The 72,089-nt window shown below is 43.6% G+C and overlaps 1 long non-coding RNA gene across 1 annotated transcript; it reads left to right on the plus strand.

The window, feature by feature from the left end:
* The first annotated feature begins 28,670 nt into the window (after window positions 1-28,670).
* Window positions 28,671-32,232, plus strand: LOC142652809 (uncharacterized). Its single transcript, XR_012847935.1, has 3 exons — window positions 28,671-28,852; window positions 31,312-31,381; window positions 32,145-32,232. It is a non-coding gene; the product is annotated as an uncharacterized LOC142652809 (long non-coding RNA).
* Window positions 32,233-72,089: the final 39,857 nt, after the last annotated feature.

Consider the following 72,089-nt stretch of genomic DNA (forward strand, 5'->3'; position numbering starts at 1 on the left):
TAGAATATATAATCAACAAAAGGAATGCCTGCAGGCAAACAAAAAACCTTATTTCCTGACTACCCACAATGGAATAGGAAAATAAACTAACAAATTTTTATTAGGCTACTTGTAGCAAAAGACAGACCACATAAACGTCAGTTTAAAATTATCACTGTCAAAGTGCCGAAGTGAAAGTGAAAACAGCCAGCTAGAGAGCTCGGCAGATCATTCAAACGGCCAGGGTGAATACTGACTGATTTAGAGTCAGTTACGAGGTGGGAGCCACACTTAGTGAATCGGCATTAAATTCGGCTAGGACAGGAGTTAAAAACACACTTTAAAGCCCCCCCGACATGTTTCGCTAGCTAGTAGCGTCCTCAGGGGTACATGGGGCTAATGGCGACGCGGCGAGAAAACAGACACTCTTATGGCAATGTGGAGTGACGTAGATGGAGGGCGGGTATGCGAACGGGCCGCCAATCAGACACTTCAGGAGAACGCAGACACCAAATGGAGCAGCCCAGCCAATAAAGATCACTATAGTAAAGGACCAATAGGAGGCAACGAGCGACACAGGTATACTGCCGATAAGACTGGATTAGTTCGTGAGAACGCGCATGAGCAGTAAGCCATAACAGGGACTTAGAAAAATACTGAGAGACGAAACTACCTCAGAGATCGGCGCAAGCGCCGTAGCTAACAATAAGGACATAGAAAAGACGCCCCGTAATATATTCCTTCAAAATAGACGCGCATGCGCTATGGCATATAATAGGCACTTATAGAAATGATAGGCACTAAAGGCAACAGCAGAAAGTATTGTAAGTCGGAGCAAGCGCCGTAGCTGTCAGTCCGGACTTAGAAAAAGCACATAACGGTATTATCATATTAGCTGCACGCGTGCGCAGTGATGCTTATACCGGACTTAGAAAAATAGTGGCAGAAACAGAATTGTAAACAATCGGCACAAGCGCCATAGCTGTAATTAGAAACTTAGTGCCGATGTATAGTCGACATTGCCAGATTGGTGTAGGAAAGGTGCGCTAGCGCAATATAACATAATAGGGACTTAGAAGAGTATAGATAGCTACAGTAACTTAACAAACCGGCGTGTGCGCCGTAACTGTCAGCTGGCCCTTGACACAGAGAGTAGTGATGTCCCCCGTTTAGGAATGGTAAAGGGCGCCCGATCGGGGCTGCAGGGGCAGTCCACGTCATACACAACTGCACAGCACAATCGGAGGGGAACAAAACAATACGCAATCAGACAGAATATTCAGAATAAACATAAACATAGATGTCAAGAATGTCCCTCCCATTCTCAGTCACAGACCCTAGTGACATCGGCCCTCCCGCTAGGGCATCCAAGGGTATGCCCACAATGGTGCACCCATCCGTGATCGGCACAGCCAATATCCCAGTGGGGATAATACGTACTCCATATGTAGATGAATTCTTTAATGTATATAATAAATATAATAGAACAAAAATAATACTCGCGGCCGCACAATAAGAGACATATATGGTCATAAATGGTGATTCCATAGTAAAATACACGATAGTATATAAAGAGATAGAGCCGCCCTATTAAGAGGGGGCAAAATTTACATAATAGAGGCGATTAATCTAAACCAAAAGCACCAACTGATCGTATATGAGTATAAACGATACAGAGATTATAAGGAATAACAATAGACAATGGAGACATCCATACAGTACATGAAGGGAATTGCGAAACGAATCAAAGAAAGGCACTATAGGTGAAACCCTCATTTAAACCCTCAGGGGTCATGGTACCAAGGCGGTGGATCCAACGTGCTTCCTCCTGTAGGAGTTTTCGATCTAGGTTGCCAGCCCTGGGTCCCAATTTTAGTTGTTCAATGCCCCAAAATTGGAGTAGCTTGGGGTTATCCGAATGGAACCTATGCATATGTCTAGAGAGAGTGGTATCCTCTTTAAGGTTGATGGTACTAAGATGTCTCGATACTCTCCTCCTCAATTCCTGCAGGGTCTTACCGACATATAATTTCGGGCAGGGACATTTAGCCAGGTAGATAATCCCGCTACTCTGGCAATTAAGAAATTGCTTAATGTGATATAGTCTATTATCTGAGGGGTTAGTGAAACTTCTAACTCTAGGCATCAGAGGACAGAAGGAACACCTACCGCAGGGGTGGAAACCAGTTACAGGTGATTTTAGCCAAGTAGATGGTGTGTTGCGGGAGATGGGGGAATAATGGCTATGTACCAAAAAATCACGAAGATTTTTACCCCTACGATAGGTAATAGCAGGGTTGGCCGGGAGTACTTCCACTAGATCTGGGTCAGCGGTAAGGATAGACCAATGTCTCCTTAAAACGCCAACCACCTGGGAGGAGCATACGTCAAAAGTGGCAATGCACCGAATGGCATTGGACGATGGTGGCAATACGGATACAGCACCTCTCTCGGAGAGTAGTTCAGATCTTTGAGATGCCCTGGCCCTAGCATAAGCCCTATGAAGCCACTTTTTAGGATAACCCCGTGCCAAAAATGTATGGTAAAGACCATCGCATTCTTTCTGAAAAGATGACTCATCAGAACAGTTGCGTTTGGCTCGTAGGTATTGACCAATAGGTATCCCTCTCTTCAGGGCAGGTGGGTGATGGCTGTTCCAGTGCAGGAAACTGTTGGTCGCTGTAGCTTTACGGAATATATCAGTTTGGACACCGCCAACAGGGTCCAAAGAGATCTTAAGGTCAAGAAAATCAATTACCCGATCGTTTATATCAAAGGTGAATTTCATACCAATAGAATTGGTGTTGAGCATAGACATGAAGTCGGTGAAGATGTTGACATCCCCATCCCAAAGGATGAGAATGTCATCGATATATCTGCCCCAGAAGGAGATATGTGACGTAAAGAAAAGTAGATCGTCGGAAAAAACAATCGTGTCTTCCCACCAACCCAAGAAAAGGTTGGCATAGGAAGGTGCACAGACAGTGCCCATGGCCGTGCCTTTTATCTGATGATAATATTTGGCATCAAAAGTGAAAAAATTATGAGTGAGCAAAAAACGTAATAGTGATAGAACGAAATTATTATGACGATGAAATTGGGTGCCTTTGGTGCTCAAAAAATATTTAACTGCAGTGAGACCTAGGTCGTGCTGAATGTTAGTGTACAATGACTCCACGTCTATGCTCGCCAAAAGAGTGGTGGGGGTGACATTGATCTCTTGAATCCTGGTGACGGTGTCCTTAGTATCCTTAAGGTAAGATGACAGAGCAGAGACAAAAGGGGACAGAATCTTGTCCACATAAAGACTTATGCCCTGTGTAAGGTTGTCGTTTCCCGACACTATAGGTCTGCCAGGGATAGGGTTCTTGTTTTTATGAACCTTTGGTAAGGCGTAAAAAGTTGCAAGGGTGGGAGTAGGATTGTACAGACGTTTAAATTCATCCAAAGTGATAAGATTATTACTCTTAGCGTCGGTAAGAAGGTCAAAAAGTTCTGATAAGTAGCTAGTGGTAGGGTTGCTTTTTAGGGTGGTGTAAGTTGTATGGTCACCTAGTAATCTATGGACCATATCTACATAGTCCACATGATCCATCACTACAATATTGCCTCCTTTATCCGAGGGCTTAAACACCAAATCCGCAGGCTTTTAAGGTCTTTACAGACCATTTTAACAAAAACATCAATATGTCCATACTGAGAGAAAGGGGGAGTAAGCTTGGATTTGGGGCGCAGCGACGAAAAGGGACCAACTGCCTCAGAGACTCCAAATTGGTTCTCATGAAGGAGAAATCCAAGCTTACTCCCCCTTTCTCTCAGTATGGACATATTGATGTTTTTGTTAAAATGGTCTGTAAAGACCTTAAAAGCCTGAGAGGTGACAGGTCTATGGCCTTTGGTAATCTTAGTAGTGATGAGAGGGTGGCGTTGGACGATTTATGTGGTAATGCGGATTTGGTGTTTAAGCCCTCGGATAAAGGAGGCAATATTGTAGTGATGGATCGTGTGGACTATGTAGATATGGTCCATAGATTACTAGGTGACCATACAACTTACACCACCCTAAAAAGCAACCCTACCACTAGCTACTTATCAGAACTTTTTGACCTTCTTACCGACGCTAAGAGTAATAATCTTATCACTTTGGATGAATGTAAACGTCTGTACAATCCTACTCCCACCCTTGCAACTTTTTACGCCTTACCAAAGGTTCATAAAAACAAGAACCCTATCCCTGGCAGACCTATAGTGTCGGGAAACGACAACCTTACACAGGGCATAAGTCTTTATGTGGACGAGATTCTGTCCCCTTTTGTCTCTGCTCTGTCATCTTACCTTAAGGATACTAAGGACACCGTCACCAGGATTCAAGAGATCAATGTCACCCCCACCACTCTTTTGGCGAGCATAGACGTGGAGTCATTGTACACTAACATTCAGCACGACCTAGGTCTCACTGCAGTTAAATATTTTTTGAGCACCAAAGGCACCCAATTTCATCGTCATAATAATTTCGTTCTATCACTATTACGTTTTTTGCTCACTCATAATTTTTTCACTTTTGATGCCAAATATTATCATCAGATAAAAGGCACGGCCATGGGCACTGTCTGTGCACCTTCCTATGCCAACCTTTTCTTGGGTTGGTGGGAAGACACCATTGTTTTTTCCGACGATCTACTTTTCTTTACGTCACATATCTCCTTCTGGGGCAGATATATCGATGACATTCTCATCCTTTGGGATGGGGATGTCAACATCTTCACCGACTTCATGTCTATGCTCAACACCAATTCTATTGGTATGAAATTCACCTTTGATATAAACGATCGGGTAATTGATTTTCTTGACCTTAAGATCTCTTTGGACCCTGTTGGCGGTGTCCAAACTGATATATTCCGTAAAGCTACAGCGACCAACAGTTTCCTGCACTGGAACAGCCATCACCCACCTGCCCTGAAGAGAGGGATACCTATTGGTCAATACCTACGAGCCAAACGCAACTGTTCTGATGAGTCATCTTTTCAGAAAGAATGCGATGGTCTTTACCATAAATTTTTGGCACGGGGTTATCCTAAAAAGTGGCTTCATAGGGCTTATGCTAGGGCCAGGGCATCTCAAAGATCTGAACTACTCTCCGAGAGAGGTGCTGTATCCGTATTGCCACCATCGTCCAATGCCATTCGGTGCATTGCCACTTTTGACGTATGCTCCTCCCAGGTGGTTGGCGTTTTAAGGAGACATTGGTCTATCCTTACCGCTGACCCAGATCTAGTGGAAGTACTCCCGGCCAACCCTGCTATTACCTATCGTAGGGGTAAAAATCTTCGTGATTTTTTGGTACATAGCCATTATTCCCCCATCTCCCGCAACACACCATCTACTTGGCTAAAATCACCTGTAACTGGTTTCCACCCCTGCGGTAGGTGTTCCTTCTGTCCTCTGATGCCTAGAGTTAGAAGTTTCACTAACCCCTCAGATAATAGACTATATCACATTAAGCAATTTCTTAATTGCCAGAGTAGCGGGATTATCTACTTGGCTAAATGTCCCTGCCCGAAATTATATGTCGGTAAGACCCTGCAGGAATTGAGGAGGAGAGTATCGAGACATCTTAGTACCATCAACCTTAAAGAGGATACCACTCTCTCTAGACATATGCATAGGTTCCATTCGGATAACCCCAAGCTACTCCAATTTTGGGGCATTGAACAACTAAAATTGGGACCCAGGGCTGGCAACCTAGATCGAAAACTCCTACAGGAGGAAGCACGTTGGATCCACCGCCTTGGTACCATGACCCCTCAGGGTTTAAATGAGGGTTTCACCTATAGTGCCTTTCTTTGATTCGTTTCGCAATTCCCTTCATGTACTGTATGGATGTCTCCATTGTCTATTGTTATTCCTTATAATCTCTGTATCGTTTATACTCATATACGATCAGTTGGTGCTTTTGGTTTAGATTAATCGCCTCTATTATGTAAATTTTGCCCCCTCTTAATAGGGCGGCTCTATCTCTTTATATACTATCGTGTATTTTACTATGGAATCACCATTTATGACCATATATGTCTCTTATTGTGCGGCCGCGAGTATTATTTTTGTTCTATTATATTTATTATATACATTAAAGAATTCATCTACATATGGAGTACGTATTATCCCCACTGGGATATTGGCTGTGCCGATCACGGATGGGTGCACCATTGTGGGCATACCCTTGGATGCCCTAGCGGGAGGGCCGATGTCACTAGGGTCTGTGACTGAGAATGGGAGGGACATTCTTGACATCTATGTTTATGTTTATTCTGAATATTCTGTCTGATTGCGTATTGTTTTGTTCCCCTCCGATTGTGCTGTGCAGTTGTGTATGACGTGGACTGCCCCTGCAGCCCCGATCGGGCGCCCTTTACCATTCCTAAACGGGGGACATCACTACTCTCTGTGTCAAGGGCCAGCTGACAGTTACGGCGCACACGCCGGTTTGTTAAGTTACTGTAGCTATCTATACTCTTCTAAGTCCCTATTATGTTATATTGCGCTAGCGCACCTTTCCTACACCAATCTGGCAATGTCGACTATACATCGGCACTAAGTTTCTAATTACAGCTATGGCGCTTGCGCCGATTGTTTACAATTCTGTTTCTGCCACTATTTTTCTAAGTCCGGTATAAGCATCACTGCGCACGCGTGCAGCTAATATGATAATACCGTTATGTGCTTTTTCTAAGTCCGGACTGACAGCTACGGCGCTTGCTCCGACTTACAATACTTTCTGCTGTTGCCTTTAGTGCCTATCATTTCTATAAGTGCCTATTATATGCCATAGCGCATGCGCGTCTATTTTGAAGGAATATATTATGGGGCGTCTTTTCTATGTCCTTATTGTTAGCTACGGCGCTTGCGCCGATCTCTGAGGTAGTTTCGTCTCTCAGTATTTTTCTAAGTCCCTGTTATGGCTTACTGCTCATGCGCGTTCTCACGAACTAATCCAGTCTTATCGGCAGTATACCTGTGTCGCTCGTTGCCTCCTATTGGTCCTTTACTATAGTGATCTTTATTGGCTGGGCTGCTCCATTTGGTGTCTGCGTTCTCCTGAAGTGTCTGATTGGCGGCCCGTTCGCATACCCGCCCTCCATCTACGTCACTCCACATTGCCATAAGAGTGTCTGTTTTCTCGCCGCGTCGCCATTAGCCCCATGTACCCCTGAGGACGCTACTAGCTAGCGAAACATGTCGGGGGGGCTTTAAAGTGTGTTTTTAACTCCTGTCCTAGCCGAATTTAATGCCGATTCACTAAGTGTGGCTCCCACCTCGTAACTGACTCTAAATCAGTCAGTATTCACCCTGGCCGTTTGAATGATCTGCCGAGCTCTCTAGCTGGCTGTTTTCACTTTCACTTCGGCACTTTGACAGTGATAATTTTAAACTGACGTTTATGTGGTCTGTCTTTTGCTACAAGTAGCCTAATAAAAATGTTTTAGTTTATTTTCCTATTCCATTGTGGGTAGTCAGGAAATAAGGTTTTTTGTTTGCCTGCAGGCATTCCTTTTGCAGCTTGTGACACCGGAGACAAACACCCCATAAATTGTTAAGCCAATTCTCCAAAATACAGTAATACTGCATATGTGGTCATAAACTGCTATATGGGCACACTGTCAGGCATTTGGAGCGCAGATATGGCTTGGTAGTAGTAGTATTGTTCGGGTTTTACTGGTATTTCAGTTTATAATGTGGGGGCATATGTAATCTGTGCAGAGTACATCAGGGTATATGTAAGATGTGTGGAATACATCAGGGTATATGTAAACTGGGCGGAGTACATCAGGTTATATGTAAGCTGTGCGGAGTACATCAGGGTATATGTAAGCTGGGCGGAGTACATCAGGGTATATGTAAGCTAGGCGGAGTACATCAGGTTATATGTAAGCTGTGCGGAGTACATCAGGGTATATGTAAGCTGGGCGTAGTACAACAGGGCATAATAAAAAGATGTAATAATGGGGTGAATTAATAATAAAATTAATAATCCATGGATTGGTGTGGCACACTTTGAACCAATCCTTTATGCACAGGCTGGGTTTTTTGGGTATTGTACAAAATATCTGTGCTTCAGTATTGCCTAATCTTTGACTTCTTCACTAGCCTTGTAAGCAGCACAAGGCCCTAAAGTTTCCTCATCTCCGCTGCATCTACGGTGTCCACCTGTGGGGTCCAGCAAATGATGATGTGGGGTTTTTAGTGAATAAATACTCTAAATAAAAAATGTGTCTGGGCCGTCATTTAGCATCATTGCGTTTTGGGAGTCATAACGTGTTATTTTGCCGTTGACAGAGCTGTGTGAGGGCTTGGCTTTTGTGTAACGAGCCGTCATTTTTATTGGTTCCATTTTGGGGTACATGCAATTTTTTTTTATCGACAATTATTAAATTTTTGGGGAGAGGAGGAAACCAAAAAACAGCAATTCTAGCACTGTTTTGTTTTTTTTATTTTTTACACCATTCACCGTGCAGTATAAACAACATGTTAACTTCATTCTGTGAGTCGGTACGATTACAGCGATACCAAGTTTATATAGTTTTATACGTTTTACTACTTTCCCACAATAAAAATACTGTTTTCTAAAAAAAAAACATTCTTTAGTGTCGCCATTTTCTGACAGCCATAACTTTTTTTTTTTCTGTTGATATCGCTGTGGGAGGGCTTGCTTTTTTTTGTGACGAACTGCAGTTTTTGTGAGAATAATTTTGGGGTACTTGCAACTTTTTGATCACTTTTTATTTTATATTTTTCTGAGACAAGATGACCAAAAAAATAATTCTGTCATTGTTTTTTTTTTTCTTTTTTACGGTGTTCACCATGCGGTAAAAATAGCATGATATTTCTATAGCTCAAGCCGTCTTGAATGTGGCGGTACCTATTATGTATCGTTTTTTTAATTTTTTTTTCTAATTATAAGGGACTTGATCAGGGAAACAGGGCGATTATTGTTTTATTTTTTTAAAACTTTTATTTATTTCTATTTCTTAAACATTATTTTTAACTCTTACATTTTTTTTTTACGCTTACTTATGGACTTGAAGATCTGATCTTCTGATCCCTTGTATAATAAACTGCACAACTTATGTAGTGAAGTGTATTGTAACTGTCATTTTTCATCTGACAGTTGAGCATATTAGGTACTGCCTTGGGCAGGACCTAATAGGCTTCCGTACCCGGCTGACAGGAAGCAGTTGCTAGGCTTCCTAGTTGCTGTAGCAACCATCGGCACCCAGGATCTCTCACGGGGGTAGTGGGGTACAGAGGGAGTCCCCTCCCTCTGTCAACCACTTTAATGTGGCGGACGCCATTGACCGCCGCATTGAAGGGGTTAAAATACGGAGATCAGCGGTAACTGCGATCGCCGCCATTGCAGCGGGATGTCAGCTGTTTATTAGAGGTGACACCCACTAAAGATGAAGCGAGCACAGCTCCGGTGCCTGCTTCATCCACATTATGTGTCTGGTATGTCGGATTGCGGTAAGTTGCTTGCAATACCAACGTACCAGACCCGTCATTTTGCGGGAAGTTGTTAAGTGAAGAAGAATTATTTGATTTCAACACATTATGCCATTTAACATCCGGACTTATTAATAAGTACATATAGTACCCCAGTACCTCCTTTCCATGTTTTGGAAGAGATGATATAATCTTTAACCCGTTAGTGACGCCAATACGCCTTTTAACGGCGGCCACTAACGGGCTTTATTCTGATGCATAAGCCTTTTTACGGCACTGCATCAGGATAAAGTAAACAGAGCAGGGAGTGTCAAATCTCCCTGCTCTCGGCTGCTAGAGGCAGCTGAGGGCTGGGAGCGTCCCTGCTCTGCCGGGTGAGATCGATATTAGTATCGATCTCACCCGTTTAACCCTTCAGATGCGGTGCGCAATAGCTCCCTCTCTCCCCAACCGACACCCGGCGATACAATCGCCGAGTGTCTGTGTCTCTAATGGCAGCCGGGGGTCTAATAAAGGCCCCCAGGCTGCCTGGAGTGAATGCCTGCTAGATCATGCCGGAGGCATGACCTAGCAGATGCCTGGCCGTTTAAAACGGACAGGCAGTAATACACTGCAATACAAAAGTATTGCAGTGTATTACAATAGCGATCGGAGAATCGCATATTATAGTCCCCTAATGGGACTAGTAAAAAAGTAAAAAAAAAGTTTAATAAAGTTAATGAAAAAAAAAATGTGAAAAAAAAAATGTGAAAAAAAAAATGTGAAAAAAAATGAAAAACCCAGCTTTTCCCCTTACAAAATGCTTTACTATTAAAAAACCAAAATAAAGTAAAAAAGTTACACGTATTTGGTATCGCCGCGTCCGTAACGACCCCGACTATAAATATATAACATTATTTAACCTGCACGGTGAACGCCGTAAAAAATGTTATAAAAAACTATGGAAAAATTGCTGTTTTCTGTGAATCCTGACTTTAAATATTTTTTATAAAAAGGGATCAAAAAGTCGCATCTACTCAAAAATGATACCAATAAAAACTACAAGTCTTCCCGCAAAAAAAAAGCCCTCAGACAACCGCATCGGCGAAAAAATGAAAACGTTACGGCTCTTCAAATATGGAGACACAAAAACAAATAATTTTGAAAGAAAAGCGTTTTTACTGTGTAAAAGTAGTAAAACATACAAAAACTATACAAATTTGGTATCGTTGCAATCGTAACAACCCGCTGAATAAAGTTATGGTGTTATTTATATCACACGGTAAACGCCGTTGATTTAAGACGCGAAAAAGAGTGGCGAAATTTCAGGCTTTTTTCTATTCCCCCCCAAACAAAAGTGAATAAAAGTTAATCAATAAATAATATGTCCCCCAAAATGGTGCTATTAAAAAGTACAACTTGTCCCGCAAAAAACAAGACCTTATACAGCTATGTCGACGCAAAAATAAAAGAGTTATAGCTCTTGAAATGCAACGATGGAAAAACGTAAAAAATGGCTTGGTCATTAAGGTCTAAAATAGGCTGGTCATTAAGGGGTTAATGGCTGAATACTCACTAATAATTCAATTTTTAGTTTAAAACATAATGCAAAATAAAGCTGTAAATATCCCAAAAAGTATTTTTCTGTCAAAGAGAACTAAGTTCTTAATACAGATGTGCTCTGCCTTACCATTCCTCTTATCTCAACATATCCTGCGATCTGTAATGCAAGATGACCGGCTTTTAAAGAGATGAAAAAAAATAAATGCCGTAGTGGAAAGGTAGCTTGCCAAGTCACAGTTTATGCAAGAGTCTATACAAGTTCGTAGCACAAGAGTACCTGAAATAGTCCAGATGGTGACAGGGACTCTGGCATGGATGGTAGTAGGTGCAGCAGGTTGCGCCAGACATGGTGGTAGACACCCGTGCAGTAGGTTGCGCCAGACGGGGCGGATGACAACAGGTGCAGTAGTTTGCGCCAGACGTGGCGGATGACAACGGCTGTAGCCGGACCTGACTCCAATCACTAAACAGGCTCAGGAACTATAATACAGCACGGGATACAGGATACAGGTAGCAGGGCACGGGAAACAACGGGAACAGGATAACACTAAGGAACCATTTGCAAAAACTAACGTGGGATTAACTAACAATGGTCAGGCAAGGATCGGAAGGGCAGGGCCCTCTTTATAGCTCAGGGTGATCAGGGAATAATTAATTAATTATTTACATATGTGCGCGCTGGCCCTTTAAGGCCAGGAACCAGCTTGCGCGCACCCTCTAGTGATCACTATGGGACAGAGCGGGCACATGTGCCGACGTCTCTGGGGAGGAAGATGCCGGCAGGAAGAGGAAGATCTGTGGGAGGCAGGTAAGTGAAGTTTGCGGTCAGTGACCGCGGCCGTAACAAGTGCTTAACCAAATTCAAGCAAAGGTAAGGGTGGACACATCTGTACGTCATCTGACACATCTAATTGTACCACTAGGAAAGAGTCGAGAGACATACAGTATGAAAGAACTCTTCTTTCTACAAAAGACAGAACAGTCTTTTTGTCCTAATTATGGGATACTACAGTATAAATGATTAACAAACTGTATTTCAACGTTCCCCAAACCTTACAAATAAAGTGAACAGTGGAAATGTATCATATTCCTTCCAACTTAGTTGTCCTGATTACAATGCATGAAAATTATTTTCCATATTGAAATATTTAGAAATATTCCAAAATAATCGATGGTAGTTGAATCCATGAGATGCTGAAGCTGGGAGGCAACAAAGTATAATTTAAGATTAGGAATTGAGAACCCACCCTGATTCCCAGGGACAATAAAACAAAATTATTTCATACAGTAAGTCCACCCTTAACTTTTCCTGAATTCTGTTAAGTTATACAATTTGTCATCATACCAATTCATTACAATCTCACGATATAAAGTAAAACAAATTGCCAACAGATAGTATCCATCAGAGGCATCCGCCACAGCAATCCAGTAAAAAACTTATTTTTATATATATACATATACATATAGCTTAATATTACCATAACTAGAATACAAGACTGGCACATTTTTGACTATCTGTGTGACAGAAATGCAAATGCTCTGAGCAGGCGTAGATTTGTGCCATATATTACGTCAGTTTCTTGCGTAAATTATGGTAAGTCTCTTGTATCGTAAAGGCCCTGTGTTGAGGAAGGTCATATATTCATTACTTGCCCCACACTAATATTTAGCATGTGATTATAATGTTACTTTGTTTCAGCATGTATTTACCTGCAAAATAATTGTACAAATTTAGCATTACCTGCAAAATAATTGTATTTTCATTGGTTGCAAACATAACACGGTTAATTTTCTTTACCGTTTAACGGGTTAAGCTGAAACACCATCACTCTTGTCCATGGGCTGTGTTTGGTATTGCAGCTAGGACCCATTCAAGTTACAGCTAAGATGCAGCTTGATGGGATTAGATACAGGGTCCAAGCAGACAGTATGACACATGATAGGATTAGATACAGGGCCCCAGTAGACAGTATCTCACATTATAGGATTATATAAAGGGGCCAGCAGCCAATATTCTTATATTCTTACCCTCCTCGCTCCTGAATCGGGTCCTCTTCATCTCCGGGCACAGCGAGGGGCCCTGACGCCATTCAGCGACTCAGAAGTGAGGTGGATAAGTATACTGTTACTGTAGTAACAGGGGCCCAAGTAGTTGACTACATAGGCCCGGGTTACATAGTTACATAGTTAGTACGGTTGAAAAAAAGACACATGTCCATCAAGTTTAACCAAGGGATGGGAAAAGGGAAGGTAAAAATTTCTACACCTAGGAGCTAATATTTTTTTGTTATAGGAAATTATCTAAGCCTTTTTTAAAGCCATCTACTCTCCCTGCTGTGACCAGCACCTGCAGTAGACTATTCCATAAATTCACAGTTCTCACAGTATAGAAGGCTTGTCGCCTCTGCAGAAGGAACCTTTTTTTCTACAGACGGATGGTGTGCCCCCTTGTTTTTTGAGGGGGTTTTACATGGAACAGGATTTCACCATATTTTTTGTATGTGCCATCATGTCCCCCCTTAGTCCACTTTTTTTCAAGACTAAATAGGTATAATTATTTTAATCTTTCCTCATAACTTAGATTCTCCATGCCCCTTATTAGCTTCGTTGGTCTTCTTTGTATTTTTTCCAACTCCAGGGCATCCTTTCTATGAACTGGAGCCCAGAACTGAACTGCATATTCTAGATGAGACCTCACTAATGCTTTGTAAAGTGGTAATATTACATCCCTGTCCCACTAGTCCATGCCTCTTTTAATACACAACAATATTTTGCAGGCCTTTGAAGCAGCTGATTGACATTGCATGCTGTTATTTAGTTTATAATTTACAAGTACACCCAGATCCTTCTCAACAAGTGACTCCCCCAGTGTAGCTCACCCTAGGACATATGATGCATGCAGGTTGTTGGTACCCAGATGCATAACTTTACATTTATCTACATTAAACTTAATTTGCCAACTGGATGCCCAAGCACTTAGTTTGTTTAAATCCGCTTGCAATTCAAAAACATCTTCCATAGACTGAACTATATTACATAGCTTGGTGTCATCTGCAAAAATAGAAATAGTGCTATTGATCCCATCCTCTATATCAGGGGTCTCAAACTCGGCAGGGTAATTGGGCTGCATATAGAAAAAATGGGAAGTTGACGGGCCGCATTACTTTAAAATTTGATACAATACAAAATTATTGTTAATAAATTACTTATTTGAACTACTATAACACTATATTACTATAATAATAATACTACATTACTATATAATTAATACTACATTACTATAATAATACCGCTAGGTTTAAAATTTGAGATATTTCTCCACTTGCTTATTTCAACAATCCAGTTTTCCAGTTTAAGTGTCGCTAAATGCAGTCTGGCGGCTCAGTTTGCAGTGTTTGGCAGACACACATGTCAAGATTGGGCAGCCCCTTATTAGATAGTGCCACAGTGCCCTCTGTAGATGCTGCCATAGTGCCCTCTGTAGATGCTGTCACAGTGCCCTCTGTAGATACTGCCACAGTGGCCTCTGTAGATACTGCCGCAGTGCCCTCTGTAGATGCTGCCGCAGTGCCCTCTGTGGATGCTGCCGCAGTGCCCTCTGTGGATGCTGCCGCAGTGCCCTCTGTGGATGCTGCCGCAGTGCCCTCTGTGGATGCTGCCGCAGTGCCCTCTGTGGATGCTGCCGCAGTGCCCTCTGTGGATGCTGCCGCAGTACCCTCTGTGGATGCTGCCGCAGTGCTCTCTGTGGATGCTGCCGCAGTGCCCTCTGTAGATGCTACCCCAGAGACCTCTGTAGATGCTGCCACAGTGCCCTCTGTAGATAATGCAACACACACATAGATAATGCCATAGTGCCCTCTGTAGATAATGCCACAGTGCCCTCTGTAGATAATGCAACACACCCCTAGATATTGCCACAGTGCCCTCTGTAGATGCAGCCACAGTGCCCTCTGTAGATGCTGCCACAGTGCCCTCTGTAGATGCAGCCACAGTGCCCTCTGTAGATGCTGTCACAGTGCCCTCTGTAGATACTGCCACAGTGGCCTCTGTAGATACTGCCGCAGTGCCCTCTGTAGATGCTGCCGCAGTGCCCTCTGTGGATGCTGCCGCAGTGCCCTCTGTGGATGCTGCCGCAGTGCCCTCTGTGGATGCTGCCGCAGTGCCCTCTGTGGATGCTGCCGCAGTGCCCTCTGTGGATGCTGCCGCAGTGCCCTCTGTGGATGCTGCCGCAGTACCCTCTGTGGATGCTGCCGCAGTGCTCTCTGTGGATGCTGCCGCAGTGCCCTCTGTAGATGCTACCCCAGAGACCTCTGTAGATGCTGCCACAGTGCCCTCTGTAGATAATGCAACACACACATAGATAATGCCATAGTGCCCTCTGTAGATAATGCCACAGTGCCCTCTGTAGATAATGCAACACACCCCTAGATATTGCTACAGTGCCCTCTGTAGATGCAGCCACAGTGCCCTCTGTAGATGCTGCCACAGTGCCCTCTGTAGATGCAGCCACAGTGCCCTCTGTAGATGCTGTCACAGTGCCCTCTGTAGATACTGCCACAGTGGCCTCTGTAGATACTGCCGCAGTGCCCTCTGTAGATGCTGCCGCAGTGCCCTCTGTGGATGCTGCCGCAGTGCCCTCTGTGGATGCTGCCGCAGTGCCCTCTGTGGATGCTGCCGCAGTGCCCTCTGTGGATGCTGCCGCAGTGCCCTCTGTGGATGCTGCCGCAGTACCCTCTGTGGATGCTGCCGCAGTGCTCTCTGTGGATGCTGCCGCAGTGCCCTCTGTAGATGCTACCCCAGAGACCTCTGTAGATGCTGCCACAGTGCCCTCTGTAGATAATGCAACACACACATAGATAATGCCATAGTGCCCTCTGTAGATAATGCCGCAGTGCCCTCTGTAGATGCTGCCGCAGTGCCCTCTGTGGATGCTGCCGCAGTGCCCTCTGTGGATGCTGCCGCAGTGCCCTTTGTGGATGCTGCCGCAGTACCCTCTGTGGATGCTGCCGCAGTGCTCTCTGTGGATGCTGCCGCAGTGCCCTCTGTAGATGCTACCACAGAGACCTCTGTAGATGCTGCCACAGTGCCCTCTGTAGATAATGCAACACACACATAGATAATGCCATAGTGCCCTCTGTAGATAATGCCACAGTGCCCTCTGTAGATAATGCAACACACCCCTAGATATTGCCACAGTGCCCTCTGTAGATGCAGCCACAGTGCCCTCTGTAGATGCTGCCACAGTGCCCTCTGTAGATGCAGCCACAGTGCCCTCTGTAGATGCTGCCACAGTGCCCTCTGTAGATGCTGCCACAGTGCCCTCTGTAGATGCTGCCACAGTTCCCGCTGTAGATGCTGCCACAGTGCCCTCTGTAGATGCTGCCACAGTGTCCTCTGTAGATGCTGCCACTCTGCCCTCCGTAGATGCTGCCACAGTGCCCTCCATAGATGCTGCAACAGTGCCCTCCATAGATGCTACCCCAGTGCCTTTCGCAGATACTGCCACAGTGCCCTCCGCAGATGCTGCCACAGTAATGTCAGGGGCTTGCCCAGAGCTGGAGTCCCAGAGCAGAGCCGCTTCTAGCACTCTGCCCGGGATTCCAGCTCTGCTCCTGACATCACTGTCCATATATGGACAGAGATGTCAGGGGCAACCCCAGAGCTGGAGTCCCGGGCAAAGCGCTAGTAGGCTCTTCCTGGGACTCAAGCTGTGGTCCTGACATCACTGGGACTCCTGCTCTGGGGAAGCCCCTGACTTTATTGTCGATGTATGGACAGTGATGTCAGGGAATTCCACAGAGTCCCGGAGCAGATACTATACTAGTGCTCTGCCCGGGACTCCGCTCTGTAGAAGACCCTGACACACTTTCCATATATGGACAGCGATGTCACGGAATTGCACAGAGTCCTGGAGCAGCGCCTGTACTAGCACTCTGCTCGGGACTCCGCTCTTGGGAAGACCCCGACACACTGTCCATATATGGACAGCGAAGTCAGGGAATTCCACAGAGTCCCAGTGCAGAGCCTGTAATAGCTCTGCTCGGGACTCCGCTCTGGGGAAGACCCTGACACACTGTCCATATATGGACAGCGATGTCAGGGAATTCCACAGAGTCCCGGAGCAGAGCCGATACTAGCGCTCTGCGCAGGACTCCGGCTCTGGGGAAGCCCCAGACATCGCTGTTCATATGTGGACAGCGATGTCAGGGAATTCCGGAGTCTCGGAGCAGAGACAATACTAGCGGCTCTGTGTCCCGCGGGCCGCAAATGACAGCCCCAGGGGCCGCATGCGGCCCGCGGGCCGCGTGCTTGAGACCCCTGCTCTATATCATTAATACATCAGTTGAATAATAGTGGTCCCAGCACTGAACCCTGGGGTACACCACTTTTAACCGGGGTACATTCAGAGTAGAAATCATTGACCACAACTCTCTGGATATGGTCCTTGAGCCAATTCTCAATCCAATTACAAACTAAACTATATTAGACATCTATGAGGGACAGTGTCAAATGCCTTTACAAAGTCCAGAAACACTATATCCACAGCGGCCCCTCTGTCTAGGCTTCTGCTCACCTCTTCATAAAAATAAATCAGGTTAGTTTGATAATTTTCCCCACGATGGATGTTAAGCTTACTGGTCTATAATTACCCGGGGAAGAACTAGAGCCCTTTTTGAAAATAGGCACCACATTATCCCTGCGCCAGTCCCTTGGCACTATACCAGTCACTAGAGAATCTCTGAATAATATGAAGAAGGGAACTCAAATAACTAAACTAGGCTCTTTAAAAACTCTAGGGTGTAACCCATCTGGTCCCGGGGCCTTGTGTACATTAATTTTACTTAATTTAGCTTGGACCATATCTACATTCATCTAATTCAGTATATTAACAGCACTGGCACCAGCTATATCAGCTGCTCTTTCTTCTGTTGTATATACAGAGCTAACGAACCCATTTAGTAACTCTGCCTTCTCTTTATCCCCTGTGACCAACTCCCCATTACCACTATCTTAGGGTCCTACATGTTCAGACCTTGACTTTTTTGCATTTATATACTTGAATTTTTGGGGATTTGTTTTACTATCCTTGGCCACCTGCCTTTCATTTTGTATTTTTGCTAATTTAATTACGTTTTTACAGATTTTATTACGCTCTTTATAATTTAAAAAGGCTACAGATGTACCCTTAGATTTGTATTTTTCAAATGCCCTTTTTACAGAAGGTGTAAGCCATGTGGGGTTTATTTTTAGTCGTTTATACTTGTTACCTATATAAATACATTTTGCACTATTATTAACCAAAGAAGATTTGAAAATCTCCCATTTATCATTTGTACCATTATTTGACATTAGTTCTTCCTAGTCTATATCCTGAATTGCAGCCCTCATCCTGGGGAAATTGGCCTTCTTAAAATTAAGTGCTTTTGCCCTCCCAGCCTGTTTGTTTTTTACAGTATAGGTAAAGTATAACTATATTATGATTACTGTTACCGAGGTTTTCACGAAAATTGACATTCCCAACAAGCTCTGCATTATTAGAAATGACCAGATCCAACAGAGCTTCACCTCTTGTCGCTTCTTTCACAAACTGGCCCATAAAATTTTCCTGCAACAAGTTGAGGAAATGTCTCTCCTTTGCAGTTGAAGCCGAACCATGACTCCAATTAATATCCCGGTAACTAAAATCTCCCATTATCACTACAGTACCAGCCTGTGCAGCCCGCTCCATCTGTTTATATAGCTGACCTTCCATCTTCTCAGCTATATTGGGGGGGGGTCTATAGATTGCACCAAAAGTAATTATTTCAGTGTTTACCTCCCTTTCTAGTTTCACCCACAAGGTTTCAACCTCCTCACAATCTTCACCCTCTAATGTCTCTTTCACACTCACCTTCATATCACATCTCACATACAGACATATACCACCGCCTTTCCTATATGTCCTGTGTTGACGAAAAAGTGTAAAACCCTGTACATTTACAGCCCAGTCATGAGAAGCGTCCAGCCATGTTTCAGCAACACCAACTATATCTATATTTTCTTCCAGTATCAAGGCCTCCAGCTCCCCCATTTTGCTTGCTAGACTTCTGCCATTTGTGAACATACACTTTAACTTGTCTTTCAGTTTTTCACTTTCAGTATCAGAAATGTGATTATTTGACATTATTTGGGCATTTTTATTTTCATTTTCATTGCTGTTTTGTAAAAAAAAAGATCTCCCTATCCTGTTGCCTAGTCCTCTCCCCACAGTCTGTTTCTCCCCCCACCACTATACTCTGACCCCTCTCTAACCTGACTACCCCTTTATTTTCTACATTGACCTTCCTCCTCAGCCCTAGTTTAAATACTCCGCCACCCCAGCTAGAATTATCTCTCCCAGCACAGCGGACCCCCTTCCATTTAGGTGCAAATCATCTGCAGAATACAGTTTGTACCCCAATGAAAAGTCAGCCCAGTGCTCTAGGAACCCAAAGCCTTCTCCTCTACACCAAGACTTAAGCCATGCATTTAACTCCCTGAGCTTACTACAGTAACTGTGAATAGACGGGTTACAGGGGGCCATGGGCCCCCTGGCTTTGTGGCTCAATTGCATTTGTCACCGCTGCGACCTCTTTAACTATGCCACTGAATATAACGACAACATCATCACAAAGTTGTGTATTAAAATAAGTGGAAAAAAGGGTTAAACAAACAAGTCAATGTCAAAGTCTTTTGAGGGGCATGGTTTGTAAATTATGTCATGATGACATCTGAAAAGAAGGGTGGAGGGTGGTGGGGCATCTTTTAATCCACAAAATGTTAGCCCACCCAATTAAAGCAACAGTGAATAACTTATTGACAAAGTTATATGCAATGGGCACAATAGGTGGAATTCATCAACCATTCTACGCCATTTTTAAGACACAGAAAGCCGCAAAGGCCCAACAGTCGCCATTTGCAATGAAAATTACAACTTTTGAACATGTTACATCGCTCTCACCATTTTTGAAGAAAGGAATGTGGATTAATTATAATTTATGCAAGAAAACTGGCATACATTATAGTGGAAATCTATCTAGCTGTCACAGATTTCACTTTGTGGGGCATAGCAAGGAAGAGGCCAGTGCCAGGTCCTATACCCCTCCTTCTCCATCCATAGCATGCTGCGGCACTTGCAAGGTACTGGCAGAGGACAGCATCAGGACGTTGTATGTGACACAGCACTCAGGATATTATAAAAGGATCGGATGCTGCTCGGCATCAGAACCTTAAATGAACCGCAGCATGCTGAGGGAGCCTAAGGGTACCAGTTGGGGAACAGCAAAGAGGAGCGGTGAGGTGAGTATAAATATTTTTTTTATGTCAGATGTGGGGGATGAATTGCGCACGGCCGTAGTAGTTATGCCACAATAGTCGTGCACGGCCCGCTAAAATAATTTCCCCTCAATGTGTCTCTGTGTCTAATATGCAGATGGATTACCTGGGAATTATGAAGTAGATAGTCAGTTGCATGCATTCAAAGAAAGAATTGTAAAGAAGTACCCGTAGATTGGCATTTTCAGCCAAACAACATCTCATTCTTAGTATTTTATAACTTGCAGTAAGCCTTTCCTCTGCAACGTGTGTCATTGTTCCAAAAAATCTGGAAAAAAGATGTTGGCAGACAGAGGTGATGTATTCAGCAAAAATGACAATAGACCAGTAGACTACATAAGTGATGATGAGGAAGGTGTATAGCAACTACTACCTGAAAAAATTGGGAGATGAATGTGAGTGGTACTGCAACCAATACAGCAGAGTTGGTTGCCAGAAATAAAGTTGGTAATGGCAAAGGTAATGGAGACAGTGCCCAGCGAAGGATATGTGCAAGAAAAGAAGGCCTTACAAGTCAGAGGTGATGTCACCAGTGTGGCTTCTGGCTTTCTAGATGCCAAGAGCAAGAATACAGGGAGCAATGGTACCCTAGTGTGTGGATCTACAGTGTGACAATTTATCCAGTGTAAGAGCGCGGGGAGGAATATCATGTTTTAAAGGGGCTGTATTAGTGTTGGCAAGCATTGGTGTTTATATGTTTGCCCTGTGTCTTTAAGTTGTGCTGTTTAACTGTTTTTCTTGTTCAGGTGGCTTTATTTAGGAGGCAAAGTTTCATTGGCATCAGGATAAACGGCCCGGACGCCATCTTGGTTAATTTTTTTGCTGCATTATAACAGTGCCAGAACGTCGCAGCGTAGTTTTGCCGTGGTCTGATGCTGAAGATGGCACTTACAGTACAGTGCGGGCAAAGCCGTGGAGAACAAGCTGCAGTGTGTGACGAGCTAGAGGGAAAGTGAAGCTGTACTGAAAATTGCTTTTATTTACAACAACAACAATGTGTTTCAAGGCCGTACTGGCCTTCTGACCTATGACCTAACCCGGTAGTGATTTCTAGGCCAGCTATAAATGCACAGTCATCATGAATAGACCTAACACTTGTACCTAACCTGACGAAGAGGCCAGTACGGCCTTGAAACACATTGTTGTTGTTGTTGTACAAATAAAAGCAATTTTCAGTACAGCTGCACCCTCGGATATTCCATTTTTTATCCCCCTATCTCCTGGATCTACATAGTGGATTTTTATCAATCTTCGAACCGGAATTTGGGCTGCAACTGTCTCAACCTAAGTATAACTTGGACACGCATCATGGGATGTTATGCTCCTAGCATAACAACATCAGGTCAGCATAATTGACCACCTTTATCCTATTGTTGTCATATTTTACAGGCTCATGCACTATGTGTGCTTTGTTCCCTTTTTCCCTATAGCGTGACCAGGTCAGTTGAGGCCTAGTGCAAGTAGGGAATCTGTTCAGGATGGTCCCTATCAGGGTGAAGTGCCCTTGACTCTGTCCTGTTGAAAGAGTCAGCCAGCCCACATCTTCCGCCTGCTTGAATCGACAATATTGATCTAAGAGGCTGTGCCTTTCAAGTATTATTTCTATTGCTGTGGTCAAGTGTAATGCAACACCGGCCCAAGTATAGATTTTGTTTTTGCTGTCACTCCTGGTATCCATACCATGTCTTTAGAAACAACCCTGCATAGGGCCATATACCACATAGGGCCACGTTACACAAACAGCGGATTAGACATGGCCAAATGGGCACAGACACCTTGTCTTTGATGCACATCATTTGCCAAGTTCAGAGCATCCAAAACAACCTTAAAGGGGTTTTCTCTTCGGGCTCATGCAGCAGTAGGTACACAAATAATTTGGTGTTGGGGAAAAAAAGTGGAAGCACTCCCACAAGAATTGTGGGGAATCACAAATACAGAACATATATCAGAACTAGCTTACAAAGCCATCCACAACTATCTGACTAGCTCAACTCCCTGACCTCATCATTGAAGCAAATCCCTACAAGAATACACTACTAGATTGACCCAGTAAGCTATGGTACTGCTCCCAGGATCATATTTGTCATGTACCTGTAGAGACAAAATAAATTCTAGGGTCACCTCATGTTCCCTGCAATGTGGCTTTACAGAATGGAAAAAAAGCCTTGTTGCAAAATAGTGATACTTTGAAATCTTTCACCTTGACTGGGTAATCATCATTAACATGTGGAATGCCTTCTAATTTACCTGCTGGAATAGAATAGACTACCAATAAACTAGTCAGTTTAGAGAGTTCAGGGCCAATGGAAAGCCTGTTTGTTGTGTAAGTTTTCTCTGTGATGGAGCTCTGCACTTCAAATGCTTAATATATTGTACATGCAGAGCAGAGCTGATAATCACCAAATGCCAGGAATATACACTATATGGAAAAAGGTTAATGGACACCTTCACATTACACCTACAGGAGCTTCTATGACATCCCATTCTAAATCCATAGGCATTAAGCCATTGAGGACGGAGCCTGTTTTGGCCTTCAGGACGAAGCTGATTTTTCAAATCTGACGTGTCACTTTTTGTGGTAAAACTTCGGAAAGTTTGTACCTATCAAAGTGATTCTGAGATTGTTTTCTCGTGACATATTTTACTTTCTGTTAGTGAAAAAATTTGGTCGATACATTAAATATTTATTTGTAAAAAGAAAAACAAGATTTGGAGAAAATGTTAAAAAATTTGAATTTTTCAAAATTTTAATGTAACTGCTCGTAAAATACTAGATAGGAAGAAAAAACACACGGCGCCACATAGTGCAATTATCTGATGGTCATGGAAGACAACAGTGCTAGGGCAATATACACTCACCTAGACGAGTTATGCTGACCAGGCACAACGCTGTTAAACAGTATGGAACGATCTCCAGAGAGCACAACGCTGTGAAGATACGTGCAGAGGAGACACACCCAAGGTGTATACGACCAGGTGTAAGGTGTAGCTGCTGCCAAGGTCCAAAGGCCAGTGAACGGGGATCCACCGTCAATGATAAGGTAAGAATATTGAAAAAAGGAGGAACAATAGAAGGCGCTGCTATACCAAACTATGTTCTGCGTCGAAACGCGTAGCCTATCAATAATCATATTTCAATAAAAACCTAGTTTGGTATAGCAGCGCCTTTTATTGGTCCTCCTTTTTTCAATATTCTTGCTTGTAAAATAGATAGTTATACCACACAAAATAGTTACTAGTTTACATTTACCATATGTCTACTTTATGTTTGCATCATTTTTTTGAACATTCTTTTTTTTTCTAGGACGTTGCAAGGTTTAGAACTTTAGCAGCGATTTCTCATATTTTCAAGAAAATTTCAAAAGGCTAAGTTGTCAGGGACCAGTTCAGTTGTGAAGTGGCTTTGAGGGCCTTATATATTATAAAGTCCCCATAAATCACCCCATTTTGAAAACTGCACCCCTCAAAGTATTCAAAGCAGCATTCAGAAAGTGTTTTAACCCTTTAGGCGTTTCACAGGAATTAAAGCAAAAAATTTCCAAAATTCATATAAAATTAAAAAAATTCTGTACCACAGAAGGTTTTACCCGAGAAATGCAGCTCAATATTTATTGCCCAGATTCTGCAGTTTTTAGAAATATCCCACATGTGGCCCTAGTGTGCTAATGGACTGAAATACAGGCCTCAGAAGCAAAGGAGCACCTAGAGGATTTTGGGGCCTCCTTTTTTTTAGAATATATTGTAGGCACCATGTCAGGTTTGAAGAGGTCTTGTGGGGCCAGAACAGTGAAGACCTCTAAAAGTGACACCATTGTGGAAACTACACCCCTCAAGAAATGTATCTAGGGATATAGTTAACATTTTGAACTCACAGTTGTTTTGCTAAATTTATTTGAATTAGTATGTGAAGATGAAAATCTACTTTTTTTTCCTGAAAAAACGTAGACATTTTTAATTTCTACAAAGAATAAAGAAAAAAAATCACCCCATCATATGTAAAGCAATTTCTTCCGATTATAGCAATACCCCACATGTGGTAATAAACTGGTGTTTAGACCCACAGCAGGGCTCAAAAGGGAAGGAGCACCATTTGGATTTCTGATTTTGCTGGAATAGTTTTCAGTGCCGTGTCGCTTTTGCAATGCACTGGAGGGACCAAAATAGTGGAAACCCCTCAAAAGTGACACCATTTTGGAAACTATAACCCTCAAGGAATTTTTCTAGGGGTCAATTTAGCATTTTGACCCCACAGTTGTTTTGCTGAATTCATTGGAATTAGTTTGTAAAGGTAAAAATCTACTTTTTTTCTGAACAAACGTAGCCATTTTTAATTTTTACAAGGAATAAAGGAGAAAAAGCACCACAACATTTGTAAAAAATTTCTCCTGATTACAGAAATACGTCATATGTGGTTTTTGGCTTTTGGAGCTCAAATTTAGCTGGAATTGTTTCGGGTGCCATGTCGCATTTGCAAAGCCCTTGAGAGGCCAAAACAGTGGAAATCCCCCAATAGTGACCACATTTGGGAAACTACACCACTTAAGGAATCTATCTAGGGGAACAGTCAGCATTTAGACTCCACAGGTCTTTTGCAGGATTTATTAGAATTAGGCCATTAAAATGAATATCAACATTATTTCCACAAAAATTTTGAGTTTTTTGAATTTCACAAAGGATAAAGGAGGAAAAAGCACCCCAAAATTTGTAAAGCAATTTCTCCCGAGTATGGACATACCCCACATTTGGTCATAAATATTTTTTCATTATAAAGTAATTAACCCTTTCCGGACTGAACCATTTTTTGCTTTTTCTTTTTCATTTTTCCCTCCCCGCTTTCCAAGAGCCATACCTTTATTATTTTTCTGTCAATAGAGTGGTGTGAGGGCTTATTTTTTTGCGGGATAAGCTGTAATTTTAATTGGTACCATATTTTGGTACATACTACTTTTTGAGCACTTTTATTACATTTTTTGGTAGAGCCAAGGTGACCAAAAAAACAGCGATTTTGTCCGTTTAAATGCTTTGTTTTTCCCAGCGTTCACCATGCGAGTTAAATAATGGTATATTGTAATAGTTATGACTTTTACGGACGCAGCAATACCAAGTTTGTGTATTTTTTTTATTTTTTTATATTACCTTAGAGAAAAAACTGTGAAAAGTTTTTTTGGGACTTTAAATATTTATTAATTTTTTTTCACTAATAATAATTGACTTTTTTTTTTACACATTTTATTAGTTTCCTTAGGGGATTTTAAATGGCAATCAGTAGATCGCTTGTACAATATACTGCAATACTAATGTATTGCAGCATATTTTCATTTATACAGGCTCCTGTAAAAGTGTGTTTCCTGTCCGTTAGTCCTGGGTGTCAGCTCTAATACACAGCTGACACCCACAGCATATGGTGCGGGATCAGCGCGTGAGCCCGCTCCATACACCACCCCCCACAACACGACATGCTATGTTGTGGTGCGCAAAGTGGTTAATGTGCAGCGGATGGTGCAGAGTGAAAATTTAAATTTTGCACTGATATGCCATTTTAGTGCACAATATGTTGTGCCCAGTTTGTTCCACTGAAGAAAAATACCTCATAAAATATTAACCGGGTTCTCCCGGGTATGGCAAAGCCATATCGGTAGATGTCAACTGCTGCTTGGGCACGCTGTAGGGCTCAGAAGCGAGGGAATGGCATTTGGCTTTTGGAGCGCAGATAAATCCTGGTAGTAATTCTGTTTTTGCGTTTTACTGATATTTCAATTTATAACGTGGGGACATATGTAATCTGTGCGGAGTACATCATGGCATAATAAGAGGGTATAACAATGGGGTAAATAAATAATAATCTGCAGATATGTGGCCAGTGTCGCACTGATAAATGGCGCCCACTGCACATTTTGCATCGCCATATTCTGAGAGCCAGAACTTTTTTATTTTTTCTTTACCGGAGCTGTGTGAGGGTTTGTTTGTCGCGGAACAATCTGTAGTTTTCATTGGTACCATTTTGGGGTAAATGCGATTTGTTTTATCATTTATTAATTTTTTTTATTCCATTTTTTGACAAGCAAGGGGACCAAAAACCATCAATTCTGACAATGTTTTTCATTCTTATTTTTTATGGCGTTCACCCTGGGCTATAAATGACCATTTTACTTTATTCTGCGGGTCGATATTATTACGGCGATACAATATCTGTATAGTTTTTTTAATGTTCTGCAGTGTTTGCACAATAAAATCACTTATTTATAAAATAATTTCTTTTTTTTTGTCACCATATTCTGAGAGCCATAACTTTTTTTATTTTTCAGTCAAAAAGGCTGTGTAAGGGCTTGTTTTTTTTTCAGGATGGGATGTAGTTTTCATTCGTACCATTTTGGGGTACCAGCGCCTTTTTAATCCCTTTTTATTGTATATTTTGGGAGGAGTGGTGACCAAAAAATAGTGATTCTAGCATTGTTTTTTTACTTATTTTTTTTTTTTGCGGTGTTCACCCTGCGGGAAAAATAATATTATAGTTTTATAGTTGGGGTCGTTACGGACGCGGTGATACCAAATATGTGTACTCTTTTTAAAGTGTTTATTTTTTTATTATATATTATTATAGGAAAAAAAATAATTTGTTGTTTATGTAACTTTTATTTGTACACTTTTTTAAAACATTTTTATTATCTTTTTTAAACTTTTTTTTACTTGTCCCACTAGGGGACATTTAGACTTGCAGCTCTGATCACTGCTAGAACACATTACACTACCTACGTAGTCTAGACACACCCACCATCTTACACACACATATAAACCAGGAAGTGACCAGGGTATACCAGCGCCAACACAGAGCGGTAAGCCGCCGATTACTGACCACAGCAGCGCTATATACGCATCATATTTTGTACCGGTCCAGTCCCCAGCACGGCTCAGGTAAGATACACATCATCTGAAGATGTTTAGGGTACTACACCCCCGCTATTTCACCTGTATCATCTATTTGTCTCCACCTTCTGGTCGTTTCTATATGACATGTCTATGTCCATGCTTTCTTCAGTGATGCATTCTGTGTTCATTTCTGCATTGTATATACCTGCATTGTATATACCTGAGTTGTACCTCCATATTGTCCGTAAAAAATGACGACCGTATCTGTATTTATGCCTTAAATCAGTACCATAGATCATCATGTGATTCTACCGCGCCTTGTGCTCGCACAACGATTCGTATCGTCCAAATTATGAGTTTCCTAGACACAAGATTTCTCTCCATAGCCATATGGTACATTCCCTGATGTGTTGCATGTTCCTGGGATCTATGTCTCTGTTTCCTCCTTTTTGTTTTCGTTTTTGCTTTTAATTTTCACGTTGATTTCATAGTCCTATGTGTTAGGTATACTATGTTTGAATTGACCCAGTTACACGCTCTGTTTTTTCACCTATATGACATATTTTACGATGTTATCATGTATATCGCAAGTGATAGTTCTCCTATACCCATGCCATGATCTAATCAATTGTACATTTCTCTAGTGCCCGACGAAGGTCTGTCTGACCGAAACGTCGACGTCGCACATGCAGCCTCTGGCATCCATAATAAAAATATATATTTTTGTAACACAAGCAAGGTGTGCCGAGTACAAATTCTTAACCTACACCCGGGTTGGGACCCTACTTCGAGCACCCAAAGAAACCAGTGCCATCTGAACACAACCATATATGCATCTCCTCTTCAGACGAGCACGGTGAATATGTCCAATCCAACCTTTTCCTACAACAAGGAGGAAACAGATAGTATCCTATCTACAGTCACCACATCTAGGGATTTTCTACAGATCCCACCAACAGAAATCCGGAACAGGGATCACGAAAGGAATAAGAGGAAACTCATCAACCAGGAGCTACACAGTGCCACATTGGCCGAATATATTAAAGTCCAACGTATTCCTCGAGGATTACGCGTACAAATCAAACCTACCATCTTCAAAGAAGACCCTGATTACTGTACGCAGTTCGAACACATCCTCAATAAATGTTCATTTGATCTGATGACACTCACTGTATCATACCTACAGAAGAATATCACAGAACTTCAGGAGAAAATCGCAGCCTCCGAACAACAATTGAAAGCAACCCTCTCTAGTTCAGAGTTCTCTGAGTTCGACAGCAAATTGAGAACAAATCTCAACACCCACCGAAGCGAGGTTGAGGCTTTCAAGAGAAGCAAGTTCCAAAGAGATCAAGAGGATTACCTAAGGAATAGAATATATAGATGGCACGAAGGATTCACATCCATGCGACCACAACGCAGAACACCATACCAGTCATCGGACTCATCGCAATCCGGATCGGGTGGAGAAGGATCGGACTACCACTATCCTGGCTACTCAAACCAAGGCAGATTCCGTTTTTTAGACCAACGCAGGGGCAGGCGCCCAAGAAGAGGACGAGGAGAGGCGGCAGTAGAAGACACAAATCGACTGATGACGACGAGGTCGCAGGTATGACGAGCACCCCACAACCATTGGTAGTCAATATCTCTTCGAAATTACTAGGTCCAGCCGAACTCCTCTTACTACAGAAGGGCCTTTCCTTCTGCCCCACTTACCGGTACGATCTATTCCAGCTGGATATGGATCTTAACCGCTTCTACAGAACCTTGCGTCTACGGGTCTTTTTTTCCAATAAGGGGGATACACGAGGACCGGAAGGTCCCGCTACGTCGAGTGTGACCTCCACGATCACCTCGAAGGAACTGGGTCTGAGGAACAAGAGTTTGTTTGCTCCCCCAAAGACTTCGCCCCCATTGGAAACGTTTATTGGACTGGTCCAGAGAGACGTGGAGAACTTTCGCCACGACTTCGACCAAGGTCTTTTCAAAAGCCAGACCAACATGAGTAATGTTGAGAGGCAAGCCCTACTCTCCCTAACAAACGATAGGGATCTGATCATCAAACCCGCTGACAAAGGCGGTGCTATAGTTGTTATGGATAGGGACACATATATAGAGGAAGTTCTTAGACAGCTGAATGACACGTCAGTATATAGACGTATTGATCATGACCCAACTAGTAGAATCATGACCAGAGCGACTAAGATTCTAGATAAATACGTAACCAATGGCACCATAGATCAAGAGACAGCATCATTCCTGACAAATAGGTATCCAATTACACCGGTGTTCTATGTCCTCCCGAAAATTCATAAAAGACTCGATAAACCCCCCGGCAGACCTATAGTTGCATCTACTGACTCTATTCTCTCACCCGTCTCAAATTTTTTGGAAAAAATACTTACACCATTAGTTAGGAAAACAAAATCCTACCTATTAGACACTACAGATTTTCTCTCACATATCAGAGATTTGAAGACAGTATCCACGGAGACCATTCTAGTCACACTAGATGTCTGTAGCTTATATACGTCCATCCAACATCCAAAGGGCACACAAGCAGTACATGAGATTTTAACTGACACTAGCACAAATCCAGATGTCATAAACCTCTGTGACGAATTACTCCATCTTGTACTCACTGACAATTTCTTCCTCTTTGAGGACCAGTACTATATACAGCTACAAGGTACGGCAATGGGCTCCAATGTTGCCCCCCCATATGCGAATTGCTACATGGCCCATCTAGAAGAACATCACATCTATCCCAATAACCTCTTCATAAAACACGCACGTATGTGGAAGAGGTACATAGATGACATCTTTTGCCTATGGGAAGGACCAATTGATAGCCTTCTCAATTTCACTACTTATTTGAACAACATCTGGCCAGAACTTCAGTTTACTCTGAGCCATGATGTGTCCAAAATCAACTTCCTTGATACTACCATTATTAAAGATCCATTTGGCAATCTTAGCAGTGACCTCTTTACAAAAGAAACGGATAAGAATGGTTTACTACACTACTCCAGCTGCCATCCATTAACTACCAGAAATTCGTTACCTAAATCCCAGTACACACGGGTAAATCGGATTGTAGATAATCCACTACTTCTGAGAGAGAGAACTGACAATATGACCAAAAAGTTTCTAGAAAGGGGTTATCCTAGTGGAGTCTTAAAATCAGCTCAAATAACCACTGTTCCCCAAACCCTGGACAAACCTAAACGTATTCCCTTCGTACATGTCTATCACCCTTGTACCTATAAGATCCATCACGTCATCAGGAAACACTGGCCCCTATTACAAGAAGCCTACCCACAAATTACTGAGTTCAAATCCCCCTTCTTACCCTGTTTAAAGAGAACAAAAAATCTTAAAGATAAGATTGTTAGGGCTGACATCGGATCGTCCCGTAAAATTTCTAGGCAGACTTTCTTGAACACACCCAAGAGGGGCACCTTCCCCTGCAGAAGCTGCCTCCAATGTTCCCACATCATTAGGGGCGATAAAATACACCATCCATCGTCGGGACAAAGTATTCCAATCAAAGAATACTTTGATTGCAACACCAACTTCGTGGTCTACTTGATTAAGTGTCCCTGTGGATTAGCCTATGTAGGAGAGACCACACAGCGAATCAAAGATAGAATCAGCCAGCATAAGTCCAACATCAGATGCGGCAAAATATTACTTCCTATCCCTGCGCATTTTGCCCGCCATAAACATAATATTTCCCAACTTATGTTTCAAGTTATTGAACACGTCCCAGCTCATAGAAGAGGGGGTGACAGGATTAATTCTCTTAAACGGAGAGAAGCCTACTGGATTCACAAACTCCAGACATTAGAACCAAAGGGCCTGAATAGAGAGTACGAGATTAGTAGCTTTTTATAACAGTATTCGATGCCGAGACGTCTCGGGTAACCATATCTTAAGTGTGATTCCGTTTATCTATTCTAAGGCGTCACCTCTCTGTACTGTAGGAAAATGAGGTTTTACGTATTGTAAATGTACCACACTGTTATGCTATTGTCATTAATACTATTTGCATCTGTTTCATCACAGACACGATGATTTTCCCTGAGCCTGCCTATACTACAAGAGATCCCGCCTATACACCATCCAAATTGACACGGTATCCTTTTAACTAGGGCATACTAGAGTTATCCTGTTCTATTCCCCCTCTTTTTCCCTGCATCTGTACTTATTTCCATCTCATGCTGCACCTCCACACTCAGACACAAGATGGCGCTAGAGTACAATCCAGCCTCCCTAATATTACTCAAATCAATAGCGCTCCAGTATTTTTTCCCGTAGCCATCTACCCATAGACTATCTAGTCTGTAATATTGTTACTATATCCAACCAAGCACACTATCTACAGTTATAGTGATATTCCTCTGCCCAACACAACCATTCCCTCTGAGCATGCGCATGCGTTTCACCGACGCGACAGTGGAACGCACGGCCATCTTGGCCGATGCGTTCCACACGTCTAGACACACCCACCATCTTACACACACATATAAACCAGGAAGTGACCAGGGTATACCAGCGCCAACACAGAGCGGTAAGCCGCCGATTACTGACCACAGCAGCGCTATATACGCATCATATTTTGTACCGGTCCAGTCCCCAGCACGGCTCAGGTAAGATACACATCATCTGAAGATGTTTAGGGTACTACACCCCCGCTATTTCACCTGTATCATCTATTTGTCTCCACCTTCTGGTCGTTTCTATATGACATGTCTATGTCCATGCTTTCTTCAGTGATGCATTCTGTGTTCATTTCTGCATTGTATATACCTGCATTGTATATACCTGAGTTGTACCTCCATATTGTCCGTAAAAAATGACGACCGTATCTGTATTTATGCCTTAAATCAGTACCATAGATCATCATGTGATTCTACCGCGCCTTGTGCTCGCACAACGATTCGTATCGTCCAAATTATGAGTTTCCTAGACACAAGATTTCTCTCCATAGCCATATGGTACATTCCCTTATGTGTTGCATGTTCCTGGGATCTATGTCTCTGTTTCCTCCTTTTTGTTTTCGTTTTTGCTTTTAATTTTCACGTTGATTTCATAGTCCTATGTGTTAGGTATACTATGTTTGAATTGACCCAGTTACACGCTCTGTTTTTTCACCTATATGACATATTTTACGATGTTATCATGTATATCGCAAGTGATAGTTCTCCTATACCCATGCCATGATCTAATCAATTGTACATTTCTCTAGTGCCCGACGAAGGTCTGTCTGACCGAAACGTCGACGTCGCACATGCAGCCTCTGGCATCCATAATAAAAATATATATTTTTGTAACACAAGCAAGGTGTGCCGAGTACAAATTCTTAAACTACCTACGTAGTGTAATGTGTTCTAACTGTCATTGTGACGTGACAGTCACCCTGACAGGAAGGCTAGGAGGACCAGCCTCTGGCTGGTCCTCCTAGGATTCTGTACATGGCAGCCCGGAGGCGATTGTCTGGGCTCCGGTTGCTTTTACAAGGATCGCTCTCCCCGCAAATGCATGTGGGGGGGTGCTGACGATCTGCTCTAAACCTCTTCAATGCGACAATCGCAATCGACCGCCGCATCGAAGGAGTTAATTGCCGATTTCAGCGGGGACGGGCCGCTGATCGGCAATGGGGAGAGCAGGGCAGACACCATGCACAGTTAACCGCCGCTGCGGTGTAGCGCTACGTGGCAGTTAACTGTTAAAGCGCGGATGTAACTTCACACCCAGGTGTGCAAAGTTACTGCTCACCTGGACATGCATTTATGCCAAGGTGCGGAAGGGGTTAATACAGAGTTGGTCCCCCCTTTGCAACTAAAACAGCTTCCACTCTTCTGGAAAGGCTTTCTACAATATTTTAGATATTGTCTGTGGGAATTTTCACCCATTCATCCAGAAGAGCTTTGTGAGGTGAAATAATGTTGTTAGAGGAGAGGGGCTGGCTCACAATCACTGATCTAGAACACCTATGGGATATAGGCAGGGGTGGGATCCGGCCGGTTTGCCCTGGTTCTCCCAAACTGGTTGTTAAAATCACAGCCGGTTCGAAGAACCGGGTGAAGCAGGAAGCCGGAAGCGGTCCTCTGCACTCAATTGTATCCATGTCCTTAGGACGCAGATACAATTGAGTTGACTAGCGCTGCCCTGGCGAGGCACATGATGCCTCGCCATTCGGCGCTTTAGTGATGATGCAGTCGGCACGATGACTATGACGTTATCGCGCCGCTGCATTGTTCTGATGGAGGAGGACTGATGGTGCGGCAATGGGACAGCTAAGAAAATGTGTATTTTTTCCTTCTACTGTGGGCACTTTAGGGCACTACATAAGGGACTATACAGGGAACCAGAACTACAGAAGACTATATAGGGAACTAACTACAGGGGTCTGTAGGGAACTAGCTACAGGGGACTATATAGGGAACAGTAACTACAGGGGACAATATAGGGGACATTAACTACATTGGACTATAGGGAACAGCAACTACAGGGGACTATATAGGGGACAGTAACAACAGGGGACTATAGAGAACAGTAACTAATAAGGACAATATAGGGGACAGTAACTACAGGGGACTATATATGGAACAGTAACTACAGGGGACTATATAGGGGACATTAACTACATTGGGCTATAGGGAACAGTAACTACGGGGGACTATATAGGGAACACTAACTACATGGGACTATATAGTGAACACTAACTACATGGGACTAAATAGAGAACACAAACTACAGGGGACTATATAGGGAACACTAACTACAGGGGACTATATAGGGACCTTTATCTACAGGGAATGCCACAGGGGCCCTATCTACAGTGAACTCCACATAGGGCCCCCTGTTGCATTCCCTGTAGATAGGGCCCCCCTGTTGCATTTCCTGTACATAGAGCCCATTGTGCGGTTTCCTGTAGATAGAGCCCCTTGTGGCGTTCCCTCTAGATAGGGCCCCATGTTGCATTCCCTGTAGATAGGGCCCCATGTACAGGTAACGCCACATGGGGCCCTATCAACAGGGAACGCCACAAGGGGCTCTATCTAGAGGAAATGCCACAGGGGGCTCTATCTACAGAGAACACAACAGGGGACGTTATCTACAGGGAACGCCATAGGGGGCTCTATCCACAGGGAATGCCACAGAGGGGCCTGTCTACAGGGGGCACTATACAGGGAACGCTACCGGGGGCACTATACAGGGGACGCTACAGTGAAGGCCACAGGGGGCACTATCTACAGGGAACGCTACAGGGGGCCCTGTCTGCAGGGAACACTACAGGGGGCACTATCTACAGGGAACCCTATTACCTACAGAGGGCTCTACTGGGAGCACTATCTACAGAGGGCTCTACTGGGAGCACTATCTACAGAGGGCTCTATGAGGGGCACTATCTACAGGGGGCACTGTGTGTGGTGCATTACTTTACAGTGTTTGACACAATTTTATTCAGGGGCACAGTGTATGTTACTATTGTGTAGCGCTATTATATTCGAGGACACAGTGTTTGATACTATTATATTTGGGGGCATAGAGTGTGATACCATAACAATTTGCTTTCATTTATAGGTGCAGAAATGTTGAAAAAGTGAGCTTCCGAAGACATCTGAGCAGCAAATTGACCCATTTCTGCAGAAATGGGTCATGGCCAGGAGGCATCATAGAGCTCTGGACCAGATGGAAAAGTAAAGAGAAGACTAGAATATGAGAAGTTGTCACCTGTGAGTCACTAAATTTAAATGTTTATTCTCCCTGTGACTGCTCAGTACTGAAGTCATTGTATGATCTGCAGCGAGATGATGTGTGTATCATTCTTTTTTTGTGAAACAGCAACTCCCAGTATATACTTACCATCGTTCTGGCTATACTGGGAGCTGTGGTTTTATTCCGTACAAACTTACATGGCAGGGATTAAACTAAATTTTCTAATTATCTCTGTACTGAGCTGTATTTGTACTGGTGCTGTATATATGTACTGAGCTTGGTTCATCATAACAACCAAGCCCAATACATATATAAAGCACCAAAGAGGATCTCAGAACATATATACATCACCAGAACCAAGCTCATTACATATATACAGCACCAGAACAAATCTAAGTACATATATAGAGCACCAAAGAGAAGCTTAAAACATAAATACAGCACCACAACAAAGCTTAGTACATAAATACAGCAACATAACAAATCTCAGTACAGATATACAACACCAGAACCAAGCTCAGTACATATATACAGCAACAGAACAAAACTAAGAACATACATACAACTCCCAAACCAAGCTCAGTACATAAATACAGCATCAGAACCAAGCTCAGTACATAAAAACAGCCCAGAACCAAGCTCAGTGCATATATACAGCAACAGAACCAAGTTCAGAACATATATACAACTTCTATACCAAGCTCAGCACATAAATGCAGCACCAGAACAAATCTCAGTACATAAATACAGCACCAGAACAAAGCTCAGTACAAATATATCAGAACAACCAAGCTCAAAGCTGAAATTCATATATTATCTAGATTCATTACTCACAGAGTGGTCTATTTCCAGCATTTTTTTCTTTTAATGTTGATGATTATGGGAACAGTTAATGAGTACCCAAAATTGAGTGTCTCAGAAAATTGTTATATTAAATAAACCCAATTAAAAAAAATATTTTTAATACCGAAATGTTGTCCTACTCAGAAGTCTGTCCAGTATCTGTCCTCAATACTTGTTTGGGGCACCGACTCTGCATGAATTACTGCATCACTATGGAGTGGCATGGAGGTGATCAGCCTGTGGCACTGCTGAGCTTTAATGGAAGCCCAGGTCGCTTCATCACTGACTGTGGAAACTTCACAAAGTAAATTTTGCATTTCATTTGGAAATCTCAGTCCCAGAGTCTGGAGGAAGAGTGGAGAGGCATCAATGCAAGTGTCCTGCGGTCCAGTGTGAAGTTGCAACAGTCAGTGATGGTTTGGGGGCCGTGTCATCTGCTGGTGTTGATCCACTGTGTTATATCAAGTCCAGAGTAAGCAGCGTCTAGCAGGACATTTCCCAGCACTTCATGCTTCCCTGTGCTGACAAGCTTTATGGAGATGCTGATTTCATTTTCCAGCAGGACTTGGCACCTGCCCACACTGCCAAAAGTACCAATACCCGGTGTAATAACCACAATATCACTGTGCTTGATTGCCCAGCAAACTTGCCGACCTAAACCCCATAGAGAATCTATGGGGTATTGTCAAGAGGAAGATGAGAGACACCAGACCCAACAATGCAGATGAGCTGAAGGCCGCCATCAAAGCAACCTGGGCTTCAATAACACCTCAGCAGTGCCACAGGCTGATCGCCTCAATGCCACGCCAGCATTGATGCAGTAATTCATGCAAAAGGAGCACCGAACAAGTATTGAGGGCAGATACTGGACATACTTTTTAGTAGGATAACATTTTGGCATTAAAAATAATTTTTTGAAATTGGGCTTATATAATATCCTAATTTTCTGAGTGACATAAATTTGGGGGTTTCTGTAAAGGATCTGCGAGACACAGCTTCTGTGTCGACGCCCGTGGTTAGTCAGTCTGCACCTGCTCCTAAGTCTGATAGAGTGACTCCTTCGCCTACCACTCAGGCTGGGAGGCTGAGGAGTGGGAGAGCCTATCACAGCCTGGCCAGATGGAGCTAGCTCCCGCCCTCTGTCTATTTATACCTTCATTTCCTGCTTCTCCTTTGCCTGTGATTCTGCTTGTTTCCTGGCTCTGCTGCTGCTTATTCTTACGCCTAGGACAGTTGTTCACTTGATGCTTGTCATCCCCACAGTAGAAGCAGAGACCATTCTTCCTGCGGAACTCTCTATGTTGTTGGGGAGACACAGAGGCCCCGAGTTGCATAGGTTCATCCGAGTTTTCCGTGGAAGAACGAAACAACGGCACATCGGGAGCCATCATGGGGGAGCCAGAGGAGAAGGCACCAGGTAACGGTCCTTACCGACCACAAGAATCTGGTTTTCCTAGAATCTGCCCGGAGGCTAAACCCGAGACAAGCTCAATGGGCGTTATTTTTTACTAGATTCAACTTTTTGGTCACCTATAGGGCTGGGTCTAAAAATATTAAAGCTGATGCACTGTCGCGTAGCTTCATGGCAAGCCCTCCTTCGGAGGAAGATCCTGCTTGTGTTTTGCCCCCAGGTATAATCATTTCCTCTGTTGATTCTAACTTAGTCTCCGAAATTGCGGCTGATCAAGGTTCAGCTCCCAGGAACCTTCCTGAGAACAAGCGCTTTGTTCCCCTGCAATTCCGGCTAAGGGTACTCAGGTAAAATCATGACTCTGCACTATCTGGCCATCCAGGCATCCTGGGTACCAAGCACCTCATTGCCAGAAACTATTGGTGGCCTGGGTTGCCTAAAGACGTTAAGGCCTACGTCGCCGCTTGTGAAATTTGTGCTAGGTCCAAGACTCCCAGGTCCCGACCAGCGGGCTTACTATGTTCTTAGCTCATCCCCCAGAGACCTTGGACCCATATCTCCATGGATTTTATTACCGATCTGCCTCCATCTCAAGGCAAGTCGGTGGTGTGGGTTGTAGTAGACCGCTTCAGTAAGATGTGCCACTTTGTGCCCCTCAAGAAACTACCCAATGCTAAGACGTTAGCTACCTTGTTTGTCAAACACATCCTGCGTCTCCATGGGGTTCCTGTCAATATTGTTTCTGACAGAGGGGTACAATTTGTTTCATTGTTTTGGAGAGCCTTCTGTAAGAAGTTGGAGATTGATCTGTCCTTCTCCTCGGCCTTCTATCCTGAAACTAATGGCCAAAGTGAGAGGGCTAATCAGTCTCAAGAACAATATTTAAGGTGTTTTATCTCTGATTGTCAATATGATTGGGTCTCCTTCATTTCCCTCGCTGAATTTTCCCTTAATAACCGGGTCAGTAACTCGTCAGGGGTCTCCCCCTTTTTCTGTAATTTTGGGTTTAATCCACGGTTCTCCTCCGCTTCACCTGGTGGTTCCATCAATCCCGAGGTAGATGTCGTTCATCGGGAACTGTGCACAGTCTGGGCCCAGGTTCAGAAAAAACCTAGAGGCGTCCCAGAGCATACAAAAGAATCAGGCAGATAGTAGACGTTCTGCTAACCCCTTGTTTGTGGTCGGGGATCTGGTGTGGCTGTCTTCTAAAAATTTGCGCCTTAAAGTCCCATCCAAAAAATTTGCTCCCCGGTATATAGGGCCATACAAGGTCATTGAAGTCCTTAACCCTGTCTCCTTCTGACTGGAGTTACCCCCGTCTTTTCGAATACACGACGTGTTTCATGCCTCCCTCCTGAAACGCTGCTCCTCCGGTCCCTGTTCTCACCCCTGAAGGGGTAGAATTCGAGGTGGCCAAGATTGTGGACAGCAGGATGGTTCAAGGCTCCCTCCAGTACCTGGTCCATTGGAGAGGATACGGGCCTGAGGAGAGGACTTGGGTACCCCCCGGGTATTGCTCAAGAGGTTCCATCTTCGGTTCCCCAATAAGCCAGGTCCTCCTAGAAAGGGTCCAGTGGCCCCTCATAAAAGGGGGGGTACTAAAAGGATCTGCCAGACACAGCTTCTGTGTCGACGCCCGTGGTTAGTCAGTCTGCACCTGCTCCTAAGTCTGAGAGAGTGACACGATCTTCTACCAGTCAGGCTGGGAGGCTGAGGAGTGGGAGAGCCTATCACAGCCTGGCCAGACGGAGCTAGCTCCCGCCCTCTGTCTATTTATACCTTAGTTTCCTGCTTCTCCTTTGCCTGTGATTCTGTTTGTTTCCTGGCTCTGCTGCTGCTTGTACTATTTGTCCTCCGCTTCATATTGACCCTGGCTTTACTGACTACTCTCTTGCTCTGCGTTTGGTACCTCGTACACTCCTGGTTTGACTCGGCTCGTTCACTACTCTTGTTGCTCAGGGTGTTGCCATGGGCATCTGCCCCTTTTCCCTTAGCTTCTTTGTACCCTTGTCTGTCTGTCTGTAGTGCACATAGTGAGAGTAGGGACCGTCGCCCAGTTGTACGCCGTCGCCTAGGACGGGCCGTTGCAAGTAGGCAGGGACTGAGTGGCAGGTAGATTAGGGCTCACCTGTCTGTCTCTCTACCCCGTCATTACAGTTTCACTAACTGTTCCCATAATCATCAACTTTTTTTAATTGAATTACTGAAATCAATTAACTTTTGATGATATTCTAATTCATTGAGAAGGACTAGTGTTGTATTTATGCATTGAACTTGGTTCTGGTGTTGTATTTATGTATTGAGCTTGGTTCTGGGGATGTATATTTGTACTGAACCTTGTTCTGATGCTGTATATATGTACTGTGCTTTGTTCTGGTGATGTATATATGTACTGAGCTTGCTCCTGTTACCGTATCTGTGCAATAGCCGGGAGAGTTGTCGCGGCTTACTGCGCATGCCGCACTGTCCTCCACCCTTCTCATGTGCACAGCCTAACTAAATGGGCTAAGCACGCTTAGGATATTGAATGTGCACATATAGGTCTATACGTAATGGGTGAGTTTAATATAATGAGCGTCGGTAGGTAGGTAGGTATGTACGCTTATGTAATTATATACATAGTGTGGCTATCCACACTAAAGCATTCTGGACAGGGAATTTCTTTTTTAGAGTTCACTGTAACGTAGGGCGTATTGGAATATCGTCATTGTTTTATTTTATTGCTAGAATCAATTTCAATGGCGCGATACACCACAAAACACTGTGACCGCCCCCCCCCCCACCCCCGTGGCGCGTATGTCTTTGTCCGCAATATAGGGAATCTGTTGTTAAAAACTTGAATCCCACGCCTGGATATAGGTGTTTGATGGAGATGAGGTCAGGGCTTTGTGTGGGCCATTCAAGTTCTTCCACACCAAACTCACCCAACCATGCCTTTATGGACCTTGCTTTGTGCGCTGGGGCACAGTCATACTGGAACAACAAAGGACCCTTCCCAAACTGTTCCAACAAAGTTGGAAGCATACAATTGTTCAAAATCTCTTGGTATGCTAAAACAATAAGATTTCCCTTAACTGAAACTAAGGGTTCTAGGCCAAACCCTGAAATATAACCCCGTAGCATAATCCCTCCCCCATCAACTTTTACAGTTCGTGCAATGCAGTCAGGCAGGTAACATTTTCCTGGCATCCGCCAAACCCCGACGTGTCCATTAGACTAACACTGAGAGAAGCGTGATTCTTCTCTCCCCAGAACATGTTTCCACTACTCCAGAGTCTAGTCGTGGCACCTTTTCTCCATTAGTCCTTGTGGAAAATAAACTAAATTCAGCTAAACCCACATTTTATTTGAAAAAATATATATTTTAACGTTCACGACCTAATTTCTGCAAAAAGCATTTATGGTCAAGATGCTTACTAAACCCCTAAATAAATTCCTTGAGGGGTGTAGTTTCCCAAACGAGGTCACTTTTGGGGGGTTTCCACTGTTTTATAGGAAAAAAGATTCCATTCTCATGTTTACGGCCCAATTCAAATAAATTCGCTAAATACTTGTGGAATCACAATGTTCACTACACGCCTAGTTACATTTCTTGTGTGGTGTAGTTTCCAAAATGGGGTCTTTTTTGGTTGTCTCCTTTTTTGGTTGGTCTTCAAACCTGTGATGGTGTCTAAAATATAATCTAATAAATATAATAAAAACATTTTTTTTTCTTTTCACTGCCCAATTCTAATAAAATGTATGAAACACCTGTGGAGTCAAAATGCTCACTACACCCTTAGATGAATTCATCAAGGTGTGTAGTTTCCCAAATTGAGTAACTTTTGGGTCGTCTTCACTGTTTTGGTCCCACAGGGGCTTTGCAAAAGTGACATGGTGCCAAGAAACCAATCCAGCAAAATCTGCGCTCGAAAAGCCAAATAGCACTCCTTCCCTGCTAAGCTCTGCCATGTGCCCAAACAGTAGTTTATGACCACATATGGGGTATTTATGTACTTTGGAGAAGTTGCTTTACAAATTTTGGGAGGCTTTTTCTTCTTTATTACTTGTGGAAATTGATATGTATTGTTTTTAGCTAAAATGACATGTTATTGGAAAAATTGTAAAAATTTTAATTTCACGTCCAAATTCTAATAAAATCTATGAAACACCCGTGGGTTCAAAGTGCTCATTACACCCCTAGATATATTCCTTGTCGGTGTAGTTTCCAAAATGGGGTCTTTTTTGGGGTGTTTCCTTTGTTTTGGCATCACAAGAGCCCTTCAAACCTGACATGGTGCCTAAAATATAATTAATAAAAAGAAGGCCCCAAAATCCTCTAGCTGCTCCTTTTCCCGTTAGGCTTGTATTTGAGTCCGGTATCATACCAGGGCCAAATGTGGGATATTTCTAAAAACTGCAAAATCTAGGCAATAAATATGGATTTGTGTTTCTCTGTTAACACTTGCTGTGTTACAGAAAAAAAAATGGATTAAATTTGAATATATGTTAAAAAAAAAAAAATAATTTGAAAATTTCACATCCACTTTGCTAAAATTCCTGTGAAATGCCTGAAGGGTTAAGAAGCTTTCTAAATACTGTTTTAATACTTTAAGGGGTGCCGTTTTTAAAATGGGGTAATTATATAGGCCCTACAAAGCCACTTCAAAACTGGTCCCTAAAAAAATAGGCTTTTAAAAGGTTCTTGAAAATTTGAGAAATTGATGCAAAACTTATAAGCTTTGTAACGTCCTAGAAAAGTTAAAGGATGATCAATAAACAATGCCAACATAAAGTATACATATGGGAAATCTTAATTAGTAACAATTTTTTGTGGTATAACTATCTGTTTAAGGGCAGATTCAGACGAACCTTGCGTTTTTGCGCGCGCAAACCACGGGGCGTTTTGCGCACGTAAAAACCATTTGACAGCTGCGTGTGTCATCCGTGTATGATGCGCGGCTGCGTGATTTTCGCGCAGCCGCCATCATAGAGATGAGGCTAGTCGACGCCCGTCACTGTCCAAGGTGCTGAAAGAGCTAACTGATCGGCAGTAACTCTTTCAGCACCCTCGACAGTGAATGCCGAACACAATATACAGCAACCTGTTAAAAAAAAAGAAAAAGTTCGTACTTACCGAGAACTTCCCAGCCGTTGCCTTGGTGACGCGTCCTTGGTGACGCGCCTCTCTTGACATCGGGCCCCACCTCCCTGGATGACGCCGCAGTCCATGTGACCGCTGCAGCCTGTGCTTGGCCTGAATTGTCATCCCGGGAGGTCAGACTGGAGGAAGAAGCCGGGAGTTATCGGTAAGTGAGAACTTCGTTTTTTTATTACAGGTTCATGTTTATTGGGATCGGTAGTCACTGTCCATGGTGCTGAAACAGTTTAACTCTTTCAGCACCCTGGACAGTGACTGTCTCCTGACGTCGCGTACCGGAAATTTTTTTGCCGAGTTCGGCCGAACCCGGTGAAGTTCGGTTCGGTTGTCCGGGTTCGCTCATCTAAAAAGACACTCCGTTTGGATGTTTGGAAACAGAAAAGCAATTGGTGCTTTTCTGTTTACATTTATCCTTTTGACAGCTGGTGCGCTGTTTCAGTCGGTTCGCACGGAAGTGCTTCCGTGCGACCTGCGTGGTTTTCACGCACCCATTGACTTCAATGGGTGCGTGATGCGTGAAATACGCGGAGATATTGAACATGTCGCGTTTTTTGCGCAGCTGACAAACGCTGCGCAAAAAGCACGGACTGTCTGTACTGCCCCATTGACTTGTATTGGTCTGTGCGTGGCACGTGAAAACCACGTGGCCCGCACGGACCGAATACACGTTCGTGTGAATCCCCCCTTACAAGTAGATACATTCAAATTTAGAAAAATGCAAAAAGTTTTTCACAATTAGACACTAAATTTAACAACCAAATTTTATCCTTAACATAAAGAACCATATGTAATGAGAAAATAAAACACAGAATCTCTTGAATAGGTAGAAGTGTTTCAAAGTTATTACCTCAAAAAGTGACACATGTCAGATTTAAAAATGAGTCTCTGTCCGGAAGGTCAAAACTGGCTGCAGCGGGAAGAAGTTAATCAGCTGAGTGTGGTTTTGTAATCATACTATAATGGTAAGAAAGGAAAACAGATTGAATGCTTTTTCACACATAGGCTTTAAAGCACATCCATGTGTTTCACATACTTTTAATAGTGGTTTTTATATAAATTTTTTATTTGGTGTTTTGTATCCAGTGTCTTTTTGTACATACTGTATGTTTTCCCTATTTTATTTTATTAAGAAGATTATGGGAAAGAATCTGAAAAAAAATTCAATACCGAAAGCATGCATCACTTTGATAAATGCCACTGACCCCAAAAACGCTACAGAAAATGCAAAAAAACAAAATGCTATGTAGACTTTTTTTTATAATTCAACATAGAATTTAAATTTACAACTAGTCTCAGTCTTTTTGTCCACTCATGCAGAAGACCGCAGCGAAAAATGCCACCAAATTTGTATTAAGCTGCTGTGTGTGAAACCAGCCTTAATGGTTTTTGCCTTATGGCCTTTATCATTTTTAACGGTTTATTTCAAACTTGCTGAAACTTTTACCCTGCATTACTATGATCAACAAGTGATGAGCTGATCCATATGAAAATCCACATGACAACATGTCATAAATAAACAAATTTCCTGTTGATGTTATGTGAATGTATTTTGGAATTATTATTATTAGTGGTATGACTTAAGCAGGTAAAAATAACATACAATAAACCAAAGATTTTATCTAACATATAGCATTTTCATTTTTAATTTGTGATGTATAAATTGCCAATAATACTTAATTAGCTTGTATCAAGACAAGCTAATCTGATTTTGAAATAAATCAATTGTGTGTTTTTATTGTCTTGAATTAATTACATTGCAAACAAATGATTACAACATTCAAGTTTTGTCAGGCAATTAATTTACAATTTATGACACAGGAAGCATGTATTATTGAGATTTATATCAGAAAATCAAGCCATAATTAAATTGTTTTTGAAATTGAATTTACATTTGTCTCTTTAGCTTTAAAATTAGCAGTTTAATGGTCTGGATTAAATCAAACGTTTTGTTTATCTACAGTGTTCACATTTAAAAGTGTTTTCCTTTGTGGTTTCTTAAAGCGAACCTGTCACCAGAATTTCACATCTTGATCTCTACTCACTGTTCGCTCGCCGCTGCTGTCAAAATTTCATTGTTGTTATCCCCTCTCCTAAATTCCTCATCTGACCGTAAATAATGATCTGAAATTTTTTTGCGCCTTTTATGGTAATAATCCGTCAGTCTCGTTCGTTCCTCTTCTTTTGCCAATTGTCACATAGGGTTCGTGGACCCACTGGGCCATACCGCCTTGGCGGTATGGCAACTGGCCAACAGGGCGCAGGTCAAAGTCTATAGTTCGTATAGGGTACCTGTGGCTGCTCAGACAGTAGCGAGGCAGGCTCGGCTGGGACTAGGCAGCGGGTAGAAGCCAGGTGTTGAGCAGCAGGACAGGAGTAGAATACAGCACAGCACGACTACAGCACAGCACGGCACTTGACCAGGATAGCACGGAATACAGGATGCAGGAAACACTGGGAACTGGAAAACACTGGGAGACCATTTGCATAGGCAAACTAGGAAATGACAAACAGCACTCAGGCATCGAAGCAAGGGCACTCATGAGCTGATTTAAACATTAAAGTCCAGTGCGCGCGCTGCCCCTTTAAGAGCCGGCACGAGCGTGCGAGCGCACCCTACGGGACCCGGCCGAGGTGAGTGGAAGTGAGCACTGGCGTCTCCTGAGGAGGAGACTGGGGCCACTGCTGACAGACCCATGGCTGCGGCCGTCAGGGGGAGAGTGAACCTGACGGCCCGCAGTCACGGACATGACGGTATCCCCCCTCTTACGCCCCCTCTTCTTGGGGTCAGAGCGAGAGAGAAAGTTCTTCAGAAGGGTAGGTTCTTCAGGACCAAACCTCCTCCAATCCACCACATAAAAAGTCTTTCCTCTCACTCTCTTGGTGTCCAAGATCTCCTTAACTTTGAAGGTGTCTGAACGGCCGCTGGAGGCAACTGCAGGGCTAGGAGTCTTGGTAAAGAGGTTCAGAACCACTGGTTTCAGGAGAGAGACATGGAAGGTGTTGGGGATCCTGAGGGTAGGAGGCAGCTGAAGCTTGTAGACGACAGGGCTGACCTGCTGCAGGATCTCGAAGGGTCCGAGGAACCTGGGAGCAAATTTGTACAACGGCACCCTTAGTCGAATATTCCTGAAGGACAGCCAGACCTTCGTGTCAGGAAGAAACTGAGGAGGTTCTCTTCTCCTTGTGTCCGCCTTCCGTTTCATGCGGTCGACCGCCAGCAGGATGTAGGATCGAGTCTGCTGCCAGATCTGTAGAAAGTCCCTAAAAGCCGTGTCAGCAGCTGGTACCTCGGACATATCAGGCACCGGGAGAGGAATTTGTGGGTGTTGGCCATAGACAATGAAGAACGGTGTCTTCTCTGTGGACTCGCTGGTGTGACTATTGTATGAGAATACAGACCACAGAAGCAACTGCACCCAGTCATCATGCTGCTTGGAGATGAAATGGCGTAAGTAGTTCTTCAAGATCTGATTGATCCTCTCGACCTGACCATTGGACTGAGGATGGTAGGCGGAGGAAAAGTCCAACTTTACACCTAGGAGTCCGCAGAGGGCTCTCCAGAACTTCGAGGTGAACTGGACCCCCTGATCAGACACAATATGCTGCGGCAAGCTGTGCAGGGGGAAGATGTGTTGCATCAACAGCTTGGCCAGTAGAGGAGCAGAAGGAAGACTGGTTAGAGGAACGACGTGGGCCATCTTCGAAAATCGATCCACCACCACCCAGACAGTACTGCATCCAGCAGAGAGAGGCAGGTCCATAATAAAGTCCATAGCTATATGCTGCTAGGGAGAATCGGGCACAGGCAATGGCTGGAGCAGGCCAGCAGGTCTAGAGTGAGAGACCTTGTTAGCTGCACACACTGAACAGGAAGAAACATAGTCCAAAATGTCCTTGGGCAGCGTGGGCCACCAGAAATGACAGGCAATCAGATCTCGGGTTTTACGGGTCCCCGCGTGACCTGCCAGTCTAGAGGAGTGTCCCCAGTGGCGGATTCTCCCTCGGTCAGCCAGGCGCACAAAAGTCCTCCCTGGAGAAATGTCTCCAACTTGCAGGGGATTGACAGAGACAATGCAAGACGGATCAATAATGTTCTGTGGAATCTCCATGGTGTCCTCTGTCTCGAAAGACGTGGACAAAGCATCGGCCCTTTAGCCATTGGGCCGTCTGGCGATAGGTGAGGTTCTTCTGGTCCGTAAAAATCAGGATGGTATGAGCTGCGCACTCTAGTAGATGTATCCACTCCAATTTGATGGCCAGTAACTCCCGATCCCCAATCGAGTAGTTGCGTTCTGCGGAAGAGAAGAGTTTAGAGAAATATCCACATACCATAGACTTGCCCTTGGAACCTCTCTGGAACAGGAGTGCACCAGCACCGACAGATTATGCGTCCACCTCCAGCAAGAACTGTAGAGAAACGTCTGGATGATGGAGGATAGAGGCTGACGTGAAGGCACTCTTCAGGCTATTGAGAGTCCACACCTTGGCGTTCATACCCTTCTTAGTGAGGTCAGAGATATGAGATGTCAGTGAGAAGTTTGTAATAAACTGTCTGTAAAAATTAGCAAATCCCAGAAAGCGCTGTATGGCCCTCAAGCCTTGAGGGCGTGGCCATTCCAGAACGGACTTTACCTTTTCAGGATCCATTTTGAGACCTCTATTCAGGAAATTGGTAGAGCATCCTTTGCAAACACGCAGTTCTCCAACTTAGCGTATAGACTATTCTTTCTTAACTGCAGGAAAACTTGACGGACATGTCTCTGATGAGTCACATGATCTGGAGAAAAAATCAAGTTGTCATTAAGGTAGACCACAACACAAACATGGAGGAGGTCATGGAAAATTTCACTAACAAACTCCTGGAAGACCGCGGGAGCATTACACAGGCAGAAGGGCATTACTAGGTACTCATAGTGCCAATCACGGGTGTTAAATGCAATCTTTTATTCGTCACCCCGGCGAATCCGTATTAAGTTGTAAGCCCCACGCAGGTCTTGTTTGGATAAAATCTTGGCACCGTGTATACGATCAAATTATTCATAAATCAGTGGCAATGGATATTTATTTTTCACCGTGATTTGGTTGAGACTCCGGTAGTCAATACAATGACGCAGGAAGCCATCCTTTTTTTTGACGAAGAAGAACCCGGCTCCTGCTGGGGAGGAAGATTTCTGTATGAAGCCCCTCTCCAAGTTCTCTTTAACATAAGCGGACATGGACAGAGTCTCTGGCAAAGAGACAGCATATATCCTACCACGGGGAAGGGATTCACCAGGGATCAGCTCGATAGGACAGTCATACACCCGGTGTGGGGGCAGTGTCTCCGCCTCCCTTTTGCTGAAGACGTCTGAAAATGCAGCATAATGATCAGGCAATCCTGCCAATGAGCGAGGCAGAGGAGGCTGAACCGAACTAATCTGCACCAGGCATCGGCTGTGACACTCAGGGCCCCACTATAGAACTTCTCCAGAGTTCCAGTTCAGGACTGGGGCATGTAGTCGGAGCCAAGGCAGGCCCAGCAGCACGGGGTTCACGGCCTTGGACAGGACATAGAAAGATAGAAGTTCGGAGTGGAGAACCCCTACTTGGAGCCTTAGCGGCTTGGTCACAGCTATAACTGGGTCTGGCAAAGGTAGTCAATTTACCGATGCAACCATCAATGGTCCCTCCAGAGAGGTAGTGCGTAATTTAATTAAGGTCCACCAGGTCTTTACAAGTGAAATTAGCAGCGGATCCAGAGTCTTTATATGCAGAGGCCTGATGCGTTTTTTCATCGGACACTATGGTCACGGGTATGGACAACTTAGACGGGAGTCCTTCTTTGTCCAAAGTTGCCTCTCCTACCAACCCTAGGCTTTGGGGCTTTTGGGGACACAGACGCACAAGATGGCTTCCGAAGCCACAATAAAGACAGAGTCCTGAAGTGCGTCTGCGTTGTCCCTCCTGGGTAGATAGCTTACATTTGTCCATCCTCACAGACTCCTTAGGAGGATCGGCATCTGAGGACGGCAGGGGTTGCTGCAAGATAGGGACCAGACTAGGAAGACCTCCGTCCCAACGAACCTCTTGGAGCCGTTCTCGGAGCCTCCTATCAATCCGGACAGCCAGAAGGATGAGGTCATCCGGGGTAGACGGCAGGTCTCGAGCGGCAAGTTCGTCCTTAATTTTAGGAGACAGTCCATGCCAGAATGTAGCCACCAGGGCCTCATTATTCCACAACAGTTCTCCCGCCAGGGTGCGGAAGTGGATAGCATACTCGCCCACATAGATGTCTCCTTGGCATAGGTTCAGCAAGGATGCCGCTGCAGAGGAGACTAGCCCAGGCTCCTCAAACACCGTGCAAAATGTCCAGAAGATCCGCTGGAAGTCACGGGTCTCTGGTCCCTGTCTCTCCCAGATAGGATTCGCCCATGCAAGGGCCTTGCCAGTAAGAAGAGAGATGATTAAAGCGACCCTTGCGCCATCAGATGAAAATGGCCTTGAATACAGGCTGAAGTGGATCTGGCACTGGTTCAAAAATCCACGACAGGTACCTCCACAGGTACCTGCGTCAGAGGATCAGTACTGCAAGGAGGTGTAGTAGGAAGAATGGCAGCTCGTGCTTCCTGCCGACGTGCGAGAATGTTCAAGGCCTGGAGGAGTTGGTCCTGTCGAGACCGGAGGTCCAGCATATCCGTACGCATCTCTTGTGACTTCATCTTGGTCTTGGATCGACCAGCGGGGTCCATGGCCTGAGCGTACTGTCACATAGGGTTCGTTGACCCACTGGGCCATACCGCCTTGCTTGTATGGCAGCTGGACAACAGGGCGCAGGTCAAAGTCTATAGTTCGTATAGGGTACCTGTGGCAGCTTGGACAGTAGCGAGGCAGGCTCGGCTGGGACTAGGCAGCGGGTAGACGTCAGGCGTGGAGTAGCAGGACAGGCGTAGAATACAGCACAGCACGACTACAGCACAGCACGGCACTTGACCAGGACAACACAGGATTCAGGAAACACTGGGAACTGGAAAACACTGGGAGACCATTTGCATAGACAAACTAGGAAACAACAAAAAACGCTCAGGCATCGAAGCAAGGGGCTGGGCCCCTCTTATAGTCCAGGGCACTCATGAGCTGATTTAAACATTAAAGTCCAGTGCGCGCTGCCCCTTTAAGAGCCGGTACGAGTGTGCGTGCGCACCCTACGGGACCCGGCCGAGGTGAGTGGAAGTGAGTGCTGGCCTCTCCTGAGGAGGAGACTGGTGCCAGCGCTCGCAGACCCATGGCTGCGGCCGTCATGGAGAGAGTGAACCTGACGGCCCGCAGCCACGGACATGACACCCAATCACTGCCGAAAACTGTCCCTCCCTGAATGCCTAAATCTCGTCTGAGATAGCGCGCATGTGCCTGTCACGTATGGTCCGACACCCTTTCCTGTTTCATCCGGACCTCAAATTTAGTTATAGAGCCTATTTGAACATACAGAGAGGAGAGTCATGCCATATATAGTAAAACTAAATCATATGTAACTAGATGTATAGTTAAATATAAGAGCAAGACAAAAATTATTACCAAGCCTTACTTGGTGCATAGACCCAAAACAACATAAAGAAAGCCTACAAATTTGGGTCCTTTACTGCACAGTGTTCATAGATTAATACAAAAATTACTTTATTGAAAATACAAATACAAAAGACATTAAAAAGGAGTCATGCAATGCAAAAGATGGTGTCAGCCTGTGCAGGGAATAGGAATCACAAGGAATATTTGAAGTTCAGTTAAGTTATACCAGCATATAAATGTCGCCAACATCAATAAAACATATACATATGACGGAGACTGTACACATCAAAATAGAGGTATAAAAATAGGTAATAGCAGTGAATTGGCCAAAACAAGCACCATAATGGTAATATAATTACAAGTCTGATGAAGATATGGAGACACCTGGGCCACACATTGAGAGGAGAAAAACGATAATCACAAAGTGTTTATCAAGAAATATACCGGACCAGCTCATAGGTAAACCACAAATTGGAAAAAAAAGATGAGCAACTAGTAATGATGCAAAGAAACAAAAGAAATACAAGTATAATATTTGACATCATAATATGTAACCACATATGAATGTGAGTCAAAGCTGGAATAAAGTACCATTGCTGGTAAGTGCGCACATATCCATATTATGTCCCTGCACAGGGAATGACCCCACTAGACCAGAAGTGCCTTTCGACTAATGCCTTCATACGGTGGTGGTGTCATCCCAGCGGGGACCTCCCTTTTAAGGTGAAGTGAACGCAGGTTTTTTGGAAAATAGATAGGATCTATGATGGCGCTGCTGCGTGATGAAGACGTGATACAGATACTGGAGCCGGTTCTCATGAAAGGGTTTTTATAGCTTATTGCAACGCGTTTCAACGCCGTACTGGCGTCTTTGTCAGGCATAATGAACACAGGAAAGAAAGCATGTATATATACACAAAGATGGGCCCATCTTGTTTGGGCCAGTTCAGACTGAGCAAATGAGCAAAAAAACCGGCAAAACCGGGCAGGTCAAAGTTCAATGGATACATTTGGTTATACTAACATTTAATATGAATTTTAATACAGTCGAATAAAAATAGAGGTGCATAAACAATAAAACGGTGAGATGTCACGATAAAAATTCCTTTTATGGAGAAAATATAAAATAGTAGATAAAAGCAGTATGACATGCATGGGAGACGGCAAAATCTGTTATCCGATCGTTTTCCAATGCATGTCATACTGCTTTTATCTACTATTTTATATTTTCTCCATAAAAGGAATTTTTATCGTGACATCTCACCGTTTTATTCAATAGCATGCCATAAAGGAGAAATTAGTCTCAAACACACTCATGTTTTTTACGGTTTAGAAAAACCTTATAACATTAAATAAAATATGTTATTGGCTAATGCAGGAAAGTGAATGAGGAAAAGGAAAATCAATTTCTGAAAGTCATAGTTTGAATTATAAGAAAAACAAAACATTAAATCCTAAATAAAACACAAACACAATGAAACAGAACAGTATTATCTGTGACCTTTATAGCTTAGACATTTGGTTATTCACCTCAGGGTATGTGCACACACACTAATTATGTCCGTAATTGACGGACGTATTTCGGCCGCAAGTAGTGGACCGAACTCAGTGCAGGGAGCCGGGCTCCTAGCATCATACATATGTACGATGCTAGGAGTCCCTGCCTCTCCGTGGAACTACTGTCCCGTACTGAAAACATGATTACAGTACGGGACAGTTGTCCTGCAGAGAGGCAGGGACTCCTAGCATCGTACATAACTATGATGCTAGGAGCCCGGCTCCCTGCACTGTGTTCGGTCCGGTACTTGCGGCCGAAATACGTCCGTAATTTACGAACGTAATTAGTGTGTGTGCACATACCCTCACTGTGCATGGAAACATACCATACATTTCATAAAGGAAATACAGTTCTGAAAAATAGACATATAGTGGAATGTAGGTTGATTATGGTTATTCAGGGGTTTTAGTTAAATTCAATAATGATAATTTTACATTGTACATGTATCTAGCAAACCAAAGGACGATTTGTACATGTGGTGTGAAGCTACACACATTTTATTGGACACAGTTAATCACAATTACATACTAGTGGTCAATGTTATAGCTATCCCTTAACCTTATACAAATTGCATAGCAAAGAGTGCAAAGAAATGAAAAAAATATACAGTACTGTGCAAAGTTTTAGGTAGTTGTGGAAAAATGCTGCAAAGTAAGAATGCTTTCAAACATAGAATTGTTAGTTTTTGGTTTTTTTTAATTAACAAAATACAAAGTGAATAACCAGCAGAGAAATCGAAATCAAATCAATATTAGGTGAGGTGTTTGGCCAAGGAAACTTAGTGCAGCAGATCAAAGACATTTGATGCTTACTTCCCTTTTAAATAAGATGTCCAGCAGTGGTATCAGCTCAGAACTGACATAAACCAGTGGAACACCCATTTACTGTATGGAAAAGTCTGTCCAGAAGTGGTCTTCATGTAAGGCTGGGTTCACACGACCATGTTACGTCCGTAATGTACGGAACGTATTTCGGCCGGAAGACCCGGACCGAACACAGTGCAGGGAGCCGGGCTCCTAGCATCATAGTGATGTACGACGCTAGGAGTCCCTGCCTCTGCGTGGAACTACTGTCCCGTACTGTTATCATGATTACAGTACGGGACAGCTGTCCTGCAGCCTCCCTGCACTGTGTTCGGTCCGGGTCTTCCGGCCGAAATACGTTCCGTACATTACGGACGTAACATGGTCGTGTGAACCCAGCCTAAGAATTGCAGCTAAATATCCATACGCTCAATGTGGATACAAGGCCAAGTGACTCAACTATGCATTAACCCTTTCCGGACCGAGCTAATTTTGACCTTCAGGACCAGCCCCATTTTTTCAAATCTGACGTGTCAATCTATGTGGTAATAACTCTGGAATGCTTTTGCCTATCCAAGCGATTATTTTCTCATGACATATTGTGCTTTATGTTAGTGGAAAAATTTGTCAATAAATTCATTGCTTATTTGTGAAAAACACCAAAATTTAGAGTAAATTTGCAAAAATTATGATTTTTTTAATTTTAAATGTTACTGCTTGTAAAACAGATAGTAATACCACACTAAATATTTCGTATTTCACATATTCCATATGTTTACTTTATATTTGCATCATTTTTTGAACATTATTTTATTTTTCTTGGACGTTACAAGGCTTAGAACTTTAGCAGCAATTTCTCAAATTTCAAAAGCCTATTTTTACAGGGACCAGTTCATTTCTGAAGCGGCTTTGAGGGCCTTATGTACTAGATAGACCCCATAAATCACCCCATATTAAAAACTTCACCCCTCAAAGTATTCAAAACAGCATTCAGAAAGTTTCTTAACCCTTTAAGTGCTTCATAGGAATTAAAGCAAAGTAGAGGGGAAATTGACAAATGTTATTTTTTTTGCTGAAATTCATTTGTAATAAAAAAAAAATTGTAACACAGAAGGTTTTAACCAGAGAAATGCAACTCAATATTTATTGCCAAGATTCTGCAGTTTTTAGAAATATCCCACATGTGGCTCTAGTGTGATAATGGACTGAAGCACCGGCCTCAGAAGCAAAGGAGCAACTAGAGGATTTTGGGGCCTCCTTTATTTAGAATATATTTTAGGCACCATGTCAGGTTTGAAGAGGTCTTGTGGGGCCAAAACAGTGGTAATCCCCCAAAAGTGACACAGTTTTGGAAACTACACACCTCAAGGAATTTATCTAGGGGTACAGTTAGCATCTTGACCCCACAGGTCTTTTGCTATATTTATTGGAGTTTGTCTGTGAAAGTGAAAATCTACTTTTTTTCTGAAAATATATAAAATAAATAATATTTGCAAGGAATAAAGAATAAAAAGCACCCCAAAATTGTAAAGCTACTTCTCCCGATTACGGCAATACCCCATATGTGGTACTAAACTGCTGTTTGGACCCACGGCAGAGCTCAGAAGGGAAGGAGTGCCATTTGGATTTTGAAGCACAGATTTTGCTGGATTGGTTTTCAGTGCCATGTTGCGTTTGCAATGCCCTGGAGGGAGCAAAACAGTGGAAACCCCCCAAAACTGACCCCATTTTGAAGACTACACCCCTCAAGGAATTTTTCTAGGGGTATACTTAGCATTTTGACCCAACTGTTTTTTTTTACTGAATTTAGTGTAATTAGGCCGTGAAAATGAAAATCTACTTTTTTCTGACAAAACATAGAAATGTTTAATTCTTACAATGAATAAAGGAGAAAAATCACCCCAAAATTTGTAAAGCAATTTGTCCTGATTACAGCAATACCCCATATGTGGTAACTGCTGTTTGGACCCATGACAGGAACAATATTTGGCTTTTGGAGCTCAAATTTAGCCGGAATGGTTTTCGGGTGTCATGTCGCATTTGCAAAGCCCCTGAGGTACCAAAACAGTGGATACCTCCCAAAAGTCCCTTTAGGGGACTGGAACGAGCAATCATTAAGTTGCTAGTGCAATACACTGTAATACTAATGTATTGCAGTATAATATCATTTTTACAGGTTCCTGTAACAGCGCGATCGCTGTTCCTGTCCATTAGTCCCGGGTGTCAGCTGTAATACACAGCGGACACCTGCAAAATATGGAGCGGGCGCAGCGCATGAGCCCGCTCCATATATAACCCTCCCGCACCACGACATGCTATTAAGTCGTGGTGCGAAAGGCATTCATGGTGCAAAGTGAAAATTAAAACTTTCCACTGATATGCCATTTTAATGCACAATATGTTGTGCCCAGTTTGTGCCACTGAAGACAAATACCTCATACAATGTTGAGCAGGTTCTCCCAGATATAAAATATCATATATGTGGACGTAAACTGGTGTTTGGGCACGCTGTGGGACTCAGGGAGGGAGCGCCATTTGGCTTTTGGAGCGCAGATTTAGCTTGGTAGCAGTTCTGTTTGGCATTTTGCTGGTATTTCAGTTTATGATGTGGGGGTATATGTAAACTGTGCGGAGTACATCAGGGCATAAGAAGAGGTTATAATAATGGGGTAAACTAATAATAATCTGCAGATATGTGGCCGATATCGCACTGATAAATGGCGCCCGATCTTATCCGCTTTTGGATACTGCACAATTTATGTCGCTATATTCTGAGAGCCAGAACTTTTTTGATTTTTTCTTCACCGGAGCTGTGTTAGGGCTTATTTGTTGCGGAACAATCTGTAGTTTTCATTGGTACCATTTTAGGGTACATGTGATTTTTTTTTATCACTTTTTATTAGATTTTTTTGGCAAGCAAAGTGACAAAAAAACATAAATTTTTTTTTACAGTGTTCACAGTGCGCAATAAATGACATTTTACTTTATTCTGTGGGTCGATACTATTACGGAGATACCATATGTATATAGTTTTTTTATGTTTTGTGGCGTTTGCGTAATGAAATCCCTTTTCGATAAAATTATTTATTTTTTGTGTTATTCTGAGAGCCATAACTTTTTTATTTTTCAGTCAAAAAAGCTGTGTAAGGGCTTGTTTTTTGCGCGATGGGTTGTAGTTTTTATTGGTACTATTTTGGGGTACATGCGACTTTTTGATCACTTTTTATTCTATGTTTTGGGAGGGTTGATGACCAAAAAATAGTGATTCTGACATTGTTGTTTAATTCTTTTTTTTGCGGTGTTTTTTGCGGTGTTCACCGTGCGGGAAAAATAATATTATAGTTTTATAGTTTGGGTCGTTATGAACGCGGTGATACCAATTATGTGTACTTTTTTTTAACATTTTAATTTTTTTCCTATAATAAAAGACTTATCATAGGAAAAAAAAGCATTTTTATTACTTTTTTTTTTGCATTTTACTTTTTTTACTTGAAGCAGCACTGATGGCTGCTATAATACATTACACTACCTAGGTAGTGTAACGTATTATAAACTGTCAGTGTGACGCTGAGAGTCACACTGACAGGAAGCTTATGAGGACTGGTGTCCGGCTGGTTCTCATAGGCTTCCGTGCATGGCAAACCCAGGGGCTGTTGTATGGCCTCCGGTTTTGCCTTATAACCGACTGCAGCACCCGCAATAGGTCCCCGGGAAAGTTTGTTGTAGCAACAAACTTTCCAGTTTGTTATAGTAACAAACTTTCCAGTTCATTGCTACAACAAACTTTCCCTGCGATCACATGCACGGGATCTGAACCAATTAGGTTCCGATCATGTCTCCAGGACCAGAGGCAGGGGATAACAGCACAATCCGGGTGTCAGACCTACTCTAAGACACCCAGATCGTGCTTTTAACACCCACCGTGAATACACGTTGGCGCTGCACAGAGCCCAGCAAGTGCCGACGTGAACTTACTGTGGGCCGTCGGGAAGCGGTTAAAACATAGGAACTGGGGTGCAGAAAAATAGCAGCAGGTGCTCTAGACAGATGTTTCAAACATAGAAATTGTAAAGGATCTGCCAGGCACAGCTTCTGTGTCAACGCCCATAGGTAATCAGTCTGCACCTGCTTCTATGTCTGTGAGACTGACTCCATCTTCCACCACTCAGGATGGCAGGCTTAGGAGTGGGAGAGCCTATCACAGCCTGGCCAGACGGAGCTAGCTCCCGCCCTCTGTCTATTTATACCTGCCTTTCCTGTTCCTCCTTGCTTATGATTCTTCTCGTTTGGTTTCCTGGCCCTGCTGCAGCTTCTTGTACTACTTATCCTCTGCTTGTGATTGACCTTGGCTTTTCTGACCACTCTTCTGCTCTGCGTATTTGTACATCGCTCATCTCCTGATTTGACTCGGCTCGTTCACCTCGCTTGTTGCTCATGGCTTTCCGTGGGCAACTTCCCCATTTCCCTTGCTTCTTTGTACCCTTGTCTGTTTGTCTGTCGTGCACCTATTGAGTGTAGGGACCGTCGCCCAGTTGTACCCCGTCGCCTAGGGCGGGTCGTTGCATGTAGGCAGGGACTGAGTGGCGGGTAGATTAGGGCTCACTTGTCTGTTTCCCTATCCCCAGCATTACATAATCACAAGCCCTATAGCTAGTCTACCCTGGTCCCTGACACTCTATGGACCCCCTTGAGACCCTGGCTCAGCAAATGCAGGGCCTCTCCCTACAGGTCCAGGCCCTGGCTCAGAGGGTCAACCAGCCTGATGCTACCATGGTAGTGTCCCTCACCTCACCTCTTGAACCCCACCTCAAGTTGCCTGACCGGTTCTCAGGGGACCGGAAGACTTTTTTCTCCTTTCGGGAGAGTTATAGGCTCTATTTTCGCTTAAAGCCCCACTCCTCAGGTTCTGAGAGCCAGCGGGTGGGGATAATTATATCCCGGCTCCAGGAAGGGCCCCAAGAATGGGCCTTCTCCTTGGCTCCTGACGCCCCGGAACTTTCCTCCGTTGATCTTTTATTTTCTGCTCTCTGACTCATTTATGACGAGACTGACAAGACTGCCTTTGCCGAGAGTGAGCTGGTGACCTTACGTCAGGGTAAGAGACCTGTTGAGGAGTATTATTCTGACTTTAGGAAGTGGTGCGTAGCTTCTCGGTGGAATGATCCTGCCTTAAGGTGCCAGTTTAGGTTGGGTCTGTTGAAAGACCTGCTAGTTAGCTATCCCTCTTCTGACTCCCTAGACAAGGTTATGGCTTTAGTGGTACGACTTGACCGACGTCTCAGGGAACGACGACTTGAACGTTTTTGTGTTCTCTCCTCTGACTCCCCCATGATGCCTCCCGAGGTTCCGTTGCTTCGTTCTTCCACGGAAGACTCGGAGGTACCTATGCAACTCGGGGCCTCCGTGTCCCCCCAACAACGTAGAGAGTTCCGCAGGAAGAATGGTCTCTGCTTCTACTGTGGGGATGACAAGCATCAAGTGAACAACTGTCTTAGGCGTAAGAACAAGCAGCCGGAAAACTTCGGCACCTAAGTGATCATCGGGGAGGTCACTTGGGCGCACAGGTATTTCCCGTAAATATGAAACATAATAAAATCTTGCTTCCCTTTCAGGTCTCTTTTGGTGGTAGGTCTGCTACTGGCAGTGCCTTCGTGGATTCAGGGTCTTCTGCTAATATCATGTCTGTGGAATTTGCTATGTCTCTAGCTATGCCTTTGATTGATTTGCCTAAACCTGTCCCGGTAGTGGGTATCGACTCCACTCCTCTTGCTAATGGTTATTTTACACAGCATACCCCTGTTTTTTAACTCCTTGTTGGTTCCATGCATTTGGAGCAGTGCTCTGTACTGTTGATGCAGGGATTATCATCCGATTTGGTTATAGGCCTTCCCTGGTTGCAGTTGCATAATCCCACGTTTGACTGGAATACTGGGGATCTTACTAAATGGGGTAATGAATGCTTGACGTCATGTTTCTCTGTTAATTCTATTTCTCCCCCTGAGGAGGTGAACACGCTACCTGAGTTTGTTCAGGACTTTGCTGATGTTTTCTCTAAGGAGGCCTCCGAAGTGTTACCTCCTCATAGAGAATGCGATTGTGCAATCGATTTGGTACCAGGAGCTAAGCTCCCTAAGGGTAGGATATTTAATCTCTTTTGTCCCGAACGTGAAGCCATGAGAGAGTATATCCAGGAATGCCTGGCCAAGGGTTACATTCGCCCCTCTACTTCTCCGGTAGGTGCTGGCTTCTTCTTCGTAGGGAAGAAGGATGGTGGTCTTAGGCCATGCATTGACTACCAAAACTTTAATAAGTATCCCCTTCCTTTGATTCCTGATCTATTTAATCAGGTTCAGGGGGCCCAATGGTTCTCTAAGTTTGATCTACGGGGGGCCTATAACCTTATCCGCATCAAAGAGGGGGATGAGTGGAAGACTGCGTTTAACACGCCCGAAGGTCATTTCGAATACCTCGTCATGCCCTTTGGGTTGTGTAATGCGCCCGCGGTCTTCCAGAATTTCATAAATGAGATTTTAAGAGACTACCTGGGGGTATTTCTTGTAGTGTACCTTGATGACATACTTGTGTTTTCCAAGGACTGGTCCTCCCACATTGAGCATGTCAGGAAGGTGCTCCAGGTCCTTCGGGAAAACAAACTGTTTGCTAAAACCGAAAAATGTGTGTTTGGGGTGCAGGAGATACCATTTTTGGGTCAAATCCTCACTCCTCATGAATTCCGCATGGACCCCGCCAAGGTCCAGGCTGTGGCGGAATGGGTCCAACCTGCCTCCCTGAAGGCGTTACAGTGCTTCCTGGGGTTCGCTAATTATTACAGGAGATTTATTGCTAACTTCTCGGTTATCGCTAAGCCTCTTACGGATCTCACTCTCAAAGGTGCTGATCTCCTCCACTGGCCTCCTGAGGCTGTCCAGGCTTTTGAGGTCCTTAAGAAGTGCTTTATCTCGGCCCCGGTGTTGGTTCAGCCCAACCAAATGGAGCCATTTATTGTGGAGGTTGACGCATCCGAGGTGGGAGTGGGGGCTGTCTTGTCCCAGGGTACCAGGTCCCTCACCCATCTCCGTCCCTGTGCCTACTTCTCCAGGAAGTTTTCGCCCACTGAGAGTAACTATGATATTGGCAACCGCGAACTCTTAGCCATTAAATGGGCATTTGAAGAGTGGTGCCACGTCCTTGAGGGGGCTAGGCACCAGGTAACGGTCCTTACCGACCACAAGAATCTGGTTTTCCTAGAATCTGCCTGGAGGCTAAACCCGAGACAAGCTCGATGGGCGTTGTTTTTTACCAGATTCAACTTTTTGGTCACCTATAGGGCTGGGTCTAAAAATATTAAGGCTGATGCACTGTCGCGTAGCTTCATGGCCAGCCCTCCTTCGGAGGAAGATCCTACTTGTGTTTTGCCTCCAGGTATAATCATTTCCTCTATTGATTCTGATTTAGTTTCTGAAATTGCGGCTGATCAAGGTTCAGCTCCCGGGAACCTTCCTGAGAACAAGCTGTTTGTTCCCCTGCAATTCCGGCTAAGGGTACTTAGGGAAAATCATGACTCCGCACTATCTGGTCATCCAGGCATCCTGGGTACCAAGCATCTCATTGCCAGAAACTATTGGTGGCCTGGGTTGCCTAAAGACGTTAAGGCCTACGTCGCCGCTTGTGAAGTTTGTGCCAGGTCCAAGACTCCCAGGTCCTGACCAGCGGGCTTACTACGTTCTTTGCCCATTCCCCAGAGACCTTGGACACATATCTCCATGAATTTTATCACCGATTTGCCTCCATCTTAAGGCAAGTCGGTGGTGTGGGTTGTAGTAGACCGCTTCAGTAAGATGTGCCACTTTGTGCCCCTCAATAAACTACCCAATGCTAAGACGTTAGCTACCTTGTTTGTCAAACACATCCTGCGTCTCCATGGGGTCCCCGTCAATATTGTTTCTGACAGAGGGGTACAATTTGTTTCATTGTTTTGGAGAGCCTTCTGTAAAAAGTTGGAGATTGATCTGTCCTTCTCCTCTGCCTTCGATCCTGAAACTAATAGCCAAACCGAGAGGACTTATCAGTCTCTAGAACAATATTTAAGGTGTTTTATCTCTGACTGTCAATATGATTGGATCTCATTCATTCCCCTCGCCGAATTTTCCCTTAATTACCGGGTCAGTAACTCGTCAGCGGTCTCACACTTTTTCTGTAATTTTGGGTTTAATCCACGGTTCTCCTCCGTTTCACCTGGTAGTTCCAACAATCCCGAGTTAGAGTTCGTTCATCGGGAACTGTGCACAGTCCGGGCCCAGGTTCAGAAGAACCTAGAGGCGTCCCAGAGCATACAAAAAACTCAGGCAGATAGAAGACGTTCTGCTAACCCCTTGTTTATGGTCGGAGATCTGGTGTGGCTATCGTCTAAAAATTTGCGCCTTAAAGTCCCATCCAAGAAGTTTGCTCCCCGGTTTATAGGGGCGTACAAGGTCATTGAAGTCCTCAATCCTGTCTCCTTCCGACTGGAGTTGCCCCCATCTTTTCGAGTACACGACGTGTTTCATGCCTCCCTCCTTAAACGCTGCTCCCCGTCCTTGGCTCCCTCGAGGAAACCTCCGGTCCCTGTTCTCACCCCTGAGGGGGTAGAATTCGAGGTGGCCAAGATTGTGGACAGCAAGATGGTCCAAGGCTCCCTCCAGTACCTGGTCCATTGGAGAGGATACGGGCCTGAGGAGAGGACTTGGTTACCCGCCCGGGATGTTCACGCTGGGGTATTGGTCAGGAGTAGAGATGAGCGAACCGGGACAACCGAACCCGGTTTCGGTCCGAACTTCCGGAAAAGTTCGGTTCGCAGCGAATCCGAACTTCACCGGGTTCGGCCAAACCCGTTTTGACCGAACCCGGTCAAAAACATTATACAAATCCGCAGCCACTTGTCTCTATCAATCACTGATAGAGAAAAGAGGCTGCTGATTAAAAATAAAATAAAAAGCATTTCATACGTACCCGGTCGTTGTCTTGGTGACGAGTCCCTCTTCTTCCTCCAGTCCGACCTTTTCTGACGCGGCAGCCTGTGATTGGCTGCAGAAGCCTCTGCAGCCTGTGATTGGCTGCAGAGGCCGCGGCAGCCTGTGATTGGCTGCAGCGCTCACATGGGCTGCATCGTCATCAAGGAATGTCGGGCCGGATGTCGAGAGGGACGCGTCACCAAGGCAACGGCCAGGAGACCGGACTGGAGGAAGCAGGGAGTTCCCGGTAAGTATGAACGTCTTTTTTTTTACAGGTACTGTGATCGGTAGTCACTGTCCAGGGTACTGAAACAGTTACTGCCGATCAGTTAACTCTTTCAGCACCCTGGACAGTGACTATTTAGGGTATGTGCACACACACTAATTACGTCCATAATTGACGGACTTATTTCGGCCGCAAGTACCGGACCGAACACAGTGCAGGGAGCCGGGCTCCTAGCATCATAGTTATGTACGATGCTAGGAGTCCCTGCCTCTCTGCAGGACAACTGTCCCGTACTGTAATCATGTTTTCAGTACGGGACAGTAGTTCCACGGAGAGGCAGGGACTCCTAGCATCGTACATAAATATGATGCTAGGAGCCCGGCTCCCTGCAGTGTGTTCGGTCCGGTACTTGCAGCCGAAATACGTCCGTCAATTACGGACGTAATTAGTGTGTGTGCACATACCCTTACTGACGTCGCCTAGCAACGCTGCCGTAATGACGGGTGCACACATGTAGCCACCCGTCATTACGGGGCCTCATGCACACGACCATAAAAACACCCGTTATCACGGGTCGTAATTACGACCCGAAATAGCGGGCCCATAGACTTCTGTTAGCCACGGGTACCTTCCCGTTTTCTCACGGGAAGGTGCCCGTGCCGTTAAAAAGATAGAACATGTTCTATTTTTTTATTTTACGGGCCGTGCTCATAATTACGACTCGTAACTACGAGCACGGCCGGCCGGCCACGGGCAGCCGGCCGTTTTTGCGAACCATGCTGTCATTATAATTATAGCAGCACGGCCCGTAAAATAGAACATGTTCTATTTTTTTAACGGCACGGGCACCTTCCCGTGAGAAAACGGAAAGGTACCCGTGGGTAACAGAAGTCTATGAGCCCGTTATTGCGGGTCGTAATTACGACCCGCAATAACGGGTGTTTTTACGGTCGTGTGCATAATGGGAGCACGGCTCGGAAAAACGAACGGCTGCCCGTGCTCATCTCCTGAAATACTCTGTGCTGCCTTAAACTCTGTGCACAGGTCAGGATCCTGTTTCTTTTAAATGCTGCTAGGGAACCCGCTCGATCCACTATATAAGGCTACGCTACAGTGCAGCATTTAAAAGAAACAGGATCCTGACCTGTCCACAGAGTTTAAGGCAGCACAGAGTATTTCAGGAGATGAGCGTGCAGATTCAGTGCTGCTGTGAACTCTGCTCTTACCATTACGTAGCTCTCAGTCTGTTACCTCTCCTCCACTCCTGTCCTCAAGAACACCTTCACATGATTGGCAAGTCACCACGTAATGGTAAGAGCAGAGTTCACAGCAGCACAGAGTATTTCAGGAGATGAGCGTGCGGATCTTGTGCGTGGTGGTGACTTGCCAATCATGTGAACGTGTTATAGAGGACAGGAGTGGAGGAGATGTAACAGACTGAGCGACGTAATGGTAAGAACAGAGTTCACAGCAGCACAGAGTATTTCAGGAGAGGAGCGTGCAGATTCAGTGCTGCTGTGAACTCAGCTCTTACCATTACGTAGCTCAGTCTGTTACCTCTCCTCCACTCCTGTCCTCAATAACACCTTCACATGATTGGCAAGTCACCACCCCGCACAAGATCTGCACGCTCATCTCCTGAAATACTCTGTGCTGCTGTGAACTCTGCTCTTACCATTACGTGGTGACTTGCCAATCATGTGAAGGTGTTCTGGAGGACAGGAGTGGAGGAGAGGTAACAGACTGAAAGCTATGTAATGGTAAGAGCAGAGTTCACAGCAGCACTGAATCTGCACGCTCATCTCCTGAAATACTCTGTGCTGCCTTAAACTCTGTGGACAGGTCAGGATCCTGTTTCTTTTAAATGCTGCACTGTAGCGTAGCCTTATATAGTGGATTGAGCGGGTTCCCTAGCAGCATTTAAAAGAAACCGTGTTTGTGTATGTGTGTGTTTGTGTATATATGTGTGTTTGGGTATGTGACTTTGTCTGTTTTTGTTTTTATATGTGTGTTTGTGTATATGTGTGTGTGTGTGTGTGTGTATATATATGGGTGTGTTTGTGTATATGTGTTTGTGTATATGTGTGTGTATATATGCGTGTATTTGTGTATATGTTTGTGTGTAGATGTTTGTGTGTGTTTTTGTATATGTGTGTGTTTGTGTATATGTGTGTATATGGGTGTGTGTTTGTGTATATATGGGTGTGTTTGTGTATATGTGTTTGTGTATATGTGTGTTTGGGTATGTGTGTTTTTGTTTGTATATGTGTTTGTGTATATGTGTTTGTGTATATGTGTTTGTGTATATGTGTTTGTGTATATGTGTGTGTGTATAACTGTGTGTGTGTGTGTTTGGATATGTGTGTTTTTGTTTGTATATGTGTGAGTGTGTGTATATGTGTGTGTGTTTGTCTGTTTATGTGTGTGTGTGTGTGTGTGTGTGTGTATATCTTGTTGTGTTTGTGTATATATGTGTGTGTCTGTGTATGGTTGTTTGTTTGTGTGTGCGTGTATATATGTGTGTAGGTGAGTAGAAGTATTGGTATTGTTCACATTGATAACTGTTTTTTTATGTTGTTGCAGATTTTGAAGTACCGATTGGACTACATCTTCGATTCGTTGGACTACTGCGTAGATCTACGTTTTTTCAAATTTTAATAAAATGGTTAACGAGGGTTTTGTTGGGGATTTCTTATTTCAATAAAAAAGAATTGTCTTTGTGTTTTTTTTTAAACTTTATTAGTGCCTAGATAATGGCAGTTGGCTGATTGACAGCATCCATTATTAAGGCGGTACTTAGTGTTAGCCGGTGCAGAGGCTAGCACTAACCACCCATTATTACCCCGGTACCCACCACCACCAGGGGTGCCGGGAAGAGCTTGGTACGATCCAGTACCCGACCATCTGTTGTGATGGTCGGGTACTGGGGCGGCCGTAGGCTGGTATTATGAGGCTGGGAAGGGCCAAAATCAGTGGACCTTCCCACCCTTGTAATGCTAGGCTGCTGCTGCTGTGTTGTATCGGGCTGGTTATAAAAATGGGGGGGACCCCCACGTCGTTTTTTTTTTTGAATTTAACAAATTTAGCAATAGACGGGTCCCCCACATTTTTAATAACCAGCTATATACAAGGCCGCAGCAGTCTGGCATTACATTGGTGGGAAGGGCCACTGGTTTTGTCCATTCCCAGGCTAATAACACTGTGTTGTATGTGGCTGGTTATGATAAATTGGGTGGAACCCCATGTCTTTTTTAAAAAATAAAAATAAAAAAAATAATTAAAAAAAAAATGACGTGGGGGTCCCCCCCACTTTTATAACCAGCCAGATACAACACAGCAGCAGCAGCCTAGCATTACAAGGGTGGGAAGGTCCACTGTTTTTGGCCCTTCCCAGCCTCATAATACCAGCCTGCGGCCGCCCCAGAGCCCGACCATCACAACAGATGGTCGGGTACTGGATCGTACCTGGCTCTTCCCGGCACCCCTGGTGGTGGTGGGTACCGGGGTAATAATGGTGGTTAGTGTTAGCCTCTGCACCGGCTAACACTAAGCCTCGCCTTAGTAATGGATGTTGTCACTCAGACAGCGGCCATTACTAAAGTGGTAGTAATAAAATTTGAAAAGAAAAAGACAAAGATATAGATAAAATATTTTATTGAAATAAAGCACCCCCAACACAACCCTCATTAACCATTTTATTGTAGAAAAAAAAACGTCATCTAAGTAGTCCTCGAAACCGACGTAGTCCAAACACCAAACCTGTAAAAAAAAAAAATGAAATAAAACATGTCGTAGGCTTAGATTCAGTTTAATGTGTGATACTGACTGTTATACCATGTATAGAAGCCTGCCGTGAAGTTGACTTAGATACAGGGCGCCAGCAGACAGTATCATACATGGTCATATATACATATATACAAACATACATACAAGCATGCACATATATACATGCAAATATACATACATGCAAACTATCATACATACATGCATACACACACATGAAAACATACATACATACAAACAAACATGCAAAGATACATACATACATATATACAAGCATGCACAAATATACATGCAAACATAATTACATACATGCACATATATATAAACATACATGCAAACATGCATGCAAAAATAAAAACATGCAAACATACATACATGCACATATATACATACATACATGACAACATACATACAAACATACATGACAACATACATACATGCAAACATACATACATACATGCAAACATACATACACACATGCAAACATATATACATGCAAATACACATACAAACATGCACATGTATACATACATGCCAACATACATGCAAACATACATGCACATATATACATACATACATACATGACAACATACATACATGCAAATATATACATGCAAATATACATACATACACACATGCACATATATACATACATGCCAACATACATGCACATATATACATACATGACAACATACATACATACATACATACATACATGACAACATTAAACCGAAAAGAAAAATCTCGATATAAAAATATTATATCAAAATATTTTTATTTTTACTTTATTAAACATCAATAAATACAAAACATACAAAATTAACCCCCTCCCAAGTATATACTATAGACATATAAAAAAGAATTAAAAGAAAGTGTACCAGGTTCACAAAATACAGTATCAAAAATAGTTATATATAGAGAATAATTCCTCCCAATAGAGAATCACATCCCAGGTAAGTAATAGCTTATATCATGTATATGAGTATCAGACTGACAGGTCCCTCCAAACAGTAAAGTATAGCAACCATGCTTAAGATAATGGAGACCTAATCAGAAACAAGCTATAGGCAGTTAGAAATAGAACAAAATACCTGTTGAGGACATGATACTGGTGGGATAGGACACCTGGACACCAAGCACCTCGACGCGCGTTTCGCAACCTTCCTCCTGACGAAGGTTGCGAAACGCGCGTTGAGGTGCTTGGTGTCCAGGTGTCCTATCCCACCAGTATCATGTCCTCAACAGGTATTTTGTTCTATTTCTAACTGCCTATAGCTTGTTTCTGATTAGGTCTCCATTATCTTAAGCATGGTTGCTATACTTTACTGTTTGGAGGGACCTGTCAGTCTGATACTCATATACATGATATAAGCTATTACTTACCTGGGATGTGATTCTCTATTGGGAGGAATTATTCTCTATATATAACTATTTTTGATACTGTATTTTGTGAACCTGGTACACTTTCTTTTAATTATTTTTTATATGTCTATAGTATATACTTGGGAGGGGGTTAATTTTGTATGTTTTGTATTTATTGATGTTTAATAAAGTAAAAATATAAATATTTTGATATAATATTATTATGTCGAGATTTTTCTTTTCGGTTTAATATATATGGATTATGTGAAATCTTGAATTTAATGAATTGGCTATGAGTATATATATATAGGTTATAATACATGACAACATACATACATACATATATATATACACACATGCAAATATACATACAAACATGCATACATACATACATGCAAACATACATTCATGCAAACACACACACATGCAAACATACATACATTCATGCAAACATACATACATACATACATACAAATATACATACACACATGCACATACATACATACATAACAACATACATACATACATACATGACAACATACATGCAAAAATACATACATGCAAACATACACACATGCAAACATACATGCAAATATATACATGCAAATATACATACAAACATGCACATATATACATACAGGCCAACATACATGCACAGATATACATACATACATACATGACAACATACATACATGCCAACATACATACATACATACATACATGCCAACATACATACATGCCAAAAAAAAATAATAATACGTTCATACTTACTTTCCTCCTGTCCGGCCTCCAGCGATGACGTTTCATCCATGTCGCCGCTGCAGCCTGTGATTGGCTGCATAGGCGGTCACGTGGGATGAAGCGTCATCCTGACGTGCGTGACCGCCACTACAGCCTGTGATTGGCTGCAGCGGCGAAAGCGATGAAACGTCATCGCTGGAGGCCGGACAGGAGGAAAGTAAGTACGAACGTATAATTTTTATTTTTTTATTACATTTAAATTGTATTTTCCGCGCGCCGAGCATGTACTGTGAAGGTTGCTGAAAGAGTTAGTGCAGCCCATTAACTCTATCAGCACCCCGGACAGTAGCATGCTCGGCGCACGGAAGTAACAGGTTCGGTCAGAACTAGTTCGGTCCGAACCGAACTTTTTTGTGAAATTCGGCGAACTAGCCGAACCGAACTTTTGATAAGTTCGCTCATCTCTAGTCAGGAGGTTCCACCTTCGTTTCCCCAATAAACCAGGTCCACCTAGAAAGGGTCCGGTGGCCCCTCATAAAAGGGGGGGTACTGTAAATGATCTGCCAGGCACAGCTTCTGTGTCGACGCCCATAGGTAATCAGTCTGCACCTGCTTCTATTTCTGTGAGACTGACTCCATCTTCCACCACTCAGGATGGCAGGCTTAGGAGTGGGAGAGCCTATCACAGCCTGGCCAGATGGAGCTAGCTCCCGCCCTCTGTCTATTTATACCTGCCTTTCCTGTTCCTCCTTGCTTGTGATTCTTCTCGTTTGGTTTCCTTGCCCTGCTGCAGCTTCTTGTACTACTTATCCTCTGCTTGTGATTGACCTTGGCTTTTCTGACCACTCTTCTGCTCTGCGTATTTGTACCTCGCTCATCTCCTGGTTTGACTCGGCTCGTTCACCTCGCTTGTTGCTCACGGCTTTCCGTGGGCAACTTCCCCATTTCCCTTGCTTCTTTGTACCCTTGTCTGTTTATCTGTCGTGCACCTATTGAGTGTAGGGACCGTCGCCCAGTTGTACCACGTCGCCTAGGGCGGGTCATTGCAAGTAGGCAGGGACTGAGTGGCGGGTAGATTAGGGCTCACTTGTCTGTTTCCCTATCCCCAGCATTACAGAAATATTTGGTTGTAACAGAAGGCAGTTTTTTCGCTGAAGGGCTGGAGAACTATACAATAATTTGTGTCTGCAGGGAATAGTGATGCATGGTGGAGGTTCCTTGCAAGTTTGGGGCTGCATTTCAGATCCATCATGCAATACCATCAAGGAGGCGTCTAATTGGTTCCAAATGTATTCTGTAGCAGGACAACGACCCCAAACATAAAGCCAATGTTATTAAGAACTATCTTCAGTGTAAAAAAGGACCTGATCTCAACATTATTGAGTCTGTCTGGAATTACATGAAGAGATAGAAGAATTTGGGGAAGCCTACAGCCACAGAAGATCTGTGGTTAGTTTTCCAAGATGTTTGGAAGATGTTTCCAAGATGTTTATGCTGTTTTGAAGGCAAAGGGTGGTCACACCAAATATTGATTTGATTTAGATTTCCCTTCTGTTCAGTATTTTGTTAATTGATAAAAAAATGAACACTCCTATTTTTGAAAGCATTCCTACTTTGCGGAATTTTTCCAACTGCCTAAAACTTTTTATAGTACTTTATACATACATTAAAGCAGATATTTTACTATAATAAGCTGCCCTTAAATAGGGAAGCATATTTTAGTGACAGATGCACTTTAATAACAAGCTGAATATAACATTTATTACAATATACACTGTCTAGCCTAAACATAAAAACTACCTTGCTAATATTGTGTAGGTACCCCTAGTGCTGCCAAAAAAAGCATGGAATCCACAAGACCTCTAAAGGTGTCCTGTAGTATCTGGCATCAAGATTTTGTTTCAAAGTAACACCCGCTTGAATGCCAGAACCCAAGGATTGCCCAGAGCATTGTCTCTACCAGCTTGCCTTCTTCCCATAGTGCATCCTGATGCCATCTCTTCCTCAGGCGTGCAAGGCACATGCACCTGGCAATCAACATGATGTAAAAGAAAATGTGACTTATCAGACCAAAGCACCTTCTTCAATTGCTCCATGGTCCAGTTATGGTGCTCGCGTGCCCATTGTAGGCTTTTTCGGTGACGGACAAGTGTCAGCATGGGTACTCTGATTTATCTGTGGATATGAAGCACCAATAGCAGCAATGTGTGATGCACTGTGTGTTCTATCACCTTTGTACTATAGCTAGAATTATTTTGTTCAGCAAATAGTGCTCCAGTAGCTTTTCTATGGAATTGGACCACACTGGCTAGTCTTTACTCCCCACACGAATCAATGAGCTTTAGGCGCCTGTTGCCCATTCACTAGTTGTCCTTTCTTGGACCACTTCTAGTTGGAACTAACCACTGCATACCAGAAACACCCTACAAGACCTGTTTTGCTTGACAGAGTCATTTGGTCATCACAACTTAGCCCTAGTCAAATTCGCTCAAATCTTTACGCTTGCCAATTTTTCCTTTTTCCAACATATCAACTTCACAAACTGACTATTAATTTGCTGTCTTATATATTTCTCATTGTCCCAATATTGGAAATGTAGTGAGGATAAACCTTCATCTGTAGCCAAGTACCTACACATAAAACATAAAATAAAAATATAGCTATCCTGAGCAAAGAAAAAAACTTGTATGTATTAAGGACTACAACATATACATATTGCATTGTCACTACAAGTCTTTCCTTACATGAAATGGTTCTCTAAAAACGAGTATCCACCCTTTGAATTAAATCACACATCTTGCCAGAAGAGCATAAAAAACTACTAATGGACATTTGGAGGAATTACTTAAACTTGTCAATAGGATGCCTCAAATGCTGATATAACATGGCAAAGTTACTGTGTGTATAAGGTACAAATTAAATGAATACAATATCTTTGTCTTTTATTCAACCTCATTCTACTTCTTTCTAGAAGCTGAGTTTGAAATATTACCAACGTCAACGTATTTAGATATTAAGCAACACATCTAGCACCAGCAAATGAAACTCTCCTCAATACTAATTCAACCAAAATAACTACTCCCAACTAGTTGCCAGGCCATGCGATGATTTTTTTCTCTGTAGGATTTGTACGAAATTAGAGGCCCGGTGTACTTCTAAGGAAGCCCTATTATGGCTCTGTATAAAATGCAAAGTGTATGAGCCCTAACAATAAAATTTCATTAATACAGAATTATTGAGAATGGTACAAGACCTACTAGATTGTTGGATCTTCTGTTTAAGGGTATATCCACGCTGCAAATTTGTTGCGGCTGTTTCTGTAGTCGCAGAACTTTCTTCAACAAATTGGCTGATGTTAACATAAAGGAATGAACGTGAAGGAATATTACCCTTATGTGTTGGATTGTATTTTTCAATGGTAGTAGTAAGCAACTGCCATACATTTGAATACTGCCAGAACGCTGTGTGTACCTAGCCTAAACTCTGTTTTGTTCTAATTTTTATTTTTGTCTAATGATATATTTTTTGTCGAATTATGAATGCTAACTTTAGGCCTTAAGTTTTTTGAATATTTTGTGACTTCCAGGAGAATCCTGTGCATGCTCTTAGTCAGTGGCGTAACTACCGCGGTAGCAGCAGTAGCGGCTGCTACGGGGCCCGACACGCCAGCCGACACGCCCTCCCAAATGCCCGGTGGCGCCGCTAGCAGCCGTTATGGCTGCTACAGGGGTAGCACCGCTACTGTGGGGCCCGCGCCACCGAGCCTTACACAGGCACTCTCATGCCTGTAGGTGTCGCTAGCACCGAAGGGGGCCCCGGTGCTAGCGGCAGCTAAATACATGTATTAGCACTGAATGGCCGGGCATGTTCCGTGCCTGACCATCCAGTGCCTTACAATGACACTGATTGGCTAGCGGCGCGATGACATCATCGCGCCGCTTCCATGCTTGGAAGGTGCTGATTGGCAGGGCAAGTCATTCTGCCCCGCCAATCAGCGTTATTGAAGGACGCTCATTCAGCTCCTGCAGACATGCTCAGAAGAGAGCATGTCTGCATCGCCAGTGAACAGTGTGGGAACCGGAGAATGTGAGTATGTCAACTTTATATATTTGTTTCCTCATAAAAATGTGAATGGCATTATCTATAGTGGGGGGGTCTATCTACAGGGGGGGGTCGTCTTTATGTGGGCTATTATATATAGGGGGGTCTATATGTGGGGAAGTAGCTACAGGGGGGTCTATATGTGGGGCAGTAGCTACAGGGGGGTCTATATGTGGGGGTGTGGGCCACTATATACAGGGGGGGGTCTATATGTGGGCCACTAGCTACAGGGGAGGTCTGTATGTTGGGATGTGGGCCACTATCTACAGGGGGGTCTATATGTGGGGCAGTATATGTGAGACACTATACAGGGGTGGGCTATATGTAGAGCACTATCTATAGGGGAGCTATTTTTTAGGGTACTTTCTATAGGGGTGGGCTATGAGTGGGACACTGTATACAGGGGTGGGTTACCTGTGGGGCACTAGCAACAGGGTGGCTATATGTAGTGCACAGTCTACAGGGGTGGGCTATATGTGGGACAATATCTACAGAGGTGGGCTATACGTGGAGCACTAACTATAGGGGAAGCTATATGTAGGGCAGCACAGTGGCTCAGTGGTTAGCACCTTTGCCTTGCAGCTCTAGAGTCCATATGTGGGCACTATCTACAGGGGC

Source organism: Rhinoderma darwinii, chromosome 5 (genome assembly GCF_050947455.1).
Source record: "Rhinoderma darwinii isolate aRhiDar2 chromosome 5, aRhiDar2.hap1, whole genome shotgun sequence".
In the NCBI taxonomy this organism is placed as follows: Eukaryota; Metazoa; Chordata; class Amphibia; order Anura; family Rhinodermatidae; genus Rhinoderma; species Rhinoderma darwinii.